Source organism: Oryx dammah, unplaced genomic scaffold (genome assembly GCF_014754425.2).
Source record: "Oryx dammah isolate SB20612 unplaced genomic scaffold, SCBI_Odam_1.1 HiC_scaffold_11163, whole genome shotgun sequence".
Lineage (NCBI taxonomy): Eukaryota > Metazoa > Chordata > Mammalia > Artiodactyla > Bovidae > Oryx > Oryx dammah.
In genome coordinates this window covers 3683417-3755505 of record NW_024080556.1, presented here as the reverse complement: position 1 = coordinate 3755505, position 72089 = coordinate 3683417, and the positions used below count along the sequence as shown (strand labels likewise).

General features: G+C 34.7%; 1 protein-coding gene across 2 annotated transcripts; it reads right to left on the bottom strand.

The window, feature by feature from the left end:
- Positions 1–13177: 13177 nt before the first annotated feature.
- On the bottom strand, positions 13178–65362 carry LOC120860681 (ER membrane protein complex subunit 2). Of its 2 annotated transcripts, XM_040236433.1 has the most exons (13): positions 65227–65301; positions 59164–59306; positions 55044–55157; positions 54461–54525; positions 52430–52515; positions 44499–44556; positions 34168–34253; positions 33958–34017; positions 28132–28213; positions 27235–27345; positions 25096–25200; positions 16396–16483; positions 13178–13349 (listed from the first exon to the last, which is right to left on the bottom strand). In XM_040236433.1, exons 3-12 carry the CDS (start codon positions 55153–55155, stop codon positions 16397–16399), a joined length of 852 nt encoding a protein of 283 aa, XP_040092367.1. In that variant the 5' UTR covers positions 55156–55157; positions 59164–59306; positions 65227–65301; the 3' UTR covers positions 13178–13349; position 16396. The 2 variants fall into 2 exon arrangements, with proteins under 2 accessions (XP_040092367.1, XP_040092366.1); XM_040236432.1 differs by lacking the exon at positions 59164–59306 and having other exon boundaries at positions 65227–65362.
- Between the last annotated feature and the right edge of the window lie 6727 nt (positions 65363–72089).

Genomic DNA, 72089 nt, shown 5'->3' with positions numbered 1-72089 from the left:
ATCTGCATATCTGAGGTTATTGATATTTCTCCCGGCAATCTTGATTCCAGCTTGTGTTTCTTCCAGTCCAGCATTTCTCATGATGTACTCTGCATAGAAGTTAAATAAGCAGGGTGACAAGATACAGCCTTGACGTACTCCTTTTCCTATTTGGAACCAGGCTGTTGTTCCACGTCCAGTTCTAACTGTTGCTTCCTGACCTGCATACAGATTTCTCAAGAGGCAGGTCAGGTGGTCTGGTATTCCCATCTCTTTCAGAATTTTCCACAGTGTATTGTGATCCACACAGTCAAAGGCTTTGGCATAGTCAATAAAGCAGAAATAGATGTTTTTCTGGAACTCTCTTGGTTTTCCATGATCCAGCGGATGTTGGCAATTTGATCTCTGGTTCCTCTGCCTTTTCTAAAACCAGCTTGAACATCAGGGAGTTCATGGTTCATGTATTGCTGAAGTCTGGCTTGGAGAATTTTGAGCATTACTTTATTAGCATGTGACATGAGTGCAATTGTGTGGTAGTTTGAGCATTCTTTGGCATTGCCTTTCTTTGGGATTGGAATGAAAACTGACCTTTTCCAGTCCTGTGGCCAGTGCTGACCTTCCCAAATTTGCTGGCATATTGAGTGCAGCACTTTCACAGCATCATCTTTTAGGATAAGTATATACTGGATAAGTATATAAGTATATACACTTATAAGATACTATACTTTTAGGATAAGTATATAAGTAGATACTGACTTTAAAATGCAGTAGTTATTTTTAAAAAGAAACCTTAGATATTAATGTTTATTTTATTTTCTACTGTTTTTCTCATAAAAGTTGAGGGAAAATGTTTTTTAATTCACTGATTTAGGTTTTCACTTGTTAAGAAAAAGAAAGGTTACAAAATGATACTGATGATAATTTTCTTTGACCAGAAGAAAATAAGCATCATTCTAATAGCTAATTTCCTATATTAAAATTCTAACTGAAAAGTACATGTCAACTGATAAGACATAATATTTTAGTTTTTAACTTTTTTGTTTTAACATTATTATTCAAGTTTATTACAATGCAAATAGAGTCAATTATAGGTAGAGTAACTATGGCACATAACTGCTGTTAAATTTGGTGTTCTTGGAATATATGGGTCCAAGTAACAAGAAGCTACTACTTCATTGCCAAGAAGTCAAGTTTAATTTGCTTTCTTTTTCCTTCCCTCTTCAACTGGCTGAAATACAAGTTCCACTGCAAATGCAACAACCAGCAAACATAGATGCCATCATAAATACATAATGCTGCCAAGTAGGAAACCCTACATTGACGAATAACAGAACTCCCCATAGCAACTGGAAGATATTCTGGGCAGCATATTTAATATCTTGAAGCTATATTATAAATAAGATACATACGTCTCTTGTAACTAAAAAAATGTTAGTTAAAAAAAAAAGCCTGACATTTACTATAACTCAATAAGTAATTTTTCTGTCTGGTTCATTTTTTAGTGGGTTAAAACATTTTATTAATATAAATCTTTCATTCTGAACTTCTGTAACCATAACTGCTATCAAGGAGACCCTGTGATGCCTTAAATAAAATTTGCCATACACAATTGAAAAAAAAAAAAAACAACACATGATGAGTTTTCAAACTTTGCTAATCAAATTCTTAGTCTGATAACCTAATCAGACTGTTAAAGTTTAGCAACTTAATAACTCTCCTCACTGATTTCAGTTAGCTTGGAGACAAAATGTGATAACAAAAACTATTCATAAGAATCCACTGTGGCAATAATATGTGTCAGAAATATATAGAGAAATGATATTGAAGGTAAGACCTCTATTCTTCAGGAATTTTTCCTCTGGATAAGGGTAGAAATCACCTGTACAAGAACACTAATAAATCAAAGCAATATTTCACTAGAAAATCAGATCCCTTGTGAGAAGTTACGAGAAACATCATTTGCCTACAACTGCTTCAAATTCTAAACTCCCTAAAGCAAAAATTCCAAGCACTATCTACCGACACAAAAGTTAGAAGAGAAAATGATCTTTTAAAGTAGAAATAAGATGGAGTCTCAAGACCTCTCAAAATAGCTTTGGTTTTAAAGCCAAAATATTTTGTACTCAATTTCATGAAATCTTCCCCCATCACATTCACTATGAAATGTCAGTGCTGAGGAGTGACATCATCAAGATGACAAATAAGACCTCAGAATCCATCGCCTCACAAAGATCAGCAATAAAACAGCTATCTGAAGCATGGCTGAAGAGCCAATAACCTTTCCAGCTGTAGAACATTCCCCACATTGCTCACCAAAGACCACATAATGATTGATATTATAATCCAGCTGTTCAAGTCATTGAGACACTATTCCCTTCCCCAGAACCCAGAGTCACCACATGCCTGCATACTTGGTGTCCTGAACCACTAGACCTAGGGTCACATCCTGTGCCAACATACCCCATCACACAAGTGAAGATCTTTTCTTGCTGAAGTCAGTCCATAAAGTCTGGAAGAGGTGACTTCTTCCTCAAATGTACAGACACCTACGCATGGCTAGTGGCCTCATTAAGAATCAGCTAAACATAATACCACTAAAGAACACAATAATTCTCATTCAATTCAGTTCAGTTCAGTTGTTCAGTCGTGTCCAACTCTTTGCGACCCCATGAATCACAGCATGCCAGGCCTCCCTGTCTGTCACCAACTCCCGGATTTTCATTAAATGATGCCAAAGAAATAGAGATCCAAGAATGACCTGATAAAGAATTCAAAATAGTTATTATAAAGAATTTTCAGGCAGCTATTAGAGAACACAGATTAACAATTATTGAAGTCAGGGAAATAATATAGGAACAAAACAAGAAGTTCAACAAAGAGATAGAAAACATGAACAAAAAAGCAAAAGGGAAATTTTGGAACTGGAGAGTTCAGTGACCACATTGAAAAAGCTAACAAAAGCTTCACAAACAGACTGCACAAAATAAGAAGAAAGAAACAGTAAGTCCAAAGACAGATGATTTGAAATGACCTAGTGAAAAAAGAAAAAAGAATGAAAAGGAATGAAGTAATCCTGTAGGATTAATGACACACAATTAAGAGAAACAATCTATGTATAATTGAAGCCCCAGAAAGAGAAAAGAGGGAGAAAGGGGTAGAAAGTTTATTTAAAGAAACAATGTCTGAGAATTTTCTAAACCTGAAGAGAGATTTAGACATCTAAATTCACTAAGTTAACAGGTCACCCCAAAATTTCAATCCAAAACAACCTTCTCCAAAGCACACTATAATAAAACTGTCTAAAATCAAAGAGAGAATTTTTAAAGCAACCAGAAGAAAAAAATTACTCCCATAAAAGGGAACCCTGATAAGGTTATCAGTGGACTTCTCAAAAGAAACCTTGGAGGATGGGAGAGAGTAAGATGACAAATGCAAAGTACTGAAAGAAAAAAAACTGCCAACCACAAATACTTTACCTGGCAAAACTGTCCAGAAATGGAAAAATGAAGGCAACATAATAAAGGTGAGATAAACACTTTCTCAAAAAACAAAAGCTGAGGGAGTTGATCATCACTAGACATGCCTTACAAGAAATGCTGAAAGGAGTTCTTCAACCTGAAATGAAAAGATCCTAATTAGTAATACAAAAACATGAAAATATATAACATATTGGTGATGTATATAGTATAGATTAAGAATACTCTAATACTATGATATGGTGTTGTGCCAACCATTTAACTCTACAATGAAAGTTAAAGGAAAAAATAGTAAACATAGCTACAGTTATTCCAATTTGTTAACAGATACACAATATAAAAAGATATAATTTGTGACATCAAAAAATAAAATGTGGGGCAGCAGAAAAAGGGTCGAGTTTTGTATACACTCCAAATTAAGTTGTTATCTACTTAAAATAGACTGCTGTATCCATTACAATGTTTTATGTAAGCCTCAGGATAAAAGCAAAACAAAAAACAGAGGGATACACACAACGTAAAGAGAAAGGGATCAAAGTATTGCTGCTGTTCAGTTGTTCAGTCATGTCCAACTCTTTGGGACCCCATGGAATGCAGCATGCCAGGCTTCCATGTCCTTCACCATCTCCCAGAGCTTGTCCATTGAGTCAGTGATGCCATCCAACCATCTCATCCTCTGTCATCCCCTTCTCCTGCCTGAAGTCCTTCCCAGGATAAGGGTCTTTTCAGATGAGTCAGCTCTTCACATCAGGTGACCAAAGTATTAGATTTTCAGATTCAGCATCAGTCCTTCCAATGAATATTCAGGACTTATTTCCTTTAGAATTGACTGGTTGGATCTTCTCACAGTCCAAGTGACTCTCAAGAGTCTTCTCCAACACCACAGTTCAAAAGCATCAATTCTTTGGCACTCAGCTTTCTTTATAGTCCAACTCTCACATCCATATATGACTACTGGAAAACCAATAGCTTTGTCTAGATGGACCTTTGTCGGCAAAATAATGTCTCTCCTTTTTAATATGCTGTCTAGGTTGGTCATAACCTTTCTTCTAAGGAGCAATCGTCTGTTAATTTCATGGCTGCAGTCACCATCTGCAGTGATTTTGGAGCCCCCCAAAATAAAGTCTCTCACTCTTTCCATTGCTTCTCTATCTATTTGCCATGAAATGATGGGACTGGATGCCATATTCTTTGTTTTTTGAATGTTGAATTTTAAGCCAACTTTTTCCACTTTCCTCTTTCACTTTCATCAAGAGGCTCTTTAGTTCTTCTTCACTTCCTGCCATAAGGGTGGTGTCATCTGCAAATCTGAGGTTATTGATATTTCTTCCAGCAATCTTGATTCCAGCTTGTGCTTCATCCAGCCTGGAATTTTGCATGATGTACTCTGCATATAAGTTAAATAAGCAGGGTGACAATATACAGCCTTGACATACTCCTTTCCCGATTGGGGAATCTGTCTGTTGTTCCATGTCCATGCTAACTGTTGCTTCTCGACCTGCATACAAATTTCTCAGGAGACTGGTACTCCCATCTGTTAAGAATTTTCCACAGTGTATTGTGATCCACACAGTCAAAAGCTTTGGTGAAGTCAATAAAGCAGATATTTTCTGGAACTCTTTTGCTTTTTTTGATGAGCCAATGGATGTTGGCAATTTGATCTCTGGTTCCTCTGCCTTTTCTAAATCCAGCTTCAACTCTGGAAGTTCACAGTTCACATACTGTTGAAGCCTGGCTTGGAGAATTTTGAGCATTACTTTGCTAGTGTGTGAGATGAGTGCAATTGTGTGATAGTTTGAACATTCTTTGGCATTCCCTTTCTTTGGGATTGGAATGAAAACTGACCTTTTCCAGTCCTGTGGCCACTGCTGAGTTTTCCAAATTTCCCGGCACATTGAGTGCAGCACTTTCAGTTTCATCTTTTAGGATTTGAAATAGCTCAACTGGAATTCCATCACCTCCACTAGCTTTGTTCATAGTGATGCTTCCCAAGGCCCACTTGACTTCACATTCCAAGATGTCTGGCTCTAGGTGAGTGATCACAACGTTGTGGTTATCTGAGCCATGAAGATCTTTTCTGTATAGTTCTTTTGTGTATTCTTGCCATCTCAACATCTTCTGCTTCTGTTAGGTCCATACCTTTTCTGGCCTTTACTGTGCCCATCTTTGCATGAAATGTTCCCTTGGTAGCTCTTATTTTCTTGAAAAGAGCTCTATTCTTTCCTATTCTATTGTTTTCCTTTATTTCTTTGCATTGATCATAGAAGGCTTTCTTATCTCTCCTTGCTATTCTTTGGAACTCTGCATTCAGAAAGGTAAGGTAAGGTATAGTAAAGTTGCTCAGTCGTGTCTGGCTCTTTGCAACCCCATGGGCTGTAGCCTACCAGGCTCCTCTGTCCATGGGATTTTCCAGGCAAGAGTGCTGGAGTGGATTGCCATTTCCTTCTCCAAGGGATCTTCCTGACCCAGGGATCGAACCCGGGTCTCCCACATTGTAGACAGACGCTTAACCGTCTGAGCCACCATTTCCTTTTCTCTAGTGCATACTTGTATAATGCTGTGAGAGTAAATCTTAAATGTTCTCACCACAACAAAAAAATACTAATTATAAGAGGTTAAGGATGTGTTATTTAACCTTATTGTGTTAAAGAATTTGGAATATATACATGTATCTAATTATTACATTGTATATCTTAAATTTACACAATCTTATATGTCAGTTATATTTCAATAAAGTGGGGGGGTGGGCAGGAAGCAAAAAAATAAATGTCAATGCTTTTTAACACTGCCTAGTTAAAAGAACCTATAGGCCTCTATATCTCACACAGTGTTTCCTCAATAAAGATATTTAGATCTATGGATAAATCTAAAAAATGTTCTTTCGTATTTTTTTTCACCAAGAAAATAAAGCATGTTTCATGTCCACCTGAAAAAACAGAAGAGGCCAAATAAAATGCTCTTTTCATTCACATTTTATCAGCATTTGAAAAATTTTACCTACTTGTATGTTTAAATCTCTAGCATCAGTCCTTACTCAATGTCTTCCACAATTATACTTAAAAATTCATTGAACACAAGATTAATGCTTATACTTATGTATATACCCAAAATTCATTATTTATATTATCTCTCAAATACTTCCATAATTATTTCTGTTGGTAGTAGCATGTTAAGATTACCTAATGTCATTGGATCAGGTTTTAAAAACTGTAACTCCTAAACTTGATTTGTTAACCATCTCAAGAGGGCACATTATATAAACTGCTTAGTATGGAACTATTGAAAAATAGCCAATTTTACAGAAAGCAATATTAAGAAAGTTACATATCAAAACAGAGTATATGAAAAATCCCACAATTATAATATTTAGCTTGATTTTGATAAAAATGTGCCTACATTTTATAGTTTAATAAAACCAGTCCAGATGTTTTCATACTTTAAAAATTATAAAATTTACTCTAGGTGGCGTACTTCTATAAGCTTGCAGCAAGAAAATACAATTGAAAATCATTTTTTGTTATTTCTAATCAGTGACTGTTAAATTTAAAAACTAGTCTAATGATATTTGTTAGTAGAAAATTAAGTTTAAAGTTGCTTAGCTAAATTGGGATATAATTCATGACAGAAAATTTTACATTATGATTCTCTTTTAAACTGGTAAATATTTCCCTGTGTGAAAACTTTAGAGAATCATATGCAGAAAAATGAAATATTCAGTAAACACCTACATGGAAAAACAAACAATATTGTATTCAACTATTTTTTATGTGTTTAAAACTTGTTTTTTAAAACTTTCTCTCATTCTAATATTCATTATGATTGCATTTGTTCAAGCAGCAGAGTTCTGACTCTTGGGTGCCATTCATGATGCAATCACTTGTAATGTAAACATTTAGACCATATCTATTTCCCAACTGCTATTCGGTTTTATAAATCAGTGTATCTATCCTGTTACTTAAAGCTCTTTTTAGCAAGATCATTTTCTTCATTTTAATCTGGAACCACACAACTTTGATTCCCCTCATGAGAATTGTATTCATAATTCCAGTATTTTTAATAAAGTCAGACTAGGGGAGGGACATTGGGGAATTATCAACCAATGGAGCTGTGTTTTCTCCAGTTCTCTCTGTCATACTGAGTATGACATGTAGGCCAGTTTAGTGAAACTGGATCCAAAATCAGGTATCATTTGAGGCCAACTCTTGAAATCACTCTATAGTTACCACTCTGGAGAGCTTCAAATCGGTTTTAAATTGATGTGATATTTTGATACACACTGTTATTACCTAGAGTTTTTAAAGCACATGCTTTTTGGGAAACCTCAACTCTTTTAGTCATTCATCTGACAAATCGTATTTTTACATAATTTTTATCCATGTCATGCAATATTTACGTTGCCTAAAAAGGAATTGAAATTGCAATTAAAGGAGATTCTTAGTAGTTTATCTCTCCTTTGCTAGTCATAAACTCAGATTTCCTCAGTTATTATCTCTTTTCTATTTGGAAATGTTCATTACTACTTGGACATCTGCAAGTGTGTATTTTCTTATTAAAGACTTATTCATCAAATTAGTCCAAGTTTGTTTTGGTAGCAGCATTTTGTTGAGGTAGAATTTTTCCAGGGCTTAGACTTGAAAATGGTTTGTACATTCTTACTATGTTTGTATTTTTATATTAAATAGTAGAGATGCAAATGACTTGGAATTCCATCATTTGTAGCTTAAATGGATTGTTACAGAATGCTTCTAACTTAACTTGGGGCATCAAGATCTTTCTAATTAACTGTATTTTTACATTAAGAAACAATGAGTATAAAGACTTGATTTATTCTTGCTTTCTACTGTGTCTACTGCAATGCAAAGCCCATACTTTCTACTTCTCATTATGATTATTACAATTGGGTGCAAAAGGAAATACAAATATATAAATGGAGAGAGATGTATACATGAACATCTGTGTCTGTGTGTAGATTTCATGCTAAAAACTGTAATGCCAATAGTGGGCCAAAACAGATAGAGTCTCAGACCTCACATAATTAAAGAACTACTGGGGGAGAAAATCACCTGAAAATATAATTAAAGTGACAAGTGCTCCAAATATAAGGTATGTGATAATATAAAAGTATGAAAACCATTTTCTAGAAAGGCTAAACATTTGACATTTTAAAGTTGTTCAACATAATCATAAGCACATAGTTATCAGTCCTGTTTTAGCCAGTCTAATAGGTATTCTTTACAGCTGCAATTTGCACTTCCTTATTAATAGCTAATTACATTGAACATGAACATCTTTTCACCTACCACCATTACAGTAGCCTCTTTGTTGAGGTGTCTGTTCTTCTACCCATTTTCTAATTGGGATTCTTTTCTTACCATGAACTTCTGCTTTATTGACTATGCCAAAGCCTTTGATTGTGTGGGCCACAACAAAGTCTGGAAAATTCTTAGAAATGGTAACACCAGACCACTTGACCTGCTTCTTGAGAATCTGTATGCAGGTCAGGAAGCAACAGTTAGAACCGTACATGGAACAACAGACTGGTTCCAAATAGGGAAAGGAGTACGTCAAGGCTGTATATTGTCACCCTGCTTATTTAACTTCTATGCAGAGTACATCATGAAAAACGCTGGGCTGGATGAAGCACAAGCTGGAATCAAGATTGCCGCAAGAAATATCAGTAACTTCAGATATGCAGATGACACCACCCTTATAGCAGAAAGCGAAGAAGACCTAAAGAGACTCTTGATGAAAGTGAAAGAGGAGAGTGAAAAAGTAGGCTCAGAACTCAACACTCAGAAAACTGAGATCATGGCATCTGGTCCCATCACTTCATGGCAAATAGATGGGGAAACAGTGGAAACAGTGACAGACTCTATTTTCTTGGGCTCCAAAAATCACTGAAGATGGTGACCGCAGCCATGAAATTAAAAGATGCTTGCTTCTTGGAAGAAAAGTAGTAACCAACCTAGACAGCATATTAAAAAGCAGAGACATTACTTTGCCGACAAAGGTCCATCTAGTCAATGCTATGGTTTTTCCAGTAGTCATGTATGGGTGTGAGACTTGGACATAAAGAAAGCTAAGCGCTGAAGAATTGATGCTTTTGAACTGTGGTGCTAGAGAAGACTCTTGAGAGTCCCTTGGACTGCAAGCAGATCCAACCAGTCCATCCTAAAGATCAGTCCTGAGTGTTCATTGGAAGGACTGATGCTGAAGTTGAAACTGCAATACTCTGGCCACCTGATGCGAAGAACTGACTCATCTGAAAAGACCCTGATGCTGGGAAAGATTGAAGGCAGGAGAAGGGGACAACAGAGGATAAGATGGTTGGATGACATCACCTATTCAATAGACGAGTTTGAGTAAACTCTGTGAGTTGGCTATGGACAGAGAGGCCTGGCGTGTTACAGTCCATGGAGTTGCAAGGATGGGACATGACTGAGCAACTGAACTGAACTGATTGAATTTTGAAAGTTCTTTAGATATTCTGGACACAAGTCATTTACTGAATATATCTGGAAACATTTTCTGTCTATGGCTTGTCTTTCCACTTAACAGGGTTCTTCTCAGAACAAAACATCTTTACTTTTTACAAGTTCAATTTATTTGTATTTTTCAAAAAGGATTATATCTTGTCACTTCTAGAATTCTGGCCTAACCTTGGGAGATCTAAGTTGAGGGATTTTTTTTTTTTTTTAATGGTATAAACTTCCAATTGTTCCAACACCATTTCAATTGTCCCAGCATAATTCCTCCTTACTCAAAAGTTAATTTGCCATACTGGTGTGAGTTTATTCTGGACTCCACATTTTGTTTCACTGCTGTACGTGTCTATCCCTCTGGCTTTGCACACAATCAGTATCAATACTACACTCTCCTGATGGTGTGGTAGCTACATAATAAAACCTTGATATTTTGCAGTCTGATTCCTTTATCTTCAAAATTGTGTATGCTATTCTTGTTTCTCTGCCTTTTCAAATAAATTTTAGAAAGTCAGTCTATCTACAAAGAATTCTGGGATTTTGATAGAAATTGTATTAAACCCACAGAGCATTTGAGGGACAAATGACATCTTCACTATGTTGCCTCCCAATCCATGAACACGGTACATATCTCTATTTAGCTCTTCTTTCATTAGCATTTATAGTTTTTAGCAAACATCTCATTTTCTTAAATTTATACTTAATATTGTATGTTTTTAGCAACTGTAAATATCATTTATAGCATATAAAAATAAAAGTTTCATTGGCCTAGTATTATTCGGTGATCTTGCTAAATTTATTTATTAGTTCCAGGATCTTCTTGGAGAGTTCCAGGGATTTTACATGTAGACCATTAGGTTATCTGTAAATCTGAGCTTTACTTCTTCCTTTCCAGGTTGTATACTTTTTATGCCCTTCTCTTACTGCATAAACTAAGTCATCAAGTACTGTATCAGACATGGTAAGTGCATATCCTTATTTCCAAATTAATGTGTTTAGATTTCATTACATACCATGCTAGATGCAAATTTTATATCTTTTTCATCATAAATGGGTGTTTAATTTTGTCAAATGCTTTTTTTGTATCAATATAATCACGTGGTTTTTATTTTCTTTTTAGTATAATAAATTATGTTAACAAATTTTCAAACAGTAAAGCAGGAGCCTTGCATATCTGGAATAAACCCCACTTGGTTGTGTTAAAAACTCAAATGTCTTTTCATGGTGAATGGATTACCAGGCTGTGATGCATCTATACAATGAAATATTACTTAAAAATATTGAAATCAGTAAGTCTATCTGGGGATAGTTGTGATTTATTCTAACTGTGAAGCAGTTTCTGTTCAGGCAAAGAGCACAATGAGATTGAATTAAGCATGATTAAAATTAATTCCTTTTCTTTAGATACTGTCATTTTGCTACCAGTAACTATGCCTATGTTCAAAGCCATGCTTATGACCAATAGTTCCTAAAATTAAGGTGACTGTATTATTATGTTATTCATGGTATTTGTTGTATAAGAGACATTGTGCCATATTTCAAGCTGTATTTATTTTTTCATTTATTAAACTTTTTCTATAATGGAAGCTTCAAAAAAAAAATATTGAGACATATAGCACTGATAGAGCTAAAGGGCAACATACCCAGTGAAAGAAGCCAGTCTCAACATGTTACAAATTGTATGACTCCACCAACAAAACATTTTTACAGTGAGAAAATTATAGCAACAGAGAAAAAAATAATCAGTGGATAGTAGCTATTAGTGATAGATGAGGGTGTAGCATGTAACTATTAACAAGTAGCAAGGAGATCCTTTGAGAGATATATTCTATATCCTGATTGTGGTGATGGTAACATAAATCTACATATGAAACTACATAAAGAGGATAAAAAAAAGGCAAGCATGTAAAAATTATGAGATCTGAATAAAATCTATACCAATAAAATCTGTACCTGAGTTAACAGCAGTGCTGCACTGTCAATTTCTGGGTTTGACAATGTACTAAAGTTACATAAGACAACAGGAAGAAGCTTACCAGTACACAGGAACTCTGTATTGTTTTTGCAACTTCTTGTGAGTTTTAAAGTATTTTAAAAGTAAGATATTATTTAAAAACTATAGTGAGAAAAAAAAAAAGAGGGACATGACCTCTGAAAGATGAGTTCAAGGAAGGCTTTATTTCATACAGAGGGAACAAGTACCAAGTTTATGGAAGAAGGATGTGTAACAAGGCCATGGAATTTAAGTGTAGCTAAATCCAGAAATAAAGGGCAAGAGGAAAGTAGTTTACAATTAAGAAAACCTGAATCTTCCTTCTTGGTTCTGATATCATATAGAACGTCAAAGGTCATGTTTAAGGCATCAAATGGGAAATAACTGACGAGTTTTAAAGAGAGGGAGGGTAAAAAGTTATTATTAGTGATGTTTTGTCACATTCTAATTGTAGTGATGAACTGACTGGGGGAAGTGATGATGATATCTAGCTACTGTTGTAGTCCAGGAGTCAGATAACGGTAGCTTGGTCTAGGGTGCTGGTGACAATAGAAATGGAGCAGAATTATACACTTGAGATGAATCACAGAGCATAACAGGAATGGAACATGGCCATGATTTAAAAGACTGAAAATGTCCATTAGATTGGTGACATGGAACTAAACTATTTCAAAGGAACGATGTGGAGTGAGGAGGGTGTTGGGGATGCCAGACTGGAGCAATTTAAAGAATGGGAAAATAGACATGAGTTCAACAAGTGAGGAAATCTGGTAGTAAAAAAAAAAAAAACAAAACAGAAAGAAATGGGTAGTAGCTGCAAGGGAATTGTGAAAATGAAGGAAGATGTTTTAAAAAGTGGTAGAAAATTGAGCATATTTTAGTGTTAACAGGAAAGAAACTAGCTGAAATAAAAAGAAAAAAGGTATAGTGAAGAAAAGAAAATAGTTTAAGGACAAGCGTGAAGAAAAGAAATGAAGCTTTGGAGAAGTCAGGATGCTCTTGCAGCAGAAGAAAGGGTGGCAAATTCATGAAACTCAAGTATAGCTAAAGTATAAAAAATAAGGAAGACAGTGGTGGGAAACAGCTCAAAAAAGAGTAGGGCTACTTTCTACTCTAGGAGGAAAAGAAGTGAAGTTGCGCATAAGAATATCTGATACAGTTTATGATCTCTCTTTTTCTCTGTGAAATAGTAAGAGGGCTATGATAGCTAACTAGGGCTACCTTAATAAAGTACACAGAGGACTGAGTGTCTTAAAACAACAGAAATTTATTTCATCACAGTTCTAAAGGCCAGAAATCCAAGATCAGGGTGTCAGCAGAGTTGGTTTCTTCTGAGGAAACACTTCTTGGCTTGTAGATGGACATCTTCTCTTCATCTTTCCATGGTGCCTCCTCTGTATGTCTGTGTCCTAATCTCTCCTTATAAAGATATCAATCATATTGGATTAGGGCTCAGCAATATGACTCAATTTTACTTCATGACCACTTTAAAGACTCAATCTCCAAATAAAGTCACATTCAGAGGCACCAGGGATTAGAACTTCAAATATTAAATTGGGGTGAGGTAGGGAGAGACACAATTCAACCCATAACAAGAGGTTACTTGCCAAGAATGAGAAGGGAGATAGGAGAAATTAGAAGTTCAAAGTGAGGAGGTTTGAAATAATTCTAAAACAGTTTGAAAATACTTCTCACAATGACTATAAATGAATTATCTTTATTGGGTAATTTCCTTTACATTCAATTAAAAATGAAATTCTGGCTTAATTATTCCATTAAAAAATTGTTTCACAAGTCAGAAAATCTGAATTCTAGTCCTTTCTCAGCCGCCAAGCAATGTCCCTTGGATACATCTGGCTCTCATCTTTATCAAAGAACAACAGGCTAGACATACACCTTGGAATATACTAGAAAGAGGATTGATTTGGATATCCCTGACATCCTAATCCTATTTCCTGCTCTGTCACAGAAGAGCTTAATTTCTCAGAACCTTACTTCTTCATCCTAAAATCAAGTACAACTAAATCTCTCTAATGTCCCTTCTAAACTCTACTATAGTTCTTTGAATATAAGTGATGTGACGTTGCTTTGAGAATAAAGAGATTATAGCATTAAAAGAAAAAAATTCTTTGAAATATGTGATTAAAAAATTGTTCATGTTTGGGAAGCATGTACACCCGTAGTGGATTCATGTCAATGTATGGCAAAACCAATACAGAATTGTAAAGTAAAATAAAAAATAAATACATTAAAAAAAATTGTTTGCTTCTGGCATATTGAAATATTAATTCTCCATTTCAATTTTTTCTATATCTTCTTCTGTTCCCAAGTCAATGTTATTCTCAGGATTAAAGTTATTCTAAATATGCCTTTTTCTCACCTCTGTTGGTTTAAATACTAGGTGTTGAGTTGGAACAAGATACTACTTATTTTGTTATATTTTATTATCTACTTAACTTTAAATCATTAAATTCTGAAATAGCATCCCTCACATGTCTAAAATAATAGTTCTGCATTTTAAAAAGAGCTTAATGGTGGCTCATTAGGTCAGAAACATATGACTGAAGTAACAAAAAATACAATGGCTTAATAATCAAGTTTATTTTTCTCATGTACTTAGTGCAGAAGCTGGCAATTACTCTTGTGGGTTCAGGTGTTCACCAATGCCATCAGGGACCCAGGGTCCTGATAATCTTTCTATGGAACCATTTTAGCTTTAATATTTATATATTTAATTAATTCTCATACTTGTGATTTCATGCTTCTAAGATTTGAAGTCTATAAATTATTACACATTAACAAGGTACTTAACAAATTAAAAATTTCTGGAAAGGTGTTAAAATTAGAAAAAAAGTGCAACTAAAGGCTGACAGTTATAAGGGGCACTAAATTATTTATTACACAAATACTGCTGAAGTATACAGTACTCTAGTAACTCACAGAAGGACATTAGAGGGAAGAAAGGTAGTGGAATAATATGTGGGCACTATTTTCTTTATCTGAAATGGCTGATTATTTTGAAAATGGTGAATAAATTCATGGGCAAAAACAGTTTATCATGTGATAACAAATATTAGTTAATAGGAATTATCTAAATAAGGGAAGAGTTATTTCACATCTGCCCATTATCTATGGCAGAACAAAATGAAAAAAATGCAAAATGAAAGAATTAGACTAGACGTGAAGAACAATTTGCTAACAGAATAACTCAAAAAATTAAAATGCTGATACTGACAATAGTTCTCTTCCTTCAGACTTCTACTTTGTCAATTCTCCTATGATCTCTATTTGCCCTACTGAGCACAATAGTAAGCATATCAGAGTTTCTGTATTACACTGGCAAGTAATTAAAAATTAAGTGTATTTATATATGTAATATATAATTTATGCATGTAAATTATAAATTAATACTAATATTTGCCCTGAATGAACTGCTTATTTTAAAAACTATATTAAGTGTTTGAACTTAAAAGTCTGAATAAAGTGCTTTAACTTTCAGGTTCTATTTTACTGCAAAACACACCAAATACTACTAACAGTAGTGTAATGATTGTTCATTATGAAAAGAGAAAAAAGAAAGAAATTGTAATTATTACTAAGGAGGTAATGAGATACAAGAATTATAAAATATTTGCTTCTACAAATAGTTTAGATTTTCTTATTTTTCCCTAAAGGAAAATAATTAAGCCATTGAAACTCCTTTTATCCCTATTATCTATGCTTTCTAAATAGCCCTCGAAATAATTTAGTGTTGAAAGCTGGATAAATACAACTTTCGTAAGGGTTAAATTTGACTGTCATAGCATACATGAACCTTAAACCATTTTATAGGCAAAAAATCTCAATTATGTCCCTTAGCAAAACAAAATTTCATAAAATGATAATGCTGAACTTTGGAGAATAATATACTTTAACCAAGATCTATCAGAATAACATTATAGCATATAAAATAATAGCACACTGGAATGCAGAGCAAAATTCAACCTGACACTATAAAGAGAACGAAATAATTTACCAGCATTTTGCTTCTGTCAACTACATATGCTATGTATTTCCTACCACAAAAAAAAGGAGTTAACTAGAAATTAAGCTTTAAAATAACATATTCACTATTTGAATATAACAAAAAGAATCTAGAATTTTCATATGCAAGTTTAATAAATATCAGGTTATTTAACAAGGTTATTTATTTATTAGATTGTGGTTTAAGAGCAGTTATATATGTGTGATATGAAAAGAATGATGTTTCATCTGTAAGAATCTTGTTAAATCTCTTTTCCATGAGCTTTCCCCCTCTATCTGCTTAGCACTAAATGCCATTTCTAGGTTTATATAAACGCATTCTTTACAATTGTCTTAACAGAAAATCAATATATAAATAGCACTGGGCATCTAGTAAATAAGTCACAAACCAGTGAGCTCAATTTTGCAGTTGTGAAATGTAATGTGAAAGAGTTTTTGAAACCTTAAGACTGGGTGATCTGCAGTGTTTCCAACATGTCTTCGACTGCCTTAAGAGAGTATTTGGTTTCCTTCTTACTTCGACCTGCAAACTAATTTTAAAAAATGCAATTAGGCTTAATTACAGTGGCAGGTACAAAATCACAATCTTACTTTCAAATTGTTAATGAGAGTTAACATTATTTTTATCACTAGCACAAAATCAAGTATGTTCTTTTTCTTCAGTAAAAAATAAAACTTGGGTTTTAAGAGCATTTTCATTAAGGATTCATCTTCAACTGAAGTATAAAAATTTCCCTGTAAAACTGACCAGTTTAAATGTTTAAGTAGCATGATAATCTACAAAAACATATATTTGATTTTCAAACTATCCTACTTTTTCAGGCCAAAAAACCTTTATGAAATAAATAGCATAATTTAGAAACAAAATTGTATTTGTGCAGGAGGGACCATATCTACTTGTGTGACCTCTAATAAAATTTTTACAATTTCAAATAAAGATAAAATATAAATGTAAAGTACTGCTATTTAACAGTTTAAAGTTGTAAGGTTTCTCTAAAAGTTTTTACAGTAGGTTTCAATTTTTTTTTAATTTTCCAGTTTTATTAGTTGACTAAATAACATCATGTTTCTGTAGTGAAAAGCTATCAAATAAAACTCTATGCTACATGTTGAAGTAATATAAACATGTTTTAAAGAATGCATTTCTAGTTTATTAAGTCATATTTGTTTCATAATACCAAATTGGAAATGGATTTTACAATAAGAACAAAACACAGAGTATTAAATACTATCTTTGAATATTCAAAAAAATTCATGACTTACTAAAATTCAATATAATACATAATCAGTGGGGAAAATACTGTTGAATACCCCATGCTGATTTCAAAATGTATCTTCTAACTACACTGACAATTCCCATCATTTATCAGTTTGACTTAACACTACAGATTTACTAGATAAGCATGTTTCCTTGGAAAGGTAGGGGAAGATTGATTATATCTATATTACCTATTTTTCCTCTGGTTAAAGTATTGATTAACATTTTCTACTAGCAACATATAAAATTTTCAAGTTAACATCCAAGCACTCAGTATACTTTCAAGTGACTGATCTTTCCTTCAGATATCAATGCTGTCTTAAGTACTTAGTACTTGATTTATGATGTGTTCCTTCTCTTTTGTAATTAACTTAATTTGGCAAACTTCATGTGACCTGTTGAGAAAGATTAAGTGATCAAGCACAGGTAACATCATAGAGGAAATAGGCTTCAGGAATTGCTAACCTGCCTCTGACCTCCTTGACTGCAGTTTAACATGATCATTCTCCTAGTTCCTAAACCACTAATGTCTGTAGCTGAATACTGATTTGACAGAGTAACTATTAATAAAGGAGATTTCTAGAGGAAATGCCAGGGAAAGAAAAAAAACTTCTCATAAGAATCAAGATCACTTTGCCTTTTATAAGACATTACTAATTTAAGGAATCCAAATGCTGAATATTCAGGTCATAATTAGAAACTATGGCAATACCACATTTAAAACTTTGCCCTTTCATAATTTCCCTTGGTGAGTAAAGGATGTGCACTGTGCTTATTATTCCTATTACCTAGTTGACAGAGTCACTTTCACAAGGACTTACCAAGAACAGAAAGCCTTTCTTTTACCACTGCCTACCCAAAGTAAACAAGAATGGTCCTAATCAGATATTTAAAGGTCTGATTCTAAGAAAAAGCATTCTGGGGGAGGCATAAAATAGGACACTAATTTTCAAAATGGAAAATAAAAATGAAAAAATTATGTAGTGCTGAAGTCATACCAAGTATTTTAACATATAGCATTTTTTTTGGTTTGTACTTAAATGTTATAAAAATAATAATAAACACAAATTTGTGATTTTTAAAATTAGCTTATTTTAGAAAACCACCTACAAAGATTGTCTATCAATGCTACTGATTAGTGCAATTCAGAATAAGCCAAACTGACTTATCTGTGTCAGAACAAATAAAAAGAAAGTTGGAAATATAAATCAATCACTTCAAATTTTACCTGACATGCAATTATTCTGTCTATTCTAGAATTATATGGCAATTTAACTGATTAAGCTGGAATCCTATTTTTCCCTCAAATCATGATTTAATTTTCTATTTCCCAAAAGGATAGTAACAGGATCACCTCAGTAATCATAAATTACATATGCACAGACAAATTTAACAGAGTACCAAAGAAGCATTTATCTGGAAAATTATTTTGAGTAGGTTAACATTAAAGTTTTTCATGAGCATTAATCAAACTTGCCTGCCTCTACTGAACACACTAAACCAATTACCTAATTAAAGAACAAGTAGCAGCCATATTCTGTTTCATTAAGTAAAAACAAAGACAGAAAGGAGTTCTTAAGATCTCATTTTCTCTAATTTTTAAATGTCTAGAAAAACATTACAATAAGGAATACTTATTATATACTTTATACTTGTTTATATGCCTAGACACATCATAAAGTTCTCAATTAGATCCCAGAGATTTATATTACTAAAACATCAATCTCTGAAAGTCATATTGTAGTTTTCCACATTAATCACTAATTTTGTATTTTTATTTTTCATAGATTTTTAAGTAAACTCTTTTTTCATCATTTCCTGATGGTTCTTAAAGAAAACTCACCAGAAAGATCACTCAAATAATAAAAACTTATCAAATTCAAAGGTAAATGATTTCTCCCTTGTAATAACTAGGATAAGCTGGGCTAACATTCACAAATTCACATAATTTGTGGAAAATAATATGGGTGAACAAAGTAGTAAGATAAATAAAATGGAGTAGTGGATAGATGAATCTCCAAAACATGGTGAGTGAAAAACGCCAGGAATGAAATACATAACCAATGATCTCATTTATATATAAAATTCTGTCAAATCAGTGCTATTCTGCAGCGTGGAATGGGGCTGACTGCAAGGTGGCAGAGGCATACTTTCTTGGGTGATGGAAACTGTATACCTTGAATGGGGCAGTGGTGAGAGAGAAGTATAATTTGTCAAAACTCAACTGTACACTTAAAATGTCTGCATGTTACTGTATATAAATTATACCTCAATAAAACAGATAAGAAGACAAAGGCAAAATAAAACCAAAAGATATTCGACCACATATTTTTCTTCTCAATGAGAGGTGAAATATTATTTCCCCTGAATCTGGGTTGACCATGTAACTTCTTTTGCTCAAAGGAATATTAGCAATATGTGACACAGGCAGATTTCAAAATGCCCTGGTGCACTGGAGTTCACCTGTTCACTGCTCCAGGAACCCTGCAACTTATTCATGTGAGCAAGACCAAGTTAGCTTGCAAAGTGAGAAATATTTACTACAAGGCCCAGCATTCCCAGCTGACAGAGACCAACCACCAGATATTTAACTGAGGCCATCAACCAACCACTAGCATGGGGCAGGAAAAAAATAAAGCCCACTGGAGACTAGTAGAATTACTCAACTGAGCCCAAGCCTACATGACACCTACAGATATAAGCAAATAAGTCATTATTTTAAACCAATATGATAGCAAAGGGCAATGGATACAAATATTTATGAAATCTGATTCACAGAAAGAAAACCAAAACCTACTGTAGAAAAAGCACAGAAATGAAAGCTTGAAAAGCACTGACATATTTTACTTAAAACTCACTATTAGTATCTAGAGGCAAAATAAATTTTACATAGTAGGTGGTTCCTAGTTGAGGGGTATTTTAGGCTGCTACACAGAAATCTGACATTATCAACTGAGAGATGTCATCTTACTAGAGTGGTATCCAAGATGACAGAAACTGATAAATGGTCTTTATACTATCCTTTCCTTAGACAAGAAAAGGCAATTTGAAAAGGAAAGATGTGTAAAGCACCACTGGGTATCATGGAGTATAGTGCGAAAGTCAAAAACATGGAGAAAGACGGGGGAAAAATAAAACCCAAACAAAATGAAACTCTAAATTTGGTTACTATGGAAAGCTTTGGGCTCGAAACAGAAAACCAAGCGAGCGCAGGATGTCATCTTGCTCACATGAGAAAATAAACACAAAGGGAGATGGAAACAATAACTGCAGTTTCAGAAACACTTACCCCTGATACTTCTCTATAAAGGCAGTACATTGAGGCCATTATGAGCATCAAATTTGGAGTCAGACTGTCTCAGATTGACTTAATTTCCTCATTTGTAAAATAGGAAAAGTACTTTTCTTACAATAAACTTTCTGTTTACTATTATAACTGTTATGGTTGTTACTGTTAATGTAATTGAGATAAAGTGAACTTAGAGCATGCAATTAGTAAGCACAATACAGTGTGTATAACTGTGATATGGTGAAACATATATATCAACTCCTTTAATACTTAGAAAACTTTTATTATGCCCATCTTGCAGATGAAAAGCTAGGCCCAGAGATGCCATGTAATTTGTCCAAGGCCACATAACTAATAAATGTCAGAGAAAAACTCTGAAGCCAAAAGATACAGATCTAGCATCTGTGTTCTCTCTCAACTATTATAAGGTACTAGCTTCAACAGAATGGGACTCATGACAGAAAACAGAGATAAAAATACTGGAAAGCTGCATAGGAGGAAACTGACACCTATTTTTACATCATATGTAAAAATCAATTCCAAAAGGACTTTGGATCTTAATGTGAAAAGTAGAAGAAAAAAAACTCCAAAAACACACAAGATTATCGTTATGATCATTAGCAAATAATTTCTTAAACAGAATACAAAAAGCACAAACCATCAAGGAAATGATTATGTAGAAGATAATCTTCAGAACTTTTTTCATCAAAATCATTTGAGACTGACTGCAACAAAGGAGTTAAAAAGATATGCTACATTTTCCAGTGGTCATGTATGGATATGAGAGTTGGACTGTGAAGAAAGCTGAGCACTGAAGAACTGATGCTTTTGAACTGTGGTGTTGGAGAAGACTCTTGAGAGTCCCTTGGACTGCAAGGAGATCCAAACAGTCCATCCTAAAGGAGATCAGTCCTGGGTGTTCATTGGAAGGACTGATGGTGAGGCTGAAACTCCAATACTTTGGCTACCTCAGGCGAAGAGTTGACTCATTGGAAAAGACCCTGATGCTGGGAGGGATTGGCGGCAGGAGAAGGGGACAACAGAGGATGAGATGGCTGGATGGCATCATCGATTTGATGCACGTGAGTTTGGGTGAACTCCGGGAGTTGGTGATAGACAGGGAGGCCTGGTGTGCTGAGATTCATGGGGTCGCAAAGAGTCGGACACGACTGAGCGACTGAACTGACTGACACATATAAGGAACAAAAGGCCCATAATCAAAACGCTAAAAAAAAACAAGATAAAAAATCATAAACCAATGGAAAACATAGACTTCATAAAAGAAGATATCCAAACAACCATAAAAATATGAAAAAGTATTCAACCTCACTGGTCATCAGGGAGATATGAAATAAGATGAAGATACCACTACACATACATCATAATGACTAATTACAAAACCTAACAGAAGGAAATGTTGGTGAGAATGTGCAACTATGAGAACTCTCAAACACTGCTGATGGGACTATAAACAAGTAACCTGGAAAACCAGCTTAATCTACTTCACTTAGATATATGTACATCCTATGACTCAGTATTTCACTTTAAGGTATACTCCCATCAGAAATACCTGTATATATACTCCAAGAGATCTGCACAGCAATATCAGTGCAGTGTCATTCATAATAGCCCCAAACAGGAAATAATCCAAATTCCTATAAACAGCTGACTAAATACAGTATGTTCATACAATAAACTACAATGAAAATGAATGAACTACACACTTAAAATAAATCTCATAAATAGTGAATAGGCCAGACAAAATACATACACAGTGTTTCATTCCACAAAGTTCAAAAAACGCCAAGACTATGGGATTATAAATTCATACTTTTGAGAGGGACAGAAGTAGAATTTGAAAAAAGTTATAAGGTTTGGGGTGATATAATGTTTCTATTTATTGTCTGGATACATTGACTTGTGTAATTCATTGGAATGTACCTTTGTGACTTGGGGTTTTTTTCCTATGTATGTTATAATTTAATAAAAATTGATTTTAGAAATATAGTCATACCATGTAAAAAAAAACACTGAGCAGCTAGTTGTTTCCCAAAAGTATCTTAAAAACAATGATGTACTTCGCATACTATTATTTTCATATTATCCAAGTCTTATTTTTAAATCACAAACTACCTCTTCCTCCCTGACTCATACTCCCCTGCCTAAGCCTACTCTGTGTGGAACCCCATTACAGATCTGAGCTATCCCAACCTCCATTTGAAGAAGGACAGCCTAGCTAATACTTATAAATATTCTGACTTGCAATATGCCAACAGTTTTATTATATATAATAAAACTATACAAAGGTGACTAAATAGTTGTGATTGCAGGGCGATAAATTGTTTTAATCTCCCCAATCAGGAGTACAAAAACAAAGAACACCAAAACTAAACCAAAATAACAAGAAACAATGCCAACAAAGACATCTTTAAAAAATATATATATATATGTATGTATATATATATATAGCAATCCTTCAAAATCCTAAAAGGTTGTTATTAATATATTAATATTACTGATAGTAGTGGGACCTACAAAAGCTCAACAGCTATGTGGGAGGCACAAGAGGATGCAAAAGAGGACACCTCTAAGCCACAGAAATGAAAAGAATATGAACTGCTGCTGCTGCTGCTAAGTCGCTTCAGTCATGTCTGACTCTGTGCGACCCCATAGACAGCAGCCCACCAGGCTCCCCCATCCCTGGGATTCTCCAGGCAAGAACACTGGAGTGGGCTGCCATTTCCTTCTCCAATGCATGAAAGTGAAAAGTGAAAGTGAAGTTGCTCAGTCGTGTCCGACTCTTAGCGACCCCAGGGACTGCAGTCCACCAGGCTCCTTCGTTCATGGGATTTTCCAGGCAAGAGTACTGGAGTGGGTTGCCACTGCCGTCTCCAGAATATGAACTGATGAATCAGCAAATGGTTTGTAAAATCAGGACAGTCTCAAAGCCTCCAAATCAAAGTATAAAAAACTGCATGCAAATGTGACACTAAACAAATCTATCAATAATGGCCTAAGACCTCAAGTCCCTGAAATATCCAGCAAACACTCTCTTCCGGAAGGTAAAAAAACTTCATACTGAAGGAAAACTTCTGAAACTGAAACCAAATTGAATAGGTCAGAAACACTGAAGTTAAGAGGGAGATATGCTTCAGATAAGGGGAGAAGGGTAAGCTGGGAGGTAGTGATGCTCAGGGGGAGCAAATCCCAGGAGAAACAACAACAAAATATAACATTTAAAACTGAGAAAAACCTCAAAATTCAAGACCTGAAGACCAACAGGGGTAGAATAGAGAAAGGCTGAAGCCAGAAATATCATTATGAACCAGACCTAGTTCTAAGAAAGACTGGATATACAGAAAGGTCATATGTGAGTTCTCTATTTCAAAGAGAAAGTATATAAAGACCAAGCTGGGAAAATTATCCTGTCCTATCTCCAACTCCCCTTAGACCATAAAAACAATCTCTTAATAGCCCAGAAAAACTATCTTATTTAAATGCAGAGAACAAAAGAATATGCACTAACTCATAAAAAATTATTATGAAGAAAAAGAGAATACAACACGGGAAATGACAGAAATAATTAAAAAAAAAAGAGGAATAATATAGGAAGTGGGAAAGGAGATCCAGTAAACTTATAATTGGAAATCTGAAAAAGAAAACTTAAGCAATCAAGCAAAATAATTAAAAATAATTATTCTAAAAAAGCAACTTTTCTCAAATTAAGAGGAGTGAATCCAAATATTAAAAAGGTTTACAGTATATTTGGGGAAACTGACCCAGGAATAACCAACCAAACGTTATTATAGTAAAATTATTGGATTTTAAAGATAAAAAATTCCTTTTGAAAACCAGATGATAAGTTCAAGTCACTTATTACAGAAAGAAAATCAGGATGGCATCAAACTTGCTTTGACAGCAATATTTTACCCTAAATAAATAAATAAATAAATAAAAACAGAACAATATGTTTAATACTTAGGTAAATGTATTTAATAGCCAAAGGATGTAAAGAAGTCAAACTGGCCTTCAAATATAGACTACAGATGGATAAATTATAAATATGCAAGATATAAGTAGATGTGTTTTTCCATGAATCCTTCCTGAAGAATCTCCTAGGGATGAGCTTCAGAAAACTAAGAAACGTGTGGAGACACTTCAGGTAAGATCTGACTGGAAGCAGAGTACATAAACTTTGTTACATAGTCTTGTTAGTTTACTTTTAGGCTTTCTTTCCTCCATTTTTATTATTTGAGGTATCTCTGCTTATAAATTCACATACCCAATCTGCCTCTGAAATGCATCATGCAATCTATTTATCCTTTCTGGATTTTTAGAATTACTTTTTATCTGCCAAATGCAGAACTGCTGAGATGATAAGGCTCTTTATGGGATCATAAAAGTAACAAACTCCTTTTGAGGAAAAAAATATGTGATCCTATAAGTTAATTCTACACAGTTAAAACATATTTGCTAAAGACCCAAAAGTATAAAAGTTCAATGATAGACACCTGGCTTTATAGCTTGTGGAAAAATAAACAACTAAGAAATACATTAACTGACCTATGGGATAATATAAAATTATCAGTACTAACCTGATAAGCTCTGTTTATTTGACTGGCTGCCCAACTAGCATATTTCATGTTGTCTTTTTTTGTTTTTGCACTTGCTTTTGGATTAGAAGCAATATGACTTGCAGACTAAAAACAAAAAAAAAAAAATTAAAAACAATTTTATTCCTTTTATGTAGCCAAGACAATCAAAAGGTCATAGTTGCAATGGGCTGATAATTTAGAGTTTTTTAAAATTGTGCAGTTTTTAAAGCAAAGAAGAATAAATTAGTGTTTACAAATTAAAACATATTTTCAAACAGAATAATACAAAGAAGTGATAGCTTAAATAACATCTAAAATTATTTTATTAGTTATCTACCACCACTCTGGAAGGTAAAATTTCATTATCACTTAAATACTACAGGATATTACTGGTGTAATTTTTTATTACTGAATTACTTCAGTTTTTCTATTTCAGAATTATAGAATTACTATTAACAGAAGGAACCTCAAAAACGATTTAATCCTATTTCCTACATTAACAGGTGAAAAACAATGAAGTCCAAAAGGAGTAAACTGACTTAAAGTAAGTTAACAAAAGTCTTAGAAACAAAGAGATCATACTTCCAATTTCACTATACCAACAGTTTCCAAACTGTGTTCCATAACCAATCAAACTCACCCTTTCCTTTTTAAAAACTGTATTTAAACAAAGGGCTGGTACTCTGGGAGCCATGAAAGAATCTGTAAACCTTCATAATCATATTCTAATTTTTAATTGTATGTATTTCTGATAAGAGAAAGATTTAACTTTTATCTTATGCTTAAATATATCTTATTCTTAAGAGGATCTGTTCATTGTGGTTTCTTTTATACCTAGCCTATGCTATAAGCTTTTTCCTCCTGTCTTCTTCTCTGTCACTAAGGAATTTATATGCCAAAATCTGATTTTTAAACTTTTATGTCTTTAATGTTACCTTTTCAGTATGAACGTCAGCAAGTGCAGTAGTTAAGAAAATGTCTCTGGAGTCACTCTGGAATCAACTGCCTGAACTGGAATCCCAGCTCAATCTTTTAGTAACTTGTGTTCAACCTTGGGCAAATTAATAAGAACGCTCTGTATCTTAGTTTCACTTTCCATGAAATGGTAGTATTAATAATAATGTACCTTCTCAAATAGTTGATGTGAGAATTTAATAATTTACAATAAAGACAGAGCTCATAACAGAGCCTGACACATAGAGTGCTGTGTACTTTTACTATTTAATAATTCATTACCTATTTTTAAAAATTAGCATTTAATGTATTTGGTAAAAATAGACATTGCTACCATATTGTATCTACAAGCTACTATAACTGGCACTGGTAGAATCCAGAAGCAGTTTTTTTGAAACTCCTTTTAACTGTTTTATAATTCTATTTTGCCATTTCTTTGCTGAAAATTATTTCATTTATGTTTCTTCCTGTCTCCATTTCTACAATCAATTCTTTTTCACTAGGCTCCAACAAAATATTCATCCAAAAGTGCATGAAAACACTAAAATAAATTAAAATTTCAAAGAACTGGCCTATTAATGAAGTTTATTTTTATAGTCATTCTGACTATAGAAAGGAGCTCATTTTATTTAATTTTGAAGTTCAGCAAATTCTTCCTCTATTTACCATAGCTATTGTTAATTGACTTTTTCTAAGCTCATCATTTGGCATACATAAACATAAGAAATATTTAATTACATGCCTGCCATAAATAATTTCCCAACTGTTTGTCCATACCATAAAAAAAGTTTTAATTTGGCACTAGAAATTTTACTTCTATCTTTTATTTAAAAATATATCAAACAATTATAATTTAAGAAAATTAATACAATGTTGGACATAAGCCCAAGAATAACAAAACAAGAAATACATAACATAGCTTTGTATCTGCTCCTATTTAATTTTACAAAGACAGATTTAAATTCTGATAAAAGACAATTTACAATGAAATGTCAAATAGCTAAGCTCTGTTATCATTCAAAAATATAACTGCCTTATAACCTGTTGCTCATAATTAACTAGAGGAAAAACATCATATGCTTATCAATGAAATACCAAAAAAAAAAAAGAAGTGATAAACTTGGACAGGTAATGGACTTTAAATGACATTTCATAAAATAACATTAAACATGTACCTCAACTCACCATGTAAAGTCCAAACAAAGCTCTCATATTTCTGTTGTTCAGTTTCAATGCCTGTGCAAAATACTTTCTTGAAAGTTCGAGATTTTCAAGTCCACCTTGGGTATATTTAACCTGTTAAAAATTACAGAGTGCAGAAACCTGTTTATTTTACTACTTTGAAATATAGCATGCTTCATCATACCACAGGCATTAGTAACTGAAACAGATATTTCTGTAAACAAATGCAAGCTGTTAAAAGAATTCATCTTAAAGTTATAGAGCTAATCTAAATTTTAAGTATAACCTACCTCCCAAAACCATTCTACGAACATCAAGATCACTGAGTAGTTTTTAAAATTAAAAACTGTTGCCAATATAAAAAAGCCAGCCTTACAAATGCTTTACAACTTTATATTTTCTATTATTATACTAGCATTATAAACCTAAAATTCATACTAACTTGTCCTTTCCTAGTTCCACTGACATTCCTTAACAATGAAGTCCTTTTAACCTTACAGGAGTCAACTGTATTGCTATTCTTAACAGTTAAGTTCCCAAATTAATGACCTTAATATAAATTTCCTAATGTAAAAGTCATAATCATTGTAAATGCCTTAAAAGCCATTAAATGGTGATAACTGTGACATAAGTCATAATTTAAAAAGAATATACTATGCAATTAAAAAATACAATTAAAAAAGAATTTCACTATTTTAAACAAGGGCATTTAATTGAAAAATCAGTATTTCCATTACAATATTAACAATTTAAAACTTTTACTTTCACAAATCATTTTTCATAATATGTCTTAAATATTTATATACTTGCTTGACACTAAGGACATATTCTTAGTTCCATAATGATATACAATACCAACAGAAATAAAATCACATACAACTTGTTTTTGAAAACACTTACTTCAGCATACTGCTGACAGTATAAGTGGTTGTAAGGATTAGTCATCATAAGCTCCTCTAAACAAAAGGCTGCTTTAGCATAGCTGAAAAACATCAATTTTAAAAGTCATAAATAGTATCTCAGTTACACCTTAAAATGATTTTAAAACAATTTTAGTGATATTATCCATTTTATCCCCAAAATAATTTAAAGTTTTATTAATAAAGTACTTATCTTGAATTTGTAAATACAAATAATATCACATTTTTATTTTTTTTTAATAAAATGGATAAACAGAAGCTTAAATCCTAAAGCAGTCTATGATCAAAAGACATTACATTTTTAAAATTGGGTCACTACAATGACATTCAAACATTATTAACAACATAGCCTTCAAGATCCTGGATCAGTTTATACATAAAATAAGTTCCAGAAATCCACTGATAATTTAATATTCAAATAGCTAAAGTATGATGAGGAATAAACATTTTATTAAATATTCTCTATTCATTAAAAATCTTTCAGACATGTATTTACCAACCTATTCAAGTTAGTGGTTTTGATATGCATTCTACTACTACTTAATCATGTGGCAGAGAAACAAAATCTTTACTGAAAAACCTAAAGAAAAAATTGCCACAAAGAGCTATGGAAAAATAGCTTTATCCTACATGACTATAATTTACCCCTTAATGTATTTTATATGTTTAGGTCATGTAAATATCCTTAATATTTACAGGAAATTCTAAAGAACACAGGTATTAAAGATTCAGTCCCAGTGAGGAAGTAATGACATTGTAACAGAAAAAAGGCTACTAAAATTAATTTTGACATTTGTCAATATAAAAAGGTACCTATTTTACACTAATGTCTGAAATACTCACTTTTCAAAATATGTAGGCTGTTTTTTCACACGTGCAAAACTAATAATAGCTAACTGTTTTTATGTGTTTATTATGGATCATGTACTTCTCTGGCTGTTACAAATATTAACTCATTTAATTCCACCAATACCTTAGGAAATAAGCAGAAAACCTATACTCTTAACTACTAAGCATACTGCTTATATGCACTACACACTACAATGAAAAATCGTGGTGGTGATGGTAGTTAAGAATATGTCAATGGTAACATAAAAAGGGATACAGCAATCAAACCCAAAGGGCCAAAGGAACCAAAAACACCCTCCCAAATGCTCTCCCCAAATCACAGCATTTTAGATTTATTAAAGATCTTATTCAAAGATAATTCTCATGAAAGATCACACTGCTATTTAACCCTTTTCATTTTTATGCTCCAAATCTAGTATTAGTTCTTAATGTATGATAGCTATACAATCACTGAACAAACAACTGAATAAACATCTAGAACAAAAGTATTGTGACTATCAATCTGATATTTATTCATCACTGTATAGAAGAGGAAATCTATCTTAAACACTCAAGTTCATCAGAAAGATAATTCCCTTCTAAATGTGTTCCTTTAACTACGGTAACACCAAAAATTCATATTAACACTAAGAACAAATGTTCTCAGAGACTTTAATGGTTGAGCAAAATTGTGATTCTTGATTCTTACATAGTATTAAGTAATATAAAATGGGTATAGGAGTTTTTAATGAAAAATTAATGCCAAGATATTTTTGTTAAAAATTATTTAGTATTAACATCACATACAAGGAGGGGATACCTTCCCCCAATTTTACAAAATATAAAATCAAATAAATTTTGCAGATAAAGTATAGAATGAAATAAACTTAGAGCTGGAAGGAGCAAGAAATGGCCTAATCCAGTTTTCTCAGGCAGCGGTGCCCAAGAGTGCTGAGCCATAAGAAAGTGATTTAAGTGATGACTATTTTCAAAATTCTCCCAAGGATGGTATATATCATCCAGATGGTACTGACCATTCCAAATAATTATATTAATTTATTATATACAACAACTCAATGAAATTAAGATTTAGAGAAGTAAAAATACTGAGAATCCATTTAAAATAGAATAACCACTGTTATTACTACATTAGAGTCAGTAACTAAAGTGTTTGTGAAGTTCCTCTGTTCCACACAAAAGCATATGTATAGGCTACAGTATTTGCTGCTAGATTGCTTTATCAGTATTATGATTTTTCCTTATAAGATCTTGATAATTCCCTTTGTTATAGAATCTTACAGTAAAGCTGGACCTACAATAATGACATTCATAATTAACTTTTAAAAACTGCTCCTTGCTGATAGCCAGTTTTAACTAACAACAAATCACATTAAAAAAAAATTCAGTATCTGTTCAAAATATACAATTCTGTTTATAAGGTACTGTTGGGATTAAGGCAAAAATTGTAACTAATTTTTTATATTTAGAAAAGTGTCTCAATATGATCAACTGGTGTGATATATACCAGTGGAATAACTGTATCTAGAATTTATAAATCAGAAGCAAATTTAAATAAAAGCAACTTAAAGATATTAAAAATGTATGTGGCAGAGATTTATATTCCCTTTTTTCTATAAAAACACTGAATAGACTGAGATTAACATCCTACTGTGGAAATTTATTTTGAGTAAAAAAGTCTAGATCTAGATTAGCAATCTGCCTGTGACTTACTATAACTATTAATATGCAGAAAAGAATGTCAGAATGTTAAATATATCAAGCAATTCCTAACTTGCTACATTTTTGCCACTGTGTGCACAAAACTGTGGTAAACTGATATCTGACAATAACTCACCACTTCTACCAAAAATATCCTACCTACCACAATGACTTGCTGAAACAAATTAAATGAATTAAGTGAACATTCTAATTTTCAAATAGCTTCAAAAAATATGAAGATATTTATTTTCACTCATCCTAAATCTAAAATTTTCCTTCTAAATGTTCAATTGGAAAAAATAAACAGTCATTTTGTAAGTAACTAGCTTCAAGATCAAAAGGAACTTTGCAACACAAGACAAAAGGATATGCAGAACATAATTATCATTTTCCATAAAAAGAAATTACTTTTTAGGTGTTGTTCTGTCTTTTTATCTGTTGACTTCTGGTGATTCTTCCAAGATTCTATCCAACAATATCTCAATAAACTCTTTAGAGACCCAAAACAAAGCAAAACTGAATGTGGCTATTATAAGATAAAGCAAATAATAAATTTAGTGATAGGTTAAAAATACAGTATAACCTATTTAAGAACTATCAAAATATTTTAAATACATGCAAAAAAGTAAAACTGATAAAGTAGAAAAAAAATAATGTATTTATATAGTTCTTAGAGGATAGAAAACCTGAAAGCAATATAAATTGATATATCTAGCCATCTAAAAATATAAAGTTTCTATAAGTTAAAAAATCAGTATTGGCTCATATCATTTATATATAGAGCTCCTCAAAAAAGTATAACCAATTTTCAGCTATTAAAATCTACAAAGATTAAAAAGAACAATAGTACCCACTGTTGTTAAGGTGACACTCTAGTAACTCTGCTGTGAGAGTAAATTGATACTACCTTTCTAGTGAACACCTAGGAACAATTTATCAAAATCACTAAAAAACGCATATATCATTTAATCAAGTAATTCTACTTTGAGGAATTTAGCGCAAGGAAACAACTAAAAATAAAGATAACCATTACATGTATGTATAACTGAATCACTGTGCTATATAGCTGAAAGTAACACTGTAAATCAACTATACTTCAATTAAAAACAAACAAAACAATGCTGCGTTTCCAATTCATGAATTTGGTATTATTTAGGTGCTCTTTAATTTCTTTAATTAATGTTTTGTAGTTTTCAGCACACAAACAATTTACATTAAAAAATATATATGTTTCAAAGTGTTTTATGCTATTATGAATGCTTTAATTTAAAACTATGACTGTTTGTTGCCAGTATATACAAATATGATTTTTATATAAGTGATATCTTATCTGCAGGTTTACTATACTCATTAGTTCTAGTGACTTTTTTGTATACTCTGTAGAATTTTCTAAATTGGCAATCAGGTAATCTATAAATAACATTTTACTTCTTAAAAACAAATAGAATAAAATGAAGTTAGTACAGCATTACTATATTTTACTAGGAAATTAGTTAGGAATACCAGGGTTAATTAATAAGATGGAATAATATTAAAATCACATTGTAGAATATTTTCTGTGATAAGGAATTTTTGATAAAATATAACTAAGTGAAAATTGTAAGCTACAAAAGATAATTCTGTTTCTTTTTATTTCAAGGGATATTGAAAGGAAAAAATCAAATATAAACTGTAGTTAATTTAGGATGATGCAATTACACATGATTTTTGTCTTTGTCTTTATTCTTTATTGGGTTTTCCAAATTTTCTGTATTAGGTACTTCTTTAAAGAAAAAATTTCCTTGATGATTTGAAATTTCTGCAAGTGGTTTTAATCACAAAATCTTCAAAAGGCACAAAAATATAAATAACTACCATCTGCTTTAGGGACAGATTAAAACCGCTATTAATTTTTTTTTACTGCACTCCGAAAATTCAGTTCATGTTATTTAAATGGTTAGATATCACCACTGACTCAATGGACATGAATTCGAGCAAACTCTGGGAAACAGTAGAGGACAGAGGAGCCCGGCGTGCTGCAGTCCATGGGGTCACAAAAGAGTCAGACGTAACTTACCAATTGAACTTATCAACAACAATACCTTATATATGTTGACTTTAAAACAATGAAAAGTGGAAACATGACCATTTAACCAAATACACTACCACTCATATATATACGCGAAATCTAAGTACATTTACATGTATGATCATATAAACATCCCCATATGTATATTTAACATGATTCAGGAAATAACTTCCTATTAAAAAACAAAGAATATCTGATAGCTAGCATGTATAACAGAACTGAAAAATGGTTCCCAGAATACAGTACACATTTATTAAATGACAGCTATTACTTTTATTTTAGCTCCCACTTTTATTAGAATTATACATATAACTACCTTAACTCTTCATTTTACATACACATATAGCCCTGAACAAAGGCAACAGACAAGTGTCTTCATTTGATTTTATTTCCTATGTCAGCTATTTTGTACTATGAGAATGAGGTTAAGTATTCTAAGTATTCATGCACAATAAGAATATGCGCATGAGAATCTGCTTCTATTCTCTCAAAAGGGATGAAAGAAACAATCTGATATACTTCAGACTCAGAACTAGGGGTAAAAAAAAAACCTGCCTCCAGATAGAGGTTAGCATTAATGCTGTGATATTAGAAAACTTGCACTAAGACTGGGCTAATCCTCTCACACTGGGATTTCCTCCTGTCACTGCAGCAATTAAAAAAAGCTAACAAAAACATTAAATATCCAATAAGCAAGTTCCTACAACATTCAACATTCTTGATTATTCTTGGTTTTTTACCCAGGCAACAGAATGCTTCTGCTTTGGAAGAGTTGATTCTCTTCATGCTAAGGCTAATAAATGCATACAATTGACAGAATTTTTAAACAGCAGGGAGTAGAATACTCTTTGTATATAAGAACAATTTAAATTCTAAAAATTCACAATTTTCATTCACTAAAAATAACCTTAGCTCAGCAAATACATGCCTTTCTAATTTCAAAGAATGCCATCTGGATTTAAAAGAAAACTTACTTCCCAAATAAAAATAATTTAGCAAAACACAACTGACCTACTTAAAACAATTCACATATTATAACCAACAAACTGTCAATTTGTTTTTTATTTATTTTGTTAATTTGACACAATTCACATCTTCTCACCAATCCTTCAGAAACTACTATAACTCCTGAACTTATACAGTGATAAAAATTGCATTTCCTAGCAAAATTTTATGTGTTTAATGACTTACTCATGTTCATTGATATAAAGTTCTGCAAGTTCATGCCAGGCTTCTTGGTCTCCAACAAATCTGGTTAGAGTAAAGGGAAAAAAAAATAAATGTGTAGATATTCTGTAAATGAACAGCATGGAAGCAAAAAGGAAATCAAATGCAAATTCCATTTTAATTAAAAAAGATTTATCAGAATAACAAAACACAATCCTCTTGTAAGACACTCACTGTTCCAGATACTCATTCAGTTCCCGAATGGCCTCCACATTTTTCCCCTGGGCTTTTCGAATGGCAATCTTACGCTTTCTTGCAGCCTGTGGGTTGACATTAAGAAAGGATTAGGCCTTCATGATTCCCTGGGTTTTTGTAAAGAAGGTAATTTGACTGTGCAAATTATTATCTCAATGCCAATGAAATTCCATTGTAGAACTACTGCTTAGTGGGAGTTTATAAACATACCCCATGACATCCCACTGGGGAGTTCAAACATTCCTCTAACAATCACATGTGCTTTACTTTTGATGTATACAATATATGCATCATTTCATTCAAATAAATAACCATCCAGATTCTGAAAATTACAAGCCAGCAGGGAATCTTAATCTTTATCCAGCCTAAAGTCCTTTACTCTGTCTCATTCATAAGATCTGTATCTTAAGAGACAGAGGGATAGTGGAGATTAGAAAATAATCTTACTGTGGCCACTTGAATGTCATTATACAAATATGACCTCTAATAACTTTTTTCACAATTTTAAGAGAAAAATCTAGCTAAAAGTCTTTCAAAAGAATAAAATGGGTTCTGAAAGAAATATTTTTATAATATACATAACATTTAAAACTTGCATCTTAAAGCTTTTCAAATATGAATAGAAAAATAAATGTCATTTATTTACACATTAATCAAACACATAATGAACATCTGTTGTTTGCCAGGTACTGTGCTAGACAGTGAAAATAAGAATAAAAAAAGGAATAGATAATTCCTTTTGGGAGTTAAGTCTAATAAGAAAAAGATACATCAAATAAAAAGACAATGATAGAGGTACCTAGAATGTTGTGACAACATAGAAGAGATCCTAACATAGCCTGAGGGGAAGAGGTGGAAAGACAGCAAAGAGGGTTCCAGATGTGATACCTGAACTGAAATAGAAAATGCAAGCAGACATAAAGAAAGCAGAAGAGAAACTATATGGAGGGAGGACATTGAATATTAGGAAGAACTCAGGAGCAAAGGCAGTATTGTGTATAATAAAGACTTTATGTTTGGGGCCACAGTGAACAATCAAGAGATGCGAGGGTGCTGTGTGAATTATTAAATTTACATCCCCTTCATCTCTGTTTAATTTAATGCAGAAGGCTAAAGAATAAAACACACTATAATTAGGGCTAAATTAGGCATATTAATTATGAACATGACTGTCATTCTTTTAAATAACACACACTCCACAAGATATAGACAAGGAAAGTAAAATGAATGAAGCCTCGTTAGGTCAAAAGAGCTATCTGTCCTGGGGTGGAAAGGTGGACTTTCTGAAAAACTGAAAGTCAAAAACATCAGATAAAATTAAGAGACTTCCAATAAATAAAACCAAGAGCCATATTTATAAATGATAGTGATAACAATATTTTGGTAATGAAAAAAATGACACCTCTGTTAAAAATATATATCCTTGATTATATGGCTCATATTGAAGGCCTACCACAACGCCTGCCACACAGTAAGCAATATTTTTTACAATAATTTTACTATTTACAACAATGAAAGGACCATAATAAATACACTCAATTCATAGAGTATTCAGAAGGAAAGTAAAAGTAAAGCTCTAAAAGTAACTTGCCCCAGTCCTTGGATCTTTATCAGTTAAAATGATTTTGTACAGATGCAGTGAAACCTGTTGAAAATACTGCATTCAAATTCCATAAATAGACAAAAAGTCAAATTATAAACATGAATAGGAACCAGTACTTCTACAGTCATAGTAAGAGATGTGGTATGAACACTGTAATGGATACCATTATTCACAAATGAGTTTCATTTTTTAAAAAATACATCTAATACTAACTTTTTCTCAGTGATTTGACAACACAATCATGTCTCTACTGTTGACACACACCAAAGTTTTAGGACAGCAGCATTATGTAGAATACTGTTTACAAAGCACTACTGGTGTTTCATAGATAATATTTTAAAATGCCTTTAAAAAAATAAAAAAGCCTTTCATAAATGGAAAACAGGGGTTTAAACAACCTAAATGCATCAAAAGAGGAAAGATGAGAAGTAGGATCTCAAATTTCTCATTACCATTCTAGATTCATTGATCAGAGTTCCTGAAAAAAACTGAGACATTACAAATTAATTTGTTACTATTATTTTGAACAACAGATATTGGTTAAGAGGTGGAATACTACAATTTTGAAATAATGTAAAACAAGAAAAAATTGGTATTAACTTAATAGTCTATTTTAAAAACTAAGAGTTTTCCACCTTACAAACACTTCAGTGAAGTACAAGCAAAGATTTAAAATATAAGGTTTTAATAATCAATTTGGGAAACATGCTCCCAAATCTCTACTATACTGCTAAACCACTCTAAACCTAAGAAACAGTACCCTATCTCCTAGTATTCTAAGGTTAAAAGCAAACTTTTAAGTAGTAACTATTCAACTATGCAAAATTAGTCTTCTTAATGAAACTACACAGGACAGTTTAAAGAAAAACCTACATGGCAATCAGTATCATACAGGCAACAATATATCATTAATTCACACACAACAGTCCTTCTACAGAAAAATAATACAACATTTTAGAAAACAAAAAACTTCACTTATCATGATCATTTAAAAAGACTACTAAGCAGGGATTTCACTTCCAGCCAAGATGGAGTAACAGGGAGCAGTTTTATCCTCTTGCCTGAAAATGCCAACTGTAACTAAATATAAATATATATGTAACAACTATTTTTAAGGCAGAGGACAAAAAGCAAAAAAAAAAAAAAAAAAAAGGAGAGATGATTCCTGACAGGCAGAAACATACAAGGTGAGCCCTATTTTTATTGCCCTGGTTCACTGCTTTCAGAGTTTCAAGAGTGCTACGCAAGAAAAGAAAACCAGGTTGAGCCCAGATGAATCTATGAGTTCAGAAAGCACTCAAGAGTCCAAGAAGATCAACGTGCTAGAGTTCATGGGACAGAGTACAAGAAAAGAAAGAAAAATATATAAGACTCTAAAGAGATTTCCCTTGAATATCAAGGGTTCCCCTTAAGTACTCAATACCTATGTACTGATTGGTGCACGTTTACAAGAATACTGCTCCCCTGAAGTAGTGATTAGTATTGATCAGTACTGATCAGTGCATGTGTACGAGGAAACTTCAAATGCCAAGAAAAGATCTAAGAGAAACATTTAGGGGGAAAAGTGCCCCAGAGCTCACACAAGGCTGGGAACAGTGTCTTTTTCTACCAGCCAGACTGGAAAATGCCATCATCCCTAAAACAGTGTATCGAGTACTAAGATGGACCTATTGGGGAATAATTAGTCTCAGGATAAACAATGTTCTGAGCCTGTCTCACAAAGACCCAAAAGGATAAAATTGTTTGTAATTTAATTATGTACTACAAGAAAGAATATTTATATATTCATATATATATGAATACAAAAACAGAAGGGGCAAAGAAAACTTTAGACAATGATGATTCTGTTCACTATCTTAATTGTGGTGATGGTTTCATAGGTGTATACAATCGTCAAAATTTATGAAATTATACACTTTAAATATGTGCAGTCTATTCTACATAAATTCTATGCCAAAATAGTTTAAATAATAGCATTAGACTAAACACTGAGTCTTAACTGTTTATCAATTTCCATTTATATTTCTTTCTCACATCTTATGAAATGTGCCAATGTTTCGAATTCTTCTGAATTTCTTTAGATCGACCTTTAAGTCAAAAACGAAAACTGCTCCACATTTTACAAGCGATTTTAATAATGGAGTCAGAATTTCTATTATAAAATATGAAACGCAAAAAGTTCTTATGATCATAAATTTGTTACATACCTCTGTGACATTATCTACTATGCTGCTGCTGCTAAGTCGCTTCAGTCGTGTCCAACTCTGTGCGACCCCACAGATGGCAGCCCACCAGGCTCCCCCATCCCTGGGATTCTCCAGGCAAGAACAATGGAGTGGGTTGCCATCTCCTTCTCCAATGCATGAAAGTGAAAAGTGAAAGGGAAGTCGCTCAGTCATGTCCGACTCTTCGCGACCCCATGGACTGCAGCCTACCAGGCTCCTCCGTCCATGGGATTTTCCAAGCAAGAGTACTAGAGTGGGGTGCCATTGCCTTCTCCAATTATCTACTATAGTTAGCTATCAATTTTTTCTTGAAAGACATGTTACACCTCTAAAAAAAAAAATAGGCCACCCAGGACAAGAACCTAGAAAAGGATTAAAGGACTAAGGTCTACCAGTTAAGTACAATGCAGAGCAACCCCTTCCCCAGATGTTGAGACCCAGAAAGACCACTGGCCAACAGAAGGAAAGCAGAATTCCAGGTTCTTTTGCTTCCAAGGCTTATGCCATGACCCTGGGAAATATGGCCTTCTAAAAGCATCTTCACGCTTGGCACAGAGGCAATTATATATATAGCTAATTCCAACATAAGGGTTATGGCATAAGCCTTAGAGGCAGTGGTCTTTCTGGGTCTCAACATCTGGGGTAGAGGAAGTTCTAGTTTGTACTTTACCAGTAAACCACCTTAGATCCCCATAATCTCTAGCCTAAGACAAAACTGTCTCCAAATTACATAATTCATCTCTTTTAACCCCTTTCAAACCATCTCCCACATTACTGGCAGTTACCTTTAAAACAAAAAATCTGGTGGTACTTTGCCAATCAAATTTGACTTCACTCCCCATTTTCTAAGAATTAAAATTCTGTTATACTCAATATCATGTAATAACCTATAAAGGAATAATCTACAAAAAAACTCAACTTACTATTCTGATAACTGAAACAAAAAGAACATTGCAAATCAACCACAATTAAAACAAGAAGAAATCAAAAAAGAAACAAAAACTTTATTGATAATGCAGAAAAAAAAATTCTAAAGTGTAATATACCAGGTTGTTCACAAATGTAGAACTTCTTGTACTGCCAATCACTCAGGACAATGAACCAACTAAAAGATATAAAATATTGCCCTTTAAAGCCCTAGTCTTCCTCAGTGGTGAATCAGTGGTGAAGAAGGGGTAGGTTAAACTTATGCAGAGAGCTAGAACCCTGCTGTCTTCAATAAGACTAGAAATGAAATTTCATGAAATAACTGCATTAAAGAAGGCAGTTCAAAAAGAGAAATAAAAGTGGCCTTTTAAGCATAGTAAAAGATATTCAGAATCTCTCATAATGCAAATTATATATTTAACTAATTACACTGAAAGTGAAAGTGAAGTCGCTCAGTCATGTCTGACTCTTTGCAACCCCATGGACTATAGCCTACCAGGCTCCTCAGTCCATGGAATTTTCCAGGCAAGAGTACTGGAGTGGGTTGCCATTTCCTTCTCCAGGGGATCTTCCCAACCCAGGGATCAAACCCAGGTCTCCCACACTGCAGGCAGACACTTTACCATCTGAGCCACCACTGGCAAAAGTTAAAAATGAAAAAAAGCTGATAATATACCATGTGGGAGGATACTGGGAAAGAAGCACTCTCATATTCCATGTAAGTGAGTACAGATGACTAAAAAGCTTTTGTGGAGGGAAATTCGGCAGTATCTGTTAATTTTTAAGATACATGGACCTCCTGACCCAGATTTCACTTCTAGGAATCTATTCTACAAATGACATGTACTGCAACACTGCTTCTGGGAGGAATGTATCAGATACCAAAGGATCTTAATTAGTTCAAGAAAGTTTTTCATCAAAATAAGGATTATATATCCATATACTACAATGCTATTAGCAACTTAAAGGATGAGATAAAGGATGTGCTGACATAGATGACTTAGGTAGAGTCTGGGGCTTCCCAGGGAGCTCAATGATAAAGAACCCACCTGCCAATGCAGGAGGTGCAAGAGACACAGTTTAGCAGCGGTGGGAGGGAGGGAGGGGAGATTAAAAAAACAGCAACAAAGAAGAGACCCAGGTTCAATCCCGGGCTGGGAAGATCCCCGGGAAAAGCAAAGGGCAACCCACTCTAATATTCTTGCCTGAAAAATGCTATGGACAGAGGAGCTGGACAGAATTGAACACTTTTACTTAAAAGGTAGAGTAGCCACCATCTGCATTTCTAACCATTCTCCCTATTAAAAGGGACACACACACATACACACACATGCATACAGACCTATGTGTGTGAGCATGAGAAAAAATTTCTGGAAAAATTCTTAAGAAACATTTGCCTAAGTGAAGGAGGGCTTGAGATCTAGGATGGGAGGACTTATTTTTCAACATATATGCTAGTATTGTTTGCAATTTTTAACATGTGTAAGTACTACTTTTTTCAAAAGAGCATTTCACAACTTTTAAAAAATAGATGAGATGACCCATTTTAGCAATCTCCCTAAATCTGAAACTTCCACTTCAATCACTTTTTTCTTTTCTCCCAAGGTAGGTCTTGTACTTTTATAACCCTAAGCCTTACTTTTTACATAATGGAATATGATGTCTTTCCCCAGCCAGTCATTTGTCTTAATTAAGCCATGCTCAACCATTAAGGCCTACAAGGCTCAGAAATACTGCAGCAAATCAACAAAGAATCAGGATTTAGTAAGTCTATTTCAAGGTTTATAATCTGTTAAGTACATCATGCTATCTCTCTAAAGCAAAGTCAAGGATAATGTCTAAATCATCCTTCTAGGCTCTATACCAAGCACATATCAAGCACTCAACAAATATTTTTTGAAAGAATAATGAATGCATATGAGAGGGAAAGAGAGCTTCTTAAAACTTTAATGAATAACCTCATTTTTATACTGGATATCCAGGAATACAGGAGCACAAGATCGATGAAAGAGTCATAAAGTCAGCATTAAACAATGTAAAGCCCTATAGTATAAAAGCTTGAATCTTAACTATGGATATAACCATGAAACTTCTACACAGTAACATTACTGTTTCAGTTCAGTTCAGTCGTTCAGTCGGATCTGACTCTTTGTGACCCCATGGACTGCAGCACATCAGGCCTCCTTGTCCGTAGCCAACTCCCGATTTTACTCAAACTCATGTCCATTGAGTAGGTGATGCCATTCAGCAATCTCATCCTCTGTCGTCCCCTTCTCCTCCTGCCTTCAATCTTTCCTAGCATCAGGATCTTTTCAAATGAGTCAGTTCTTTGCATCAGGGGGCCAAAGTATTTGAGTTTCAGCTTCAGCATCAATCCTTCCAATGAATATTGGAATACTGGAATAAAGGAAAGCAGGACTGATCTCCTTTAGATTGGACTGGTTGGATCTCCTTGTAGTCCAAGGGACTCTCAAGAGTCTTCTCCAACACCACAGTTCAAAAACATCAATTCTTCAGGGCTCAGCTTTCTTCACTGTCCAACTCTCACATCCATACATGACTATTGGAAAAACCAGAGCTTTGACTAGACGGACCTTTGTCAGCAAAGTAATGTCTCTGTTTTTTAATATGCTTTTTAGGTTGTTCATAAACTTTTTTCCAAGGAGCAGGTGTCTTTTAATTTCATGGCTGCAGTCACCATCTGCAGTGATTTTGGAGCCCAAGAAAATAAAAGTCTGTCACTGTTTCCCCATCTATTTGCCATGAAGTGATGGGACTGGATGCCATGATCTTAGTTTTCTAAATGCTGAGCTTTAAGCCAACTTTTCCACTCTCCTCTCACTTTCATCAAGAGGATCATTAGTTCTTCTTCACTTTCTGCCATAAGAGTGGTGTCATCTGCATATCTGAGGTTATTGACATTTCTCCCAGCAATCTTGATTCCAGCTTGTGCTTCATCCAGCCTAGCATTTCTCATGATGTACTTTGTGTATAAGTTAAATAAGCAGGGTGTCAATATACAGCCTTGAGGTATTCCTTTCCCTATCTTGAACCAGTCTGTTATTACATGTCCAGTTCTAACTGTTGCTTCCTGACCTGCATACAGATTTCTCAAGAGGCAGGTCAGGTGGTGTGGTAGTCCCTTCTCCTTAAGAATTTTCCAGAGTTTGTTGTGATTCACACAGTCAAAGGCTTTAGCACAGTCAATAAAGCAGAAATAGATGTTTTTCTGGAACTCTCTTGCTTTTTTGATGATCCACTGAATGTTGGCAACTTGATCTCTGGTTCCTCTGCCTTTTCTAAATCCAGCTCCAACATCTGGAAGTTCATGGTTCACATACTGCTGAAGCCTGGCTTAGAGAATTTTGAGCATTACTTTACTAGTGTGTGAGATGAGTGCAATTGTGAGGTAGTTTGAGCATTCTTTGGCATTGCCTTTCTTTGGGATTGGAATGAAAACTGACCTTTTCCAGTCGTGGTCACTGCTGAGTTTTCCAAATTTGCTGGCATATTGAGTGCAGCACTTTTAGAGCTTCATCTTTTAGGATTTGAAATAGCTCCACTGGAATTCCATCACCTCCACTAGCTTTGTTTATAGTGATGCTTTCTAAGGCCCACTTGACTTCACATTCCAGGATGTCTGGCTCTAGGTGAGTGATCACACTATTGTGATTACCTGGGTTGTGAAGATCTTTTCTGTATAGTTTTTCTGTGTATTCTTGCTACCTCTTCTTAATATCTTCTGCTTCTGTTAGGTCCATACCATTTCTGTCCTTTATTGTGCCCATCTTTGCATTAAAAAGTTTCCTTGGTATCTCTAATTTTCTTGAAGAGATCTCTAGTCTTTCCCATTCTGTTGTTTTCCTCTATTTCTTTGCGCTGATCATTCAGGAAGGCTTTCTTATCTCTCCTTGCTATTCTTTGGAACTCTGCATTCAAATGGGTATACCTTTCCTTTTTTTCCTTTGCCTTTTGCTTCTCTTCTATTCACAGCTATTTGTAAGGCCTCCTCAGACAACCATTTTGCCTTTTTGCATTTCTTTTCCTTGGGAATGGTCTTGATCCCTGCCTCCTGTACAATGTCATGAACCTCCGTCCATAGTTCTTCAGGCATGCTGTCTGTACTGTTTAATGTAAGTAAAGTCTTCCCCTACCAGACTTTATTAGTTCTAGGTCTTATATGGCTTTGTTTTTCTCCGTTAATGTCTACCACAGTGCTTTCTATGGATATGGTAACAGAAATACTGTCTTTATATTTAGTAACATCAACCCTTTGGTGGCTCCTGACAGATACTCAAATAAATATTTCCAGAAGGACAGAAGGGACTGAGAGAAGATTAGATAAAAATAACATTTGATGAAAGAATAATACATCTAACAAAGCTGAATTCAGTCACTTTGTTCTAAAATGTTTACCTAACAACCAAATGATTTAGTTACTACCCCCTCAGATAATCTATGAGGGGAGCCAAGTCATAAAACATGGAAAATACTACAAAGACAGGATAATATTTAGTTACAAATTATCTTAGACCCTGAGGTAAAGTAATTTCTTTAAAATATACGCAACTTAAACTGACACAGAAATATTTGACTTCTAATTCTAAAAAATATATTACAAAGTACTGGTTTTTAAACTAGCATGAGAAAATTACATGAAACAAGTTTTTCAGAAATCTGGTATCATATTTTCAATATATAGCTGCAAAAAAAAAAAAAAAAAAAAAGAATACCTTTAAAACTGTGGTGAAATCTTACAGCTGAAATAAGTATGTGAGAAAATCTTCAGGTAGAGAAAAATGGTCCTTTTTATAAGGACCATTAAAACAGAGAGCAACATATCAGGATAAATAAAATTAAAAGATTATTAAATTTTTTTCAATTTTAACTTTTTAGAATATCTAAATCAACTGCTTTTTAATAACACATAGGCTTGTAGCTGTCAAAACTTTTCTCTGAATTTCTATATTCTGAGAATCCTTACCATTTAAATATCTACAAAATACCCAGGAAGTTACCAGAGAAAATTTCCCTAGGGTGGGATTATGTTAAAAGAAATAATCTAAGCCATCATATCAATACAGTAAACTAAAATGTTCTCAATATTAAAAAAAATTTTTTTTTTCACCAGGATATTTTTAGAACAGGTCATACTACCAAAAAGCCTTTCATTAATTAACTCCATAGATTAATTACTGAGATGACATCTTTCATTTTTCAATAAGAGAACTAAAATATAACTATCCAAACAAGATAAGTTAGTATTTAATAAACTTGAAAATATTACAGAAACTATAAGTTCTGACAGGTGTTTGTTCTTATAAGCACATAAAATTTATTCTATCTAAATTTCAAGTAGCTGCTTTCTAATAAGAGATCTTGTAAGTTAAATTTAACTGAAGAGTTAAAACCTACTTTTTTTAAAGTGACCCATCATGAGATATTTCAAATAACAAAATAAAATATGTTTCCATGTATATTTTTCCATTATTTCTAAAATAATTTCACTTCTTAACACAGAATTAACTGATCTTCAGGACAACCAGCTAACTTACAGTGTTAGTTGGGTCTTCTTGTAAAATTCGATCATATAGCTGAATAGCATCATCATATCTATTTAAAAAGAAAAAGAAATATCCAGAATCATTACCTTAAAATTTAATGACAAATAGTAAATACAGAAAAAGATTAACCTGGAAAGACTGATCTTCACATAATAGTAAATTTGATACAATGTCATTTTCTAAGCAAAAAAAAAAAAGGGTCATAAATAAAATATTTATAGAAAAACTTACTTCAAAAACATACTGATTCGACTTGGTCTAAATACAAAGGTAAAAACTACAGCTCAAAGAGATAGCTCTGTGGCCCTAGTTACACCTAGAATTACAGCAAATAAAGTATTTTTTTAAGTTAAATTTAACAAATATTTTCACAAGGAAATGATCTAATTTTTTTTTTTAGGTCGCTAAGTCATGTCTGATTCTTTTGTGACCCCATGGACTGTAGACTGCCAGGCTCCCCTGTCCATGGGATTTCCCAGTCAAGAATACTGGAGTGGGTTGCCATTTCCTTCTGCAGGGGATCTTCCCAACCCAAGGATCACATTAATGCTTCACAGGGGGATTTTTTACTACTGAGCCACCTGAGAAGCCCCAAACTATGTGTTAATTCTCCTTTAATAAATATTTATGAGAGTTTTTCTTAGTTGAGCTGGTAAAGTTCAATTCATTAAGCACCTATTAAGGAATTCCCTGGTGGCTCAGTCGGTAAAGAACCTGCCTGCCATGCAGGAGACCTGGGTTGGATCCCTGGGTTGGGAAGATCCCCTGCAGAAGGAAATGGCAACTCACTCTGGTCTTGCCTGGAAAATCCCACGCACATGGACAGAGAAGCCCATGGGGTCGCAAGAGTTGGACAGGACTTAGCAACTAAACCAAGTATGTACACACAATATACTCTACCAGGTTACAACCTCTTATCAGTTCAGTTCAGTTTAGTCATTCAGTCGTGTCCAACTCTTTGCGACCCCATGGGCTGCAGCATGCCAGACTTCCCTGTCCATCACCAACTCCTGGAGATTGATCAAACTCATGTCCATCGAGTCACTGATGCCATCCAACCATCTCATCCTCTGTCGTCCCCCTCTCCTCTTGCCTTCAATCTTTCCCAGGATCAGGGTCTTTTTCAATGAGTCAGTTCTTCACATTAGGTGGCCAAAGTATTGGAGCTTCAGCTTCAGCGTCAGTCTTTCCAATGAATATTTAGGACTGATTTCTTTTAAGGTTGACTGGTTTGATCTCCTTGCAGTCTAAGGGACTCTCAAGAGTCTTTTCCAACACTATAGTTCACAATCTCACATGGGAAACAACAAATTTATCAAATGAAAAAATAATCAAATATGACAGGATAAAACTAAGAAGCCAAGATTAACATTGTATGATAGTGAATCAAAAGGAGTGATACATCAGAAATCAATAAAGCACTTTATCTAACAATACACTCCTATATATGGTAATCTTATTTGGAGTACAAGGATATAGCTAAGTGATTCTGAAATTCCTACCTAATCATATCCATAACCCCCAACTCCCTTCCAGTCAATTTCTTCACTTTCAGATAAAGATCTTTAGAGAAAACAAAAATCTATGTTTAAAATTTTTATAGCAGTGTTTATAAAACTAGGGACAGCAGACATACTCTTGTGATCTATTCTTAAGTTCTCTATGATAATTTTTTAAGCTTTTCTCTTAGTGATACTCAAGACATAGAATATTCTATATCATCACATGACATGTCCTTTAATCGAACACTGCCCCACAATTTTAACGACCAAGCCTGTATTTGTGATTACAGTCATGCCAATAGATAAGAATATTTTAACTAATGATAGCAGACTACTGAGAAAATTAAAAGCAGACTTAATTTGTAAATATGATTATACAATGCAAAGGCCAAACAGCATCACTACATCCTAAGTTAATCAGAGTTAGCAACAGCTCAGAAAAAGAAAATCACTTTGGAAATCAAATACATGATAATATTTGATTATAGGTATGCTAGCCTCACAAGAATCTGCAACTATAGAAACAGAAAATAAAATCATTAAATAATAATAAAACAAAACAATCAAGTATATAAACAAGGGCAAAAATTAATACTAAAAAGCACTGGTTCTCACAAGACAAAGTACATGAGAATCACCTGGGGATCTTTTCCCAGCTATATAACCTCTGGGAAATATACTGTAAGTCACAGAGTAAAATAGGAAACCATTCATTTCATTAATACAATGATACCAATATTGTGAATTCTTAGGATTTTCTAGTCTTTCTGGTATTTTATTAGAAAACTTACATTGTCTTTACAGTTTGAAAACTATATACATAAGACATTAATAGTTTTATATTTGAACATATTTAAGTTGTAATTTTAAAAATATAATTTATGTAAAAACTGGGTGTGATGATTAATTTTCTGTGTTAATCATGGGGTACCCAGATCAAATATTATTTCTGGGTATGTCTGAAGGTGTTTCCAGATGAGATTAGTGTTTGAATCCATGTACTCAGTAAAACAGACTGCCTTCCCCAATGTGGTGGGCACCATACAATCCCTTGAGGGCCTAAACAGAACAAGGGAAGAACAAGGAGGAATTCATCTCCTTTTACTGCCTTATACTGCTAGAGCTGAGATATTTCATCTCACCTTCTCCTGCCTTCAGACTTCAAACTGAAATTTACACCATCAGCTCTCCTGGTTCTCAGGCCTTCAGACCCAGTCTCAGACTGAATTACAGTACCAGCTTTCCTGGGTCTCCAGGTCACAGACAGCAGATCTTGGGACTTCTCAGCCTCTATATCTGCCTCACAGTAAATCTCCATTATGCACACCCATTATGCACACCCATTGTGTGCGCAGACACACACACACACACACACCTCATTGGTTCTGTTTCTCTAGAGAATCCTGATTAATACACTAAAGGTCCATAAAAATTTACCTTGAGTCAACAACATTCTCAAATCTACCTGTCTACTGTCCTGCATTACACCCCTGATTGATTTCAGATTTATGTCAGTAGAGTGAAGGCTAGGCAACTACATACTTTTTAAATGTCACAGATAATTCTAATTCACACAATCATGTATGAAAATGATTAAAGGTCCTATGTAACAAAAACACATAAACAACCACTCTTTCCAGAAAAATAGTAAAATCTTACTAGGTAAAATGATATGAGTTTCAATTAAAGTATAAAGACTTAAAGAAACTAAAGTTTGCTAGAAACTTGAGTTAATACTTAAGACTAAATTATTGCTACCATATTAATTTTTTGTATGATTGGAAAGAAGGTAGAGAAATAATCACTATTAAACTGTGTTAAAAAGATAATCTGAAAAATCATTCATTTTAGACTCTGGGATGTGTTTTGTTATTCATATATTTCAAGAATGCTCTAGGAATTCATACTATTTGAAGTTAAAAAAAAAAAGTGGTAATAGAATAGAATACTGATTCAGGAGCAATCCTTTGCAGATTTCTTCCATTCTGCTCTGATTCAAAATTATTTTCTGCTCACCTGTAATACTACTTTATTTTATTTATCCATGCCCTTTGCTTAGAAGATCCAAAGATAGTAAAATACACATAGATAAAACAGATAAGCCAAAAGCCAAGGAATAAAAAGGTTAAGAAAAATTGTATCAATAAATTTTGCAAGAAAAAAAGTACAAGTGCAGTACAAGTAAACCCTGTCTCACCTAAAGCACCAAGTTACAAAGGTAAGAAACAACAACCTGACTATAAAATGAATATAAAAACTTAAGAGACTCAGAACAGACAAAATAATCTTTAAAAAAAAAAAGGACAAAGTTGAAGGACACACTTCCCAATTTTAGAACTACTACAAAGCTACAATGTCATTATTGGATTCAATACAGTGTGGTATATAATAAACATATATATTGATGGAACAGAACTCAAAGCCCAGAAATAAACCATCACATAATTAACATTCAACTGATTTAATCGCCCAAGGCAATTCAATGGGGAATGTAGTTTTTTCTGGTGCTAGGACAACCAGATATCTACAAAAGAAAGAATAAAGTTGGACACCTGCTTCATATCATGAAAAATATTAACTCAAAATGTGTCAATGATCACAGTGTAAAAACCCAAACAATAAAACACTTAGAATAGGTGTAATTTTTGTGATCTTGAATTAGGCAATGGTTTCTAGACATAACACCAAAATGATAAGCAACAAAAGAAAAAATGAACTTAATTTTTAAAAAATCAAAATATTTTGTAATCAAAGGACATCACTGAACAAGTGAAAGACAAGCCATGTAATGCAAGAAAATTTTTGCAAATCAAATATATGTGATAAAAGACCTGTATCTAGACTATATATAAAGAACTCTTACAACTAAATAATAAAAAGACACAAATTAATCCAATTTAAAAACAGAAAATGTGAACATAGAACATATATAAATGTCAAACAACTGCTGAAAAGATACTCAGATTTCTGGTTCCTGGTCTGGCACATAAAGACTGGAAATCATCACTCCTATTCTCACAAGGAAAAGCTAAACATACTGAACCAACTACTCTTAGATCCATCAGACAATTAAACTTACAGGGAAAGCCACTGCAGCCAAAACTGCCAGACAGGTGAAGACAATCAACGCTTATGCCATCAAAAGCTGTTACAACTAACAAATTCAGTGAAGCTGCAGGATACAAAATCAATATACAAAAATCTGTTGTGTTTCAATACACTAATAAGAATCTTATCGGAAAGAAAAATTAAAAAACCAATCCCATTTGTAACTGCATAAAAAAGAACAAAATACCTAGAAATAATTTAATCAGAGTTGAAAGCCCTATATATTGCAAATTTAAGATACTGATGAAAGAAACTGATACAAATAAATGAGACACAAATAAAGGAGACGATATCTCATGCTCAAGAACTGGAAGAATTAATGCTGTTAAAATATCCACAGTACCCAAAGAAATCTATAGATTCTGTGCAATTCTTAAAATTCCAATGGCATTTCACAAAGAAACAGAACAAAACAATCCTAAAATTTGTATAGAATCACAAAAGATCTCAAATAGCCAAAGCAATCATGAGCAAGAAAAACAAAGATGAAGGGCTCAAACTCTCTGATTTCAGACTATATTACAAAACTATAGTAATCAAAACAATATGGTACTGACATAAAAACAGACACATAGATCAATGGGACAGAACAGAGAGCCCACACAGATATAGTCAATTAGTTTACAACAAAGGAGCTAAGAATATACAATAGGAAAAAAACACTCTCTTCAATAAATGATGTTGGAAAACTAGACAGCTGAGTGAAACTGGACCTCTGTCTTTATACTACATAGAAAAACTCAAACTGGATTAAAGAGCTGAACAGAAGATCCGAAACCATAAACCCCCAGAAGAAAACATAAGTGGTAAGCTCCCTGACATCAGTATTGGTGATTTTTTGAATTTTACACAAAAAGCAAAGTCAACAAAAGCAAAAATAAGCAAGTGGGACTACATCAAACTAAAAAGCTTCTGCACAGCAAAGGAAAACATTGACACAATGAAAAGGCAACCTATGGAATGGGAGAAAACATTTGCAAATCATATCTAATAAGAGGTTAATAGCCAAAATATTGTAAGAACTTATATAATTCAACAGCAAAAATTAAAAAAGCAATCTAAGTAAAAAGAGCAGAGGAATTGAATATACATTTTCCTAAAGAAGACACACAAATACATGTAAAGGTGCTCAACATCAGTAATCAGGGAAATGAAAATTAAAACCACAATGTGATATCATCTCATACCTGTTAAAATGACTACTATCAAAAAGACAAAACACACCAAGTCTTGGCAAGGATGTGGAAAAAAGGGAACTGGACTGTAGACGGAATATAAATTGACACAGTCACTACGGAAAACAGTATAAAGGTCCCTCAAAAAATTAACAAAGAACTACCATTTGATAAAGTCAATTCCAATTTAGGGTATTCACTCAAAGGAAATAAAATCATTAACTTGAAAAGATATCTGAAGCCCCATGTTCACTGCAGTATTATTTACACTAGCCTAGACTTCACTTTCAATTTTCATTTTCATGCATTGGAGAAGGAAATGGCAACCCACTCCAGTGTTCTTGCCTGGAGAATCCCAGGGACGGGGGAGCCTGGTGGGCTGCTGTCTATGGGGTCGCACAGAGTCGGACACGACTGAAGTGACTTAGCAGCAGCAGCAGCAGGCATGGAAATAACAGAAGTGTTTATCAACAGATAAATAGATAAAGAAGTTTGACCCTTGAACAATGCAGAGATCAGGAAAGCCTACATCACAGTTGAAATTCCATAAATAATACATAATTTAAACATAGGTTTAAAAACCAAACCTACATCAAGTTGAAATTCCATATATATATAACTTAGCATAAGCCCTCCATATTCTTGGTCCTTCCTTATTCAAGATTCTACATACAGATGCAACAACTACAGACTGTACAGCACTGTAATATTTACTATTAAAAAAAATTTATGTGTTAAGTGGACCCACACGATTCAAACTCATGCTGTTCAAAGATTAACTGTATATATTAATACAATGTAATATTAGCCATAAAGTGAAAGTGAAGTCGCTCAGTTATGTCTGACTCTTTGTGATCCCATGGACTGTAGTCCACCAGGCTCCTCTGTCCATGGGGTTTTCCGGGCAAGAATACTGGAGTGGGTTGCCATTTCCTTCTCCAGGAGATCTTCCTGACTCAGGGATTGAACCCGGGTCTCCTGCATTGTAGGCAGACACTTTACCATCTGAGCCACCAGGGAAGATATTAGCCATAAAAAGCAAAGAAATTCTGCAATTTATGACAACCTGGATGAACCTTAAGGGTGTTATGCTAAGTGTAGTAAGTCAGACCAAGAAAGATAAATACTATGTGATCTCACCTACATGTAGAATCAAAGAGAACATGAACTCATAGATACATAGAACAGATTAGTGGTTGTCAGAGGAGGGGATGGGGAGTGGGAGAAATGGGTGAAGGTGGTCAAAAGGTAGAAACTTCCAGTTATAAAATAAATTAAGTCTGGGACATAATACAACATGGTTTATTATAGCTAACAATACTGTGTTGTGTAATTAAAAGTTGCTAACAGAGTAAATCTTAAACATTCTTATAAGAAAATAAAAATTTATAACTATGATGATGGATGTTCAACTTATTATGGTAATCATTTCACAATATACATACACATTTATCAAATAATTATGCTATATACCTGAAACTAATATAATGTTATACATCAATTATGGGCTTCCCTGGTGACTCAGCAGGTAAAGAATCTGCCTGCAGTGCGGAAGACCTGTGTTCCATCCCTGGGTTGGGAAGATCCCCTGGAGGAGGGCATGGCAACCCACTCCAGATTTGAACATGACTGAGCATATTTTCCCCTTAGTCTTAGTCCCTATATCAATTATATCTCAGTTAAAAATATATATATATAATAGCTTTTATATTTTGAGTGCCTGTGAGGGTACTATACATATATCATTACTAATTCTCAAAACAACCCTGACAAGCTGGTAATATTCTTGTTTTATAGAGGAATAAGACTGAAAAAACTTAAAGAAGTTAAATAATTTTCCAGGTCAATAGATAATAAATCCTTAGAAATAGGATATGAAGCCAGTTCTTACTCCAAAGCATGATCCCATTCCATGAGGCCAAAGATGATAAATAGATTCCACTCATATGTCAAATTCTATCTAAGGGTAATAACTTGGAGGATTGATGCTGATAAGTACTCTGACACCGTTCGGAAGCTGAGTAGCAAAAGATCTTGCATAGTTAATAATGCTGCCACTGGTGCAGGAGGACCTAAATTTAAGACCCCATGTTTGCCATTTGAAAACAGGATCACACTATTTGCAAGATTCAGTTACCTCTCCATGGCTTCAAATCTCATGCCTGTTAGTCTCTTGACTCTGTGACTTCCAGGGAACTGTCTTCTCAACTCCTGAAGACAAAACTAAAAAAGAAAAAAAATTATAAAAAGACTTGAAGAACAGTAATTACACTACATATACTAAATGATCTACAAGGAATGCCTTTCATAGTCTTCAGTGTATCTTCTTAAATAATTTCATTACTGAGATCTAATGACATAAGTGAAATTAATCAGTAATGAAAAATGGAGTGAAAGAACAACCGTGAATTTACAGTGAGGACAACAGTGAGTTCTCAGAAACGAGTCAAACTCTTAACTAAGGAAATGAGATTATGGGGTCCACTAATAACTCTTTGAATACTATCATATCAACTCCTCCTTAAAAACTGCTTCCATAATGAATCAAGCCCATCTTAACTAACTACAACAGTTTCCTGGCCTTTTCTTCCTAACTACTGCATAAGCAGTCTCTAGATAAAAATTAAGTTCTTTGGCAGTACACTGAAGTCTCAATCAAATACTATTAACACTTTAATTTTGCCTTGTTCAAATCATATATTAATCAATCACCTTGTCAGAATACTTGTCCTAATTTAAGGCCATAAAATACAGACACAATGACAATGGAGTACCAATCTTCTTTTGGCAGATATTCATAATTCACCCATTAACTCAACTAAACAAATAATCAAATATTTATTGAGCATGAGGGATTATAAGAGTCTTAGAAATGTTAAGGATGATAAAAATAATCCTTTCTAGTGCCCCAAAGCATGTGATTAAAAATGCATTTAACTAATGAACAGATTATTAATCATAAGAAAATAAGTTTTAATATGATTTGGCAGTATAGCTTCAAAGTCTGTGTCTGTAAATTCTATAATAAGAAAAATATTCAAGTTAATTAAAACTGAAAATGATGTTCAATTAGTTTGATATCATGCAAAACTCACAGTACTTGTTCAGTCAAGCTAACTGTGCTGAAATTCTGAACCATTAAAAAAAATACTGTTACAAAAAAAGTTATCTACCCACTTGATCTCCTACTTTATCAAATGGCATTTGCTATACAAAAAATAATTTCAAAATCTCCTGCAAAAAATAAGCTGCCACCTCTTTGGTATTCAAAAGACTATGTCTCATAGGTTTTAAAGGTAATACAAAGCTTTTGTGGAATATTTTTTATCATGGGCAACTCCACCAGAATTAAACGTACTGCTAACATAAATTACATTGAAAAGGACAATCCCAATTAGACTTGTATATGTTCTCCAGGTATTTCTATTCTCTGGTATTGTTTTTTTGTATTTCTTCTTGGCTTATGAGGAAGCAGCATGAAGGAGCACTTAAGAGGTCAGGGTTACAAAACAGAAACCACTGCTTCCTGATTTATACAATAAATATAGTGATACTATCAAACAAGTCAAATTAAGAAATAATTATATAGATCAAATAAAGCATGTAAAATAAAAATAAAAATGATGTAAAGCATTTAGAATAGTGCCTAGCATATGAGTGTTCAAAATATAGCTATTATTATTTTTCTTTAAAATTAATAAAAATTAAATTAAAACTTACTTTCACAATGCATCAGGCCCCATTTAAATACCTGGTATGAGTATTTTAAGTCATGTTCTGTACATGTTAGGATTTTCTAATAATTTTAAGATATACATTTAAAATATCTCAAAACAATATTTAATGTTATGTACAACATAAGCCATTTAACAACCCAAAAGACAAATTTGTTTTAAACTATATGTTTAACTCTATAATATACTATAAACCACCTATTAAGTAAACTACCTTCACCAACTAATTTAACCTCTTAGGTGAAACTGGGATACTAAATACTTTTCAAGATTGCTAAAAAGATATAAAAATATAATGTGATCCAAAGTACCTAACCAGTCCTACCAACTCAAGACTAGCACTAAAAATCAGCTACAGAAAGCATTCACTAAAGCCACGTACTGCTGATACATAATTTATGAAGGAAATTAAATATAAAATAAAATATACTCACCAATGCCAAGTCATCCCGACCATAGTCGAGGGCTGCAATCATCACCTGTTCATATATAATCCAAACTAAATACACAAACAGGAAAAAACTGAATTTAATATAAAAATCTCACAACAGAAATTAGATAATCAATTCTTCATGCTTCTGATATTTTAAAGAACATTTTTACAACTGAAGAGTGACTTATTATATTTCATCTGGAATTAAGGAAAAAGCATCCTGAAATGTTTAGCAACGCATAATATTTTAATATTTAATCAGGTTAAAAAAAATGTCAACTATTTAATACCTTTCCTGTTTTAAAAGATTCATTATGAAATACATTTTTGATCTGCCCAGGACTACAGCCTTGTGAGCTTTAAAACAAAAAAGCCTACTTGATAGCTTCACTACTACCAATAATTATAAGTCCCTCTAAAAATAAAAGTTATCATTCAGACTTCCTGAGAAGTATTTTAAACATTAATAAATCATGGATTGATATTAAGAGCAGAAAAATCATAATGACAAGATTTAAAAAAAAAAAACTAAACTGTAAATGAAACATGTGCTGAGCATGAACATAACAGATTTAAAAACTTACTATCATCTCCAAGCTTAGAAGCATATTCACTAATTAATTCCTCTCCAACTTCCACAATTTGCTCACTATTTCGTGAGTTTTCTTCTCTCCATTTTCTCATTTTATCTCGCATTTCTGAAAAAAATAAGTTTGCAATTATATATACAAATATTTGATTAATGTCAAACAAATTGACAAGATGAAATCAACTTTCATCTTGTGTAAAGAAAATACATTCACATTAGTGTAAAATCTGTAATGTCTCAAATTTCATAAAGTGGAAAAACAATTTAACAAGAGCAACAGATCCTTCAGAAGACTGAAAATGCAACTGATATTACAGCTATCTTTACTGTATGGCATCGAATGCTACAAAGATCTTCTGTCCCTTCAGGCAACTATGGATTATGCTTTTTTGAGGTTACAATGTTCAGAATTTTATAAAAGCTAAGGATTATTTTTTCAGAAAACTGAATAATATTACACACTGAACTCTCAAAAAATTCAAAGTACTCCACTGACTCAAGAATATAAAATTTTCATAATCAGGGTATCATATTGGGCTATCAGCACTGAAGGAACATTCATCACAAAACTTCCTTAAAAACATTACTATAACAGTCCATATAACATACAAAAATACACAATTACATAAGGAAATCAACACAGAAAAATTAGGACAAAGGAAGTTTTTGCTTATATATAAAGAGTAAAATGAATAATATAAAGTAAGGTCAAAGGCACTAGCAAACAATGAAAGTTGACAGAACAACTTTGCATGTTATAATACAATAGGGAACTCTGGAATTTCAAAGAACAGCATTTTGATAAAAGCAGAAATAATAACTGGGGGTGGGAGTGTATCTAATCCAGAAAAAAGATCCCTTTTTTATACAGTTAAGGTAGAATGAAGTGTCTAATTCACCAGTTACATACATGCTTTCTACTCTTACCTCTGAAAAATCTTACATATTCATATAAAATTACCTTCTTCCTTCTACTGACACACATGTTGTATAGATTTAAATAGCTGATTTAAGTTGTTATTGAATGTTACTGAATACATGAGTTAAATTATCAATAACAATATGCTATTCTTCTAGAGAATAATTAAAAGAGAAGCACATGGGATTTTCACTACTTTTATATGTACTATCTTTATATGAACTGGTCTCTACAGTTCAAAGTCTACAAAAGAAAACAAAAATAATCATAAGATGATAATAGACCCTACCTGAATTTACAAAAAAAAAAATGGTTTTAGAAAACCATGAATTAACAAGCGGAGACATTACTTTGCCAACAAAGGTCCTTCTAGTCAAAGCTATGGTTTTTCTAGTAGTCATGTATGGATGTGAGAGTTGGACTGTGAAGAAAGCTGAGCACCGAAGAATTGATGCTTTTGAACGTGTGGTGTTGGAGAAGACTGTTGAGAGCCCCTTGGACTGCAAGGAGATCCAACCAGTTCATCCTAAAGGAAATCAGTCCTGTATATTCATTGGCATATTGAGTGCAGCACTTTCATAGCATCATCTTTCAGGATTTCAAATAGCTCAACTGGAATTCCATCACCTCCACTAGCTTCGTTCGTAGTGATGCTTTCTAAGGCCCACTTGACTTCACATTCCAGGATGTCTGGCTCTAGATGAGTGATCACACCATCGTGATTATCCAGGTCATGAAGATCCTTTTTGTACAGTTCTTCTGTGTATTCTTACCATCTCTTCTTAATATCGTCTGCTTCTGTTAGGTCCATACCATTTCTGTCCTTTATCGAGCCCATCTTTACATGAAATGTTCCCTTGGTATCTCTAATTTTCTTGAGGAGATCTCTAGTCTTCCCCATTCTGTTCTTTTTCTCTATTTCTTTGCATTGATCGCTGAAGAAGGCTTTCTTATCTCTTCTTGCTATTCTCTGGAACTCTGCATTCAGATGCTTATATCTTTCCTTTTCTCCTTGGCTTTTCGCTTCTCTTCTCATAGATATTTGTAAGGCTTCCCCAGACAGCCATTTTGCTTTTTTGCGTTTCTTTTCCATGGGGATGGTCTTGATCCCTCTCTCCTGTACAATGTCACGAACCTCATTCCATAGTTCATCAGGCACTTTATCAGATCTAGGCCCTTAAATCTATTTCTCACTTCCACTGTATAATCATAAGGGATTTGATTGAGGTCAGATATGCAGATGACACCACCCTTATGGCAGAAAGTGAAGAGGAACTCAAAAGCCTCTTGATGAAAGTGAAAGAGGAGAGTGAAAAAGTTGGCTTAAAGCTCAACATTCAGAAAACGAAGATCATGGCATCCGGTCTCATCACTCCATGGGAAATAGATGGGGAAACAGTGGAAACAGTGTCAGACTTTATTTTTGGGGGCTCCAAAATCACTGCAGATGGTGACTGCAGCCATGAAATTAAAAGACGCTTACTCCTTGGAAGAAAAGTTATGACCAACTTAGATAGCATATTCAAAAGCAGAAACATTACTTTGCCGACTAAGGTCCGTCTAGTCAAGGCTATGGTTTTTCCAGTAGTCATGTATGGATGTGAGAGTTGGACTGTGAAGAAGGCTGAGTGCCGAAGAATTGATGCGTTTGAACTGTGGTGTTGAAGAAGACTCTTGAGAGTCCCTTGGACTGCAAGGAGATCCAACCAGTCCATTCTAAAGGAGATCAACCCTGGGATTTCTTTGGAAGGAATGATGCTAAAGTTGAAACTCCAATACTTTGGCCACCTCATGAGAAGAGTTGACTCATTGGAGAAGACTCTGATGCTGGGAGGGATTGGGGGCAGGAGGAGAAGGGGACGACCAGGGATGAGATGGCTGGATGGCATCACTGACTCGATGGACGCAACTCTGAGTGAACTCCGGGGGATGGTGATGGACAGGGAGGCCTGGCGTGGTGCGATTCATGGGGTTGCAAAGAGTCGGACACAACTGAGCGACTGAACTGAACTGATATTCATTGGAAGGACTGATGCTGAAGCTAAAACTCCAATACTTTGGCCACCTGATGTGAAGAACCCACTTATTTGAAAAGACCCTGATGCTGCGAAAGATTGAAGGCAGGAGGAAATGGGGACGACAGAAGATGAGATGGTTGGATAGCATCACCGACATGATGGACGTGAGTTTGAGTAAGCTCCGGGAGTTGGTGATGCACAGGGAAGCCTGGAGTGCTGAAGTCCATGGGGTCGCAAAGAGTTGGACATGACTGAGCGACTGAACTGAACTGAACTCAACTGAATTCCTTCTACTGAAAACCTACAAGTGAGCTTGACTCATTCTGAACAGGAAGTAAGTTAAACTGAATCTTAAAGACTAAAGAGGAATTGAGCAAGCAAACAAAAAAGTAAGTTATTCATACCCCACATTTAAGGGCTCAGTCTCTTAAGACTGCTCCCACTTCAGAAACCAATGCGAGCCCCTATACCATAACTACCATCTGAAGTTCACATTCTTTGTTAACCTGGCAGATTACTTTAAAACAGGAAGAGCCTTGGGAATATAAATTTATTTAGTGTTTTACAGATCTGTTTCACAAAACTACACTCCTTGCCTGTACTCTGCAATGTCCTTTAAGACACTGTACAATTTCTTTCCATAAACTAGAGACTAAATGGGAAAAACTGGTCCCATCTCCTTTTTTGTCAAATTTCTCACTTACCAATAGTATTCAACTTTCCATTCCTACTTATTCATAACCAAGGTATATAAATGGGAAATCCCTGACTTAAATCATTCCCCTTTCACCTACTGTCATGTCCTCCATGACTTCTATTTAGTCATTCAAAAATATATTAATACATTATTTCTATAACATTCTAGAAACACAGTGAAAAAAGAATCAACCCATGTGCCTAAGAAGTCAACAAGTTAACAAACAAATTGTAAACAACCACAAAATAATGTGATAAAAGGTAAGACAGTGGTTATGCTCAGAGCACTAAGAAAGCAAGGTGAGGGAATGATTAATTCCACCTGACAAGGAGAAGGTTAAAGAAGACATCTGTGATAAGTGAAACAAGCCCTAAGAATTAAAGAGAGTTTGTTAGACGAAGTCTATAGCAAAGAGCAAGAACCATGGTAGACAGATAAGAGTATCTAATGTGCTAAGGGACTGGGAAATTGCCCAACACACCTAGATTAGGGGGAGAGGGCAAAGGAAAGGAAAGCAGTTTCTACAGGACATTGCAAAATGGAGCTCAGGTTAATTCTTCATTTATATAACCCATTACAGGGGTGGGGATCATGTTTCTCTGTCAAAGACTTCGCCTAGAGACCCTTAAAAAAAAAAAAAAAAAACCACCTATAGCTTCAGTCACCAGAAGAGGAAAAATTGAGAGAGCAGGGTAAAATACGGAAGAAAAAACCTGACTCCATATTTGATCTATTCTGTTTAGTTTAACCTTTGTATTCTATTGCTTTTGTTACAAGTTAAGAATGCTGCATAATGGGAACAGTGCCTGGTGCAAAGTACTCAAATATATGTTTAATATGTCATTTAGCAATATAGACTAATACAGTAATTAGAGCTAGGTGTGGATGATTACCGACAGAAGACATGAAATCTTTTTCAAGCTCTTTGAAGCTGATTAAACTTCTGAACCAACTTTTCCCAGAAATATGTACATGTTTAAAAACACACTTAGGCATGTTGAAGTGGGAGGGGCCATGGGTAAACCTATGGCTGTTTCACATTGATACTTGGTAGAAACCAATCCTTCAATTAAAAACAAATACATTTTAAAAAATAAAAATAAGAGAAAACAAACACACACACACATTCAATTCTGCATATAATTTCAGGACTTCACAGACTACATAACATCTATGTCTGCATCAGTCAGGATTCTATTGAACTCAGGATTCAGTTCAGTTCAGTTCAGTAGCTCAGTCGTGTCCGACTCTTTGCAACCCCATGAATCGCACCACGCCAGGCCTCCCTGTCCATCACCATCCCCCGGAGTTCACCCAGACTCACGTCCATCGAGTCCGCGAAGCCATCCAGTCATCTCATCCTCGGTCGTCCCCTTTTCCTCCTGCTCCCAATCCCTCCCAGCATCAGAGTCTTTTCCAATGAGTCAACTCATCGCATGAGGTGGCCAAAGTACTGGAGTTTCAGCTTTAGCATTGTTCCTTCCAAAGAAATCCCAGGGCTGATCTCCTTCAGAATGGACTGGTTGGATCTCTTTACAGTTCAAGGGACTCTCAAGAGTCTTCTCCAACACCACAGTTCAAACGCATCAATTCTTCGGCACTCAGCCTTCTTCACAGTCCAACTCTCACATCCATACATGACCACAAGAAAAACCATAGCCTTGACTAGACGGACCTTAGTCGGCAAAGTAATGTCAGGATTAATCACCACCAATAACAGATTAAGAAGAGGGCTAAAGAAAGGACCACTGAGGACACCAAAAATTAAGGAGCAAATGGATGTAGAGAATGCAGCAAAGTTCTAAAAAATAATGAGAGCCTAATGCTGCACTCAATATGCCAGCAAATTTGGAAAAGTCAGCAGTGGCCACAGGACTGGAAAAGGTCAGTTTTCATTCCAATCCCAAAGAAAGGCAATGCCAAAGAATGCTCAAACTACCGCACAATTGCACTCATCTCATGCTAGTAAAGTAATGCTCAAAATTCTCCAAGCCAGGCTTCAGCAATATGTGAACCGTGAACTTCCTGATGTTCAAGCTGCTTTTAGAAAAGGCAGAGGAACCAGAAATCAAATTGCCAACATCCGATGGATCATGGAAAAAGCAAGAGAGTTCCGAAAAACATCTATTTCTACTTTATTGACTACGCCAAAGCCTTTCTTCATAAGAAACTGTGGAAGATTCTGACAGAGATGGGAATACCAGACCACATGACTTGCCTCTTGAGAAATCTGTATGCAGGTCAGGAAGCAACAGTTAGAACTGGACATGGAACAACAGACTGGTTCCAAATAGGAAAAGGAGTACGTCAAGGCTGTATATTGTCACTCTGCTTATTTAACTTCTATACAGAGTACATCATGAGAAACGCTGGACTGGAAGAAACACAAGCTGGAATCAAGATTGCCGGGAGAAATATCAATCACCTCAGATATGCAGATGACACCACCCTTATGGCAGAAAGTGAAGAGAACTAAAAAGCCTCTTGATGAAAGTGAAAGAGGAGAGTGAAAAAGTTGGCTTAAAGCTCAATACTCAGAAAATGAAGATCATGGCATCTGGTCCCATCACTTCATGGGAAATAGATGGGGAAACAGTGTCAGACTTTATTTTGGGGGGCTCCAAAATCACTGCAGATGGTGACTGCAGCCATGAAATTAAAAGACGCTTACTCCTTGGAAGAAAAGTTATGACCAACCTAGACAGCATATTCAAAAGCAGAGACATTACTTTGCCGACTAAGGTCCATCTACTCAAGGCTATGGTTTTTCCAGTAGTCATGTATGGATGTGAGAGTTGGACTGTGAAGAAGGCTGAGCGCCGAAGAACTGATGCTTTTGAACTGTGGTGTTGGAGAAGACTCTCCCTTGGACTGCAAGAGATCCAACCAGTCCATTCTGAAGGAGATCAGCCCTGGGATTTCTTTGGAAGGAATGATGCTAAAGCGGAAACTCCAGTACTTTGGCCACCTCATGAGAAGAGCTGACTCATTGGAAAAGACTCTGATGCTGGGAGGGATTGGGGGCAGGAGGAGAAGGGGACGACAGAGGATGAGATGGCTGGATGGCATCACTGACTCGATGGACGTGAGTCTGAGTGAACTCCGGGAGTTGGTGATGGACAGGGAGGCCTGGCGTGGTGCGATTCATGGGGTCGCAAAGAGTCGGACACTACTGAGCGACTGAACTGTACTGAACTGAATGCTATTAAGAAACCAACAAAAGAATTTTTCAGAGGGAATGATCTGCAATGACAAATGTAATACAGATGTACAAAACAGATACATTAGACTGGGCATTAGATCTCTCTAGAAATTTTACTGAACTAATAGAGTACTGAAACCAATTTGTGGTTGTTTGACTGAATAAAGAGAAGTAGAGACAGTGAGAATATACAACTAAAATCCCCTCATTTCCAGTAAATATTTTTTCCAATACTCATTCAATGCCAATCATAGGCCAGGCTTTGTGCTAGACATCCTAACCATACTCTGCCCAAATACCCTATTCTCAAGAGACCTGACTTGACTAAACCCTCCTTCAGCTGTCTTTCCCACCTCCAAATTCCTCATATATTTAATAATAAACATCAGTAAGTTTCAACTGGCTGAATAAATAAACCATATACCTATTTTTACAGAGCCCAATAAAGACTAAGAGAGTTTTAGTATATGTCTTTTATAAATATGTGATAAATTTTCCTATTACAAGGGATCTTTGAATAGTCTTTGAACTAACAATTTCCATTACTTAAATTAATGATGGTATTCAATGGAATTCTTAAAAGACACAGGTCAACTTACACTCCCTCCTGCAAAAAATTCAAACAAAAAAACTATCCCTGAGGGTCCTCCCATCAACCTTTTGTTACCCTAAGTCTCTGAAAGAAAAATCTATAATATTCTTTTCCTATAAATTCTACTAATTACAAATGAGCAAACGGTATACTGTTGTCTATGATACTAAAAAACTCATTCCAACACCAAAAAAATGACTTATAGTTTTTCTTTGTGATGATTTGTTAACAGTCTTATATATGTGTATATATATAATTTAGCCACACCAAGTTAGTTGCATCATGCAGAATCTTCTTTTTTTTTAAGTTGTGTATGCAGGATCTTTGGGGCTTTTTTTTTTCTTTCTTTCTTTTGGTCATGGCTTGTGGAATCTTTAGATGCAGCATGCTCACCCTTAGATGAGGCTCATCAATAGTTCCCTGACCAGAGATCAAACCTGGATCCATGGCATTGGGATCACAGAGTCTTGGCTACTGGACCACCAGGGAAGTCCTTATTTTTAATCCTACTAATAATTCATTTAGTCAACAGATTACTGAGTTCCTCCAGTATGTCACCCTCTAGAACAAGAAAGGGCTGGGCCCTCTCTTCATAATAGGAGAGACAAAATTTTTAAATGTAACACAATTGGGTAAGTATTTCAATAGTATGAGGATACATAGTTAAAAGACCAAGGGTAAATTTTGTTGCTTTTGTTGTCTTTTTCTTTTAAACTTTGGAGTGGAGATAGGAATGGGAGGGGATGGCAGGTAGGGTCGGGAAGGCTCTCTGAAGAATGAATGTCTTCTGAGTGGAATTCTAAGAAATGATAGAGTACAATAGGTAGAGTATAAGACTAGAACAAGGAGGTAAGAATACTTCCATCGGAAGCCGTCTATGGGGTCGCACAGAGTCTGACACGATTGAAGCAACTTAGCAGCAGCCGTCTTAAGACAAGAGGAGCATGGCACGTAGGGAATTCAACAAAAGCCAACATGGCCAGATCAAAGAGAGTGAAGAGAAGTGAAGTCGCTCAGTCGTGTCTGACTCTTTGCGACCCCATGGACTGTAGCCCACCAGGCTCCTAGGTCCATGGGATTTTCTAGGCATAAATACTGGAGTGGGTTGCCATTTCCTTCTCCAGGGGATCTTCCTGACTCAAGGATCGAACCCGGGTCTCCCGCATTATAGGCAGACACTTTACCGTCCAAGCTACCGGGGAACCGGGTGAGTAGCTTAAGATAAGGCTGGAGACACATGCAGGAGCCAGATCATTTTTTTAATATATGTTATTTAATAGTTTAAAAGCACCTCAACATATTTTTTCCCTTTTGCTCAACAAACCTGTGAAGTAATTTGCTCATCTAAGTAAGTATGTCACTCATCTTTAGAATGTCCAGAACGTAAGGTCTAAGCTACTCAGTTAAATCACCTCGACTGCATCTACTCATTTCCTATGCGTCTACACATGATATTATCATCTAAGAAATTTATGTTGAACATACCTTCAAAATAGCACTTTCAAAAAAACCATGAACTATTTGAAACATTTTTCAAAAGCATTAAAAAAATATAAATCCTCACACAAGCCTTTTAAAACTACGTTTTTACAAGTCTATCTTTCTCCATCAGATTATGAGCTCCCTAAAGGTAGGGACTGTGTGTTACTTAATTTAGTATCATCAAGATCTAGCACTAAGAACTTAATACTTTAATATAATAGATTGCCCAGTACAGGTAGAAACACGGTGGTTCACAGTATGCTAGAGGCCACAAAATCAATAATAAATCACTGAATTAGTTCCAAGACAAAGGAATTTTGCCTTTTCACATTATTGTTTGCAACTTTCAATATTGGAGAGATTTACTCGACACTGAACAACCAATACAATTCTCAGTCCACGCGTTATCAGGCGTTTTTTAATAAAATATTTTAAATAAATAACATCATTTAAATATCCGAACAAACAAGCTACTGAAGTCTACTGTGAAACGCTGGATATATAAATTTCAATTACACAAATTCCATGCCTTAGAGAAACTCAAGGTTCTTTTCTTAAGCATGCACGCCTCCCACTCAGGATTTTAAGAAGCGAAAATCTCTTTCAGAATTGGTTCAAAGTTTGACTGCTTCCAAATTCAAAGATAAACTCCACCTCATTAAAAGAGAACTTATTTCACCTTCACAAAAGGAATTACTGGCAGGGAATAAGAAGCAAGTTGGGTCGTGTGTGTAAATTCGTCTTGAGGCGAGTGGGACAGGGGATCATTTTAAAAGGGGGGAAATCAGAAACCCAGTTTTGAAGAGAGAAGGGAATGTAAACTGGCAGGGGAAAGAATCAGATATGTTTACGGGTTTTCCACACACTTTACTACACAGAGTATCTGAAAGACCTTTACAGGCCCTGGATTTCTCGGCGGCAAAGACACTTCAGCGGGCAGCTATCCCGCCTCCTCCGCGCCGCCCAGCAGCCACAGGAAAAGTGTGACAGCCGCAGATCCCGGTTGTCTTATAGAGGAAGCTGCCCTTGGCCGCTAGATGGGCGCGGTGGTAGGCCGGTTGGTCAGTCTACCGACCCAAGCGGTGAGGACCACCGCAGACTTCAGTCAAACCACCTCCACCTCAGCCAACTACCTCAGCTATCACCTCAGCTCGGCCGGACCAGAGCCGAAGAGAGATCGGAGAATCCAGGTCTCCGAGGACAGCAGGTACTCCCGAGCCGCTTCCTGCGGCTTTCGGTCTCTCCGCGGCCACCCCGCCCGCAGTTACCTTCCCAAGTGACATCGTACAGCTCTGACACCTTCGCCATCTTCTCAGAACCAGGAGGCGGCTGGGTGAGGGGGCGGGGAGACGTGGTCACGCGACAAGATACCAAGCTTTGGCGAATTACGACACCATTTCTCATTGGCCGAAGGAGCGAAGGGGGCGGGATCCGTTGCGCACTTGCACGCGGCTCTGACTAAGGGCAGTCGGGGAACTGGGCGGAGCGAGCTGGGCGGCGCGCGGCGCGCTGGGACTGTGAGGAAACCCTGGCGGAGCCGCTGGAGCCGTCTTGGCTTGAGGTGTGTGTTTTACCATGACTTAACAAAAGCTGGATTGTTTTCTTTCTTCTTCTTTTTTTTGTTATGTATGCCATCCCTGGTTTTTCATTTTTTTCTACAGGGGTGCTTCATTCAGTTCAGTTCAGTTCACTTCATTCTCCTCTCCCTAATCAGTACCTTATTCTCTTCATGACCTGCTGCAGCGCAGCATTCAGTTCGAATCTCTCATCTGTGCCCAACTTTACTCCTTCAGTGATTTGCCTTCGATTTCTTTTTTAATGTTCGGCAAAACTAATACACTTCAAAACAAATGTTCTTTAAATCTGTTTGAGGAACTAAGCAGGGTTCTGTGTTTGCACAATATGCCCCTGTGGCCGAGGACTTAATGTTCACACGAAGGGCATCGTGCCGAGCTAAACCTTTAGTTGACGCTCCCCGTGCGTCACTGTCTGCTTGCTTGCCACTCTAGATTTGAAACTCCATAGAAGCAGTCGATATAATGATTATAAGGAAATATGAATGAATATACAAATCAAATGAGACCTTCACAGCCCCTCCACTTCGCACCTCCTCTTTAATCGCATGGGGGAACCTCCAGGCTAATTGCTTTCAGGAAACCTTTGAACCTGGCGCTAGGGGAAAAAAAAAATGTCTGCTTTGGAAGCAAAATAATTGAGGGTCATAAGCGGATATTTGGGCTTCCCTGGTGACTCAGACCGTAAAGAGTTTGCGTGCAATGCAAGAGACCCGAGTTGAATCCCTGGGTCAGGAAGATAGATCCCCTGGAGAAGGGAATAGAAACCCACTCCAGTATTCTCGCCTGGAGAAGCCCATGGACAGAGGAGACTGGCGGGCAACAGTCCGTGGGGTTGCAAAGAGTCAGACACGACTAAGTGACTAACTCTTATGACATAAGCGTATGTTTAGTATTTGAACCAATGAGAACATAAAAATGTAAAGGGGAAATACATAAAGAGAAGAAAGAAGGCTAGAAATCTCTGCATGAAAGATATAGTTGAAGGCCAGTGAAGAAGAAACAGTCAAGATATGAGAAAAAAGGAAAACAGAGTCCTATCCCATATGCCAAAGGAATAGTTAAAAAAAGAAACCTGTCACTGGCACCTGCTCAAGGGAAGTTGCAAAAGGATAGAAAAGACTACTAAATTTATAAACTTGATTTAAATTCTGAATGAGATTCACTCTCTCCAGACCAGACCTTTTAAAAAAGGCTTCATTCAAAAAATTAAGAATTCCAGGCTCCATCATTTAGTAGCTGCTTGACTTTCAGTGTATGTATTTTTGAATATAAGAGTTGCTCAGATATAAAGAGAGGCTACTCATCAATATAAAAAAAATATCTACTTGAGTTGTTATCAAGATTAAAAGAGATACTGCATGACACTCAGGGAAGTAACAGTCCTGTGGCTATAAATAGTATCTATATACTGATGCCCAAATGTACAAATCCAGCAGTCCTTACTTCTGCCCCAAAACCCAGTTTTACTTTCTTGACATATCCACTTAGATAACTAGTATGTATCTCAAATTTAACATCTCCCAAGCAGAAGTCTGTATTCCTGCCATCATGGCCCCCATCAGAATTGGTAGAATATCCACATAGTTTCACAAACTAAAATTCTAGCAACCTCTTTATATCAAGTCTGTTAGCAGATCCTGTATTGTGTGCTTCCAAATCCATCTTTTTTTTTTTTTTGTCTCCACTGCTACTACCTTAATTGATGCTAAGAACATCACTCACCTGAATGAGTGTCATAGTCTCCTAACCTCCTTAGCTTCATTGTTGCTGTATAAATCTATTTTCTATACAGTAGTCCTCCTGGTCTTTTAAAAGAAAAAAAAAAAAAAAACAGAAAAAGTCCTTTGCTTACCGTTCTCAAATGGCTCCCCACCAGCAACAAAAATATACTCTATAAACATTTTACCATGGTTTGTAGGGTTTTACTCAATGCAGCTCCTTCCTACATCTCTTCCTTCATATCTTACTATTCTCTTTTCACTAGATCCCAACCATTTTCATCTATTTCTATTTCTCAAACACATCAAATTCCTGTCTGCTTTGGGTCTGGCATTTACCCAGAGGGCATGAAAGCCCAAGGAGTTGTCTTTGAATGACTTAGAATGGGTATAACAAGACCCTGATGCTGGGAAAGATTGAAGGCAGGAGGAGAAGGGGATGACTGAGGATGAAATGTTTGGATGGCGTCACCGACTTGATGGAAATGAGTTTGAGCACGCTCTGGGAATTGGTGATGGACAGGGAAGCCTGGTGTGTTGCAGTCCATGTGGTCACAAAGAGTCGAACATGACTGAGCAACTGAACTAATAACAAATACATCTAATTGAGGGATAAATATTTTCCACTCCCTTTAACTAAATGCCCTTGTAGCCAGCTACTGTTGTCTGTCAGGCAATAAACTATGTGACATAAGGTTATAAGAAATCAGTAGAGTTTTTGAGCTGTAAACTAGAATAATTTCATTTTAGATTTATAAGGAACTTGTGATTCTTTTGGAAACCGTATGTCAAACATTTTTGCCTGGATCTTACATTAAGGAATACATTTTACATCACACAGTATGCATATAGATATTTAAAACTGAAACAGCATTTGCACACTAGCTTTTTAATGTGTCTTGACATATATTGGGGCTTCCCAGGTGGCTCAGTGGTTAAGAACCCGCCTGCCAATGCAGGAGACAGAAGAGACGCTGGTTTGATACCTGGGTTGGGAAGATCCCCTGAAGGAGGGTATGACAATCCACTTCAGTATTCTTGCCTGGAGAATCCCATGGACAGAGGAGCTTGGCAGGCCACAGTCCATAGGGTCACAATGAGTTGGACATGGCTGAAATAACTTAGCATGAATGCAAGTCCTCTATATTTTCTATTCAAATTGAATAAATTCCATTTTATTTTATAAAAATATTTGTTATGACCCAGTAATAGGGTAAGAACCCATATTTTGAAAATCACTAATGGACATTGTTCATGTTTCCTAATCTGAGGTCCTGAAATTAAATTATTTGCTCAAGTTCTTGCTACTAGTAGATAACAAAGATGAGAAATTCATAGGGAAGAGATGAGTTATTTGGTTCATAGATGAAAGATGAAATATTTACAGGAAAAAATGTTTGTCACCAGTAGTACTCTCTGAAGTGAGGAAAGTGACTCTTCATACTTAAGGACATCTCAGATGTCCAATAAAACTTGCTTTCCTCAGACATACTTGGGAGAAAACGCATGTCAGTAACAAAACTTCTGTATTCTTTTTTAACATTTTATAATGTAATTATAAATAAAAAGAAATATCTTCCATAGATAAAACCATAACCTTGGAAACATGAACATCAAGCATACTTTCTATAAATCTACCTTTACAAATGTTTTCCAAGTTCTACCTTTCATCTTTCCATTCCTTTGAAAAAGTTTTCATTCATGCATATTAAAAATTTTAATCCAGTTTATCTGATTGAACAGCTGCCTGGTATTGGTAACAAATATCAGGAAACTATCCAAGCAGACAAATATTAGATTATGCCATGTCCAACACCATGGGAAGTACTGTTTCATTTAATGCTTTCAACAGCAGAAGAAAAAGGGACATGTATGTGATCTATTACATGCTTTTCAAAATATGAACCTATCATATGATTGTCATTTTTTTTCCTACAAAATCATGTTTGAATAGTTAAAATATCAACACAATAGAATGAGTTAGGGTTAGAAAGGAATAAGTTTGAATAAGCTCATATTTTCTTTGAGATAGGATAAACTTTGATTATTTATCAAGCCAGATTGCCCCACAAAGTGCTTTAGAAGGCTTCTTTTTTATGATCATGGTTTGCTTAATTAATGTCTTCAGACATTATGAAAGACTAAAGCAACTTCTTAATAAGTTTTATGACATTTATAAAATGTACATTAACAGGACAAAGCATAATACCATTGTAATTCATTTTTGCAGTATTCAACATAGTCATCAAATCTTTTATTTAGAATCTATTATCTGCTTTGTTCTGTCTTAATCAAAGTGAATTCAAATATTCTACATCATGAAGCATAGTTTATAACCTCAATTTACTACTCTGACAATTATCTATCAAAGTAAATTAGTCTTAATGCAACTCTCATATAAAATTTATTGTAGCTTTTGAATTATGTTCCTGTTTCTAATTAGTGAATAATAACATAACCACAATCCCTTTGTATTTAAGGGAAACTACTACTTGTTTCATCTTGACAATAGATTCTTACTGTGACATGTTCATAGTTGGAAGAAAGTTTTCCTTAGAGTTTTATTTACCAAATCCAGATTACTATAGAGTTGTTTTAGGAACCTTCTGAACCTTGTTTTTTATTACATTTTTTGAAAGTTATGTAATTTAATACATTCCCACAAAACCCAAGAGCCTATGCCTTCTTTATTGGCACATCCACAGCATTTAGGCACCTCTCGTTTTTCCAAGTTTGCCATCATTTACAATATGTGTGCTTTAAAATTTGCCAGCTATTCATTTCACATATAATTACATTATTTAAAAAAAAAACAAAGGAGAATCTCTGGGAAACACTTCCAGTGAAATCACTTTGGCCCTTTCACAGTAGAATTCACAGACTGATAATTAACCCTTTGTGCCATGGTTGTAAGAATAAAGAGCAAAGCACATCCAGAAAGAGTACACCTAGAATTTCTCCCACATGGGCAATAAATTAGAGCTATTTCTTTTTGAGATTTATAACTATACTTAAAACTCCACTTTTTCAAATGATATTTATTTAATTTCCCCAAAGTGCATTTTCAGTTCTGCTACACACGTACATCTGTGCATATGTGACAGTTCTTTTGCAAAAATATGTTTTCTTAAATATTCCTTTGGGTATCAAACATCTGGGACTCTCTATGTACTATCACTGTGACCTGGGGGTCTCTGGAGCCCATCTAGACTTCACTTTCTACAATATAACTATAACTGAATTCTTTACTTGAAAGATATTCTTGAGAGTATTTTTCACTAAACAAAAGTCACACAAAAATATACTAAATATTAACTTATTTTATAGTAACATATTATATTGTTGCATATGTAATTTTCATTTTTCAACCATCCCTCTCTTTGGTGGTTTGGTAGCATCACTTTAGCCACAAGTGGCTAAGTTATTTGCTCAAACCTGTATCTTACCCTGTCACTAAGCCACAAGGTCATCTTTACTGGCCATCTTTTGCTTTTTAAGATCATGCTGACCAGTCTTGGCTAAAGTTGGCTTTTAACCACACTGGACATAATGTGGCCCTACTTCAGATCATAAATCATGTGCTTTTTTTTTTTTTCATATAGGAGGGTTTATTTAGTCAAATTCATGGATTTATGTAAGAAAGAGACTGGTTTCCTGGCAGAACATCTCTAAGAAAACTGCCCACTCTAAATCCATTCTGCCAACCTATCCAGCACCACCTCATTCCTGAGGAAACAGCATAATGTCAACTTTTTAAAACTTTATGTAACATAATTTTCTAAATTGTACTTACAATTTTTTATCTTAAAACTGTGAAGTAAGGAACAATATAGGTATGCTCCCAAAGCTGCCATTTAGTTCAGATTGTTCCCACCTGACTAGAAATTCTCTCAGCATTGTAATATTTAGCCTCCTATGTTCATCATGTTTCTATCATTATTTCTTTTGCATCTTTTAATAATCGGCATGAACATTTGTCATGTGGGTGGGGTGGGAGCAGGGACAGGCAAAGCAGGAATGATTTCATCTGATGCAATTTTTCTAGCAATAGCAAGATTATGGAATATTAAATATAACCTCAATCTAATCATGAGAAAACATCAGTCAAACCCAAACTGAGAGCCGTTCTATAAAAATAACAGATGGTGCTCATCAGGGATTGGCAGTGGCATTACATATAGCTCTTCAGAACTTTTAGACAAATTATTGATTTTAAGCACTCACTGATAGATTCTAATGTCATATACTTAGTGGAATTAAGGGTATAGATTTAGGTTTATGAAAGAATCCCCGAAGTAGTTTTATTAGTTATAAATTTTGAACTGAAGAGGATGTGGAGCTCCTTTACATTCTAGGTAATAGCAGCAGATTCTTTGCTAACATACATGTACATCGCTCTCTTCTACACAACTTGTTGAGTTTTTATCCCAGGTGGAGGTATATAAGTTAAGTAATTTGAACAAGTTATTTTAACTTCATTGAACACTAGTTTCCTCATATGTTAAATGAGCATAATAATATTTAATAATTAATGAGAATTTTCCCTGATGGCTCAGTGATAAAGGAACCACCTGCAGTGCAGGAGACCTGGCTTCAATCCCTGGGTTGGGAGGAAAAGGGAATGGCTACCTACTCCAATATTCTTGCCTGGAGAATCCCATGACAGAGGAGTCTGGAAGGCTGCAGTCCATGGGGTCACAGAGTCAGACACTACTGAGTGACTAACACACACACAAGTAATAAACAAAAAATTCCTCATGCAACTCTAGCATATGGCATAATAATACTCTTAGTGTTATATACAAGTTATTGAGTACTTACATATGAGGCACTATA

Bases quoted from the DNA above. Each gene is read 5' to 3' on its own strand.
- LOC120860681 (XM_040236432.1), bottom strand. From the start codon at position 65,362: ATGAGAAATGGTGTCGTAATTCGCCAAAGCTTGGTATCTTGTCGCGTG. The intron at 44,557-52,429 runs GTAACTGAATCT...CTTTTTAAATAG, and splicing joins AGATTTGAAGCCATGGAGAG to ATATGATGATGCTATTCAGC. The intron at 16,484-25,095 runs GTTAGTACTGAT...TTTTAAAATTAG, and splicing joins AAATAAACAGAGCTTATCAG to TTTGCAGGTCGAAGTAAGAA.